Below are 72,089 nucleotides of genomic sequence, written 5' to 3'. Positions count from 1 at the left end.
TGTGTGTGTATGCTTATGTATACTGTATCTGTGTGTACACTGCATACCTCTTTCCTTATTTTTTCAAGTATTGATTGATTGATTCAGTTCATTAGCTGGTTGGCAGGAGGGGGGGCACTTTGGAGGCAGACAGAGCCATCCTAATTGCACCGATACAGCTGATTGGTACAACTTTGTTAAGGTCACACACAGTTCAATATGGGGGAGCAGGCATGAATGCGATCCTTCCCCAGGCGCCTCTTTCTCCATCAAAGTTACATAACAGTTGTTCAGAGGACAGACTTTTTTTTAAGATTTCATCTGTACAATTTCATGAATTCACAGCAGTTGGGAAAGGTTGACAAGGTGACGCAGCTTAACTTTCCCGCTGGAGGCTGGCCTGCAGTCAGTGCATTTATTGATTTAAAGTTAAGAGGAAATGTCAATGCTCTGCAAAAGGCGGTGGGTAATACATTTACACCAAATAAATACAGAAGAAAACTGACGTGAAAATGACGCAACGCACTGCTGCCTGCTCCAAATGATGATGTGTTGAGAGAGGAACAGCTTCGAAGAATCAGTTCATGGATCATTACATGACTTGCAGATTAACACTAACAGAGCAAGACACAATCTCACTCTGACATGGTCAAAATACGTCAGTGTTGAAGCTGGCCGTGTCATGGGGGGTAAATCTACCTGAACTGTGTTTACCCACTTTTGTGAAATAAGGAAGGTTTTTTTTAGTTGATGAAATACTATGATCAAGATTCAGGGCAAACATTAAAGTAGTATTAGACTGATGTAACTGGCTTTTCTTCTGCCAAAATACACCTGATATTGTTGTAAAACAGACTCCATGTAAGACTGGTATAGGATTAGTGATTGGACCATCTACAATTTGCTTATCAGCCCAACAGGAGGATTGAGGATAGAGTGCGGATCAGGCCGCGTATTTTTGTCCGAACATGACCCAAGCCCAAGAATATGGTAACCGAGCCCGACCCGAACCTGAACCTGACCTGATTTTGCTTGTCCCCCATTGCTAAGTTACATTTACCACTTGCGTCGTCACGTAAACTCCAGCACTATACAAGAAAGTGCCCAGAACAGACAGAAGGTCTATCATTTTCCACTGAGTTTCACTAAAATAATGCCGACCTGATCAAACCTGACCCAAACTAAATTTTTGTCCTAACCTTGCCCAACCCATCTGGCTGGGTTCGATGGGTCACAAGGGGTCCCGAAGGGTCCCGACTGGCTCAGGTCGGATATCCACACTCTGAGAATGCCAGTTTAATTATGAGTACCTAGTCTACATAGAGTTTCAACTTCTAAAGCTCAGACTAGGAATTTTTTGAGGGTGATTTTTCCTGTTTCTAATGCTATGAAGCCACATATCATGACTCAGAGGCTGCAACAGAATTATCCCTAGATGCAGGTTTGCTTCTGTAGCTAGTGAACTGTCAGAGCCAGAGAGTTCAGCAGGTCAGACTGCGTCATTCATTGCAACCAGCAAAATTACCACCAACATCCTCCCCCGTTAAGTGTCATATTAGGTGTACAGCTTTAGTCAGCCTCCTCTCTGTCTTGTAGGAATTTGTTACATGGTGTGAAAAAGTCTCTGAAATACCTCAGAGACAAAAAGATGTCCAAGCAGATTTTAGAATGGAGTCCACACTTTGCTTGACAACCATCAAAGGCCAGCCCACACAGTCATTCAGGGACTATAAATACCTTGGTGTTGTTCTTGCCTGTAAGCAGCAGTGAGCAGAACTTATCTGTAAAACAAGGACAGCAGAAGCAATATTCTTTTAAAAAGTCGGCCTGCTTTAATGTTGTGTTCCTTCACGCTTAAAATATGTTTTACAGTGCTTTTGTGGTGGCTGTTTTAACCTGTTGCATCATCTGTTGGTTTGGCAATGCAACCGCAGTGCAAAAGAACATACTGAGGAAATTTTTAACCACTGCCAAACTGCTAAGGACTCGACTGACTGGTCAGCATGAGATTTATTGAGCCAGATATCTCAGTAAAGCAGATGAACTATTGTCTGACCCCTAGAATGTAAACTGCTATGTTTGGGTTGCTGCCGGTTTCTGACCACCAGCTTATCAAGGAGAAAAACCTTCAAAACATTCATTTATATGTAAGGACTAATCAATGAGTAGGTGTGCATTAAATGTTTTTACTCCGCAGAGTGCCTTAAAACCATTAAAGGCACACCTGCGAGTTGATTATCCACCTTATACCATGGTCATTTACCAACAACATACAGGAAAGTGGAGGAAACAATGTAAAAAATTCCATTGTCAAATCAATAACTCAGCTGTGTCATAGTTGATAAGGAGTAAGCTTTGACAGCTGTGCTTTTCAGTGTTGCTATGGTTACATGATGGCTAGCGGATGATTTTAGAGTGGTGAATAAACGTGAGCTGAACTGTGTGTACAATGGTGTTAACACACACCTGCTGGCCAATCAGAGGAGAGTATTCACCTCAACCATGGTATAAATTATTGCACTAATTAATCCATTGTTGCACCTGGGTGAAAATAGTCAGATGGCTGCTATTCAGCTATTTACACTGGGCCCCCTCAACCCCCACTCCCTGCTCCTTATTGTTTTGTATTATATTAATATATTCGTTATTATTATGCTTATTCATTATTACCCTCACTGGCAGACAAGACAGACTGTGTAAGGAAAGGCCAAACATTTAACCGTTTTGTTGAGGCAGTGAAGGCCATTGATGTTTGGAGCAAAGACGGATATCATGCCATGTGGGAAAGAGTATCTGTGAGCTCAGACACTGATGTTGGACCAGAGGGCTTGGCTCGCAATCTCCATTCTAGTTCATCTCAAAGGTGTTGGATGGGGTTGAGGTCGGGGCTCTGTGCGGGCCGGTCAAGTTCTCCCACACCAAACTCAGCCAGCCATGCCTTTATGGAGCTGCTTTGTGCACTGGGGTTCAGTCATGCTGGGACAGAAGAGAGTCTTTCCCAAACTGGTCCTACATAGTTGGAAGCAGAGAATTGTCCAAAATGTCTCGGTGAGCTGAAGCATTAAGATTTCTCTTTACTGGAACTGAGGAGCCGAGGTCCCAGAAAAACCAGCCCATAGCGTTATCCTTCCTCCAGCAAACTTTACAGTCGGCACAATGCAGTCAGGCAGGGAACATTCTCCTGGCATTCACCAAACCCAGACTCGTCCATCAGACCACCAGCTAAAGAAGCGTGATTCGTCACTCTACAAAACACGTTTCCACCGCTCCAGCGTCCAGCAGCAGCGTACTTTCCACCGCTCCATCTGGCGCTTGGCATTGTGCTCAGTGATGTAAGGCTTGTGTGCGGCTGCTCGGCCATGGAAACCCATTCCATGGAGCTCCCGGTGCACAGTTTTTGTGCTGATGTTCATGCCAGAGGAGGTTTGGAGCTCCACAGTTATTGAGTCAGCAGATCGTCAGCCACTTTTACATACTATGTGCCTCAGCACTCGGCGACCCCATTCGGCGACCCCACTCTGTAACTTTACGTGGTGCTGCCACCTGGTGGCTGAGTCGCTGTGGTTCCTAAACGCTTCCACTTTGCAAAAATCCCACTTCAGCTGATGGTGGAATATCTAGGAGGGAAGAAACTTCGCCAATTGATTTGTTGCAGCGATGGCATCCTATTACATTACTATTACAGCAGCAAGCTGGAATTCAGTGAGCTCTTTAGAACGAGCCATTCTTTCACAAATATTTGTAAAGGCAGACTGCATGGCTAGCTGCTGGATTTTATACACCTGTGGCAATGGCACTCCATGAAACACCTGAATTCAATGATTAAGTGATTCAGTGTTTTTTTTTTTTTTTTTTAAGGCTTCCACTGGCCAATAGCAATGAAAACAAACAAAAAAACTTTGTTTGTTTGGCTGTCTTGCAATAAAAATTTTGGGGTAGTTTTATGGCAAATATTCTTGTAATTTGATTTTAAATACATAATTTTAATCAACAGAAATGTAGCTTTGTTGTTTTCTTGTAGTTTTTTTTATTTTCGTTAATAACAATTTTAATAATAAAATAATAATAATTTTATGTTTATTTTTTAAAAATGTAATTTTTTTAAATCTGTTTTGCTAATTCTAAGATTTTTTTTTTTTTTTTTTTTTTACTAATTGTTTTGCTAATTTTCTGGGGGGGGGGGGGTCATCATTGATTTTTGATTTTTCTTAATTTTTGCTAGTTTTCTGGGCTTTTTCGTGTATTTTTTCTTGCTCATTTTAATAATTTTCTTGGTATAAAAGAAAGAATAGGTAAAAAAAAAAAAAAAAGAAAAGCTGACCAGCTTATTTGACTGCACCATAAATGTTTTTGGTGTCCATTTACTGGCTGCAAGATACATTAAAAAAAAAGAACACAACAAGAGTGTCCTCTGTTTAGGATTTGATTCAGCTTTATTGATTCTCACTTTTTTCAATATGAAACAAGAAAACAAAGAAGAACACAAAAGAACACAAATGGGTCAATATCAATAAATAATAATGAAATGAGATCAGAGGGTGTAGCAACTGAGTGGTGGAGCTGTCTCAGTTAGCTTCGGCTGGGCTGTATGCATTTTTCAAGAAGACAGTGACAGTGAAAAGATGACTTACCAGCCACTCAAACAAACACACAAGCAAAAACATTAAATGGTTCATGGGCATTACTCTATCTATTTTAAATACACTGCAGGGATTTTTTGTCCATTATGTAGGTCCATCAAGCTGAGATATGTGTATGTATGTGACAAGTATATGATATTTTCTGTGCTGTGTAAAGTAACATGATACCATATACTGAAAAATCTCTAAGTTCCAGTTTTTAAATCTCCTATCATATTCCTATGTAGATCACAGACCCATTGTAAAGGAATATCATCTCAATATTGTAGTGATACAACAAGGATCATAAATACATTTAAGTATAATAAGGTCACTATAAAGTCATTTCTGATTACCACAGACACACACGTATTATTGTGATACGACGGGGATAAGATGACATAAAGTATGATAAAGTCACTACTGAGGACCACAGACACACTATAAGATTATTGTAGGAGTAGGACATGGGGTGTTTACTGGTAAATGAAGTTCAAAGTGCATCTTAGATGACATCGGTGTGACTCAGTCTGGTTATAACTGGCTGCTCTCTGTGATATTGGGGTTTTCCCTGTAGGCAAAGCAGCTGGGGAAGATGCCTATGTTCCCTGCACAGTGTCCCTCCAGCCACTCCTCATTCACTAGGAGAGAGAGAGAGAGAGAGAGAGAGAGAGAGAGAGAGAGAGAGAGAGAGAGAGAGAGAGAGGCACTGGTATAAACATCTGGATGGAGTGAGAGAAAGCACACAGCTTTTGCAATGAAGGCATTTTTCATTATTCCACTGCCAAGTCATTCAGCGCGTGGTTGAACTGCCGCCCTCACCTTCGCCCAGAATGTCGATGGTGTCTCCCTCGCTGAACTCCAGGTCCTCTGGGCCCTGGGCAGCATAGTCATACAGCGCCACCATATGGTACAGGATGGCACGGTTGTGCAGGGGCTCCTCTGTCTGAAAACACAGCCCACCAACATGGAGGGAAGGATTAACATTTTGAAATCCAAGAGCACGTTGGGTGGGCTTTTATTTTCTGCGGTTTTATATCACCCTCTCAAAATTCACAAAATTCACTTCATTTTCTTGTAAATTGTTACCTTTTTGTGTAATTTTCTTGTATTTTATTTTGTATTTTATTTTGAAATATATAATTACAATAACTATACATATATTCTGTGTAATTTTTCCATGTACAGTTTTTGCAAATTGTCTGATAATTGTATTGTAATTTTGCACTTTTATTTACTGATTTTAAAATTTTGTGTAATTTTGTTGTAATTTTATGGTATTTTTTCTTGTATTATGTTCTTAATTATACAATTAAAATAATCATAAATATATTTAATTTTTTTATTACATTTTTTGTGTTTTTGTATTTTTTATACTAATTACTAACTAAACTTTTATACTGATCATTGTATTTTTATTTAATTGTATTATTTGTATTTCTTTTCATTTATTCATTTATTATTTACATATTGTTTGCTAATTAAAACATTTTGGTATAATCTTGTGGTAATTTTATGGAATTGTTTCTTGTATTATATTTTTAAATATATAATTAAAATGTTATAAATATATTTTTGTGTCATTTTTACTAATTTATTTGTAAATTTCCTAATTATTTTAAGTGTAATTTCTTCTACTGTTTTCAAATTTTCTGGTCATTTTATTGTATATATATATTTATTTATTTATTTATTTATTTATTTATTTATTTATTTTTTACTAATTTTTAAATTTCTTACTTATGTGCTGAGGAAGCACCACTGCTCTGAATGTTTTACCTGCAGGAATGTGAAGCAGGATGTTGCTGGGGAAGAGCATTGCCTTGTGGCAGCTTAAGCACATTAATATGTCAGCTATATGTCATGTATATATGTTACATGTCAGCTCAGTGTGGATGTTGTGTTTGAGCAGGAGGACGTACCTGGCACCACAGGGTGGCTCTACCAGCCTCAGCCACCTCCATCAGGGTGCCACCTGCCTCCTCCACCCCACCCAGAGGCCTCAGCACCTGGGAGCCATGCTGTTTCTGTCTGCACAGGGGAAGGGAGCCGAGTGGGAACATGAGGGTGTCATGCAGAGAGATGTCAGAGGATATGAGGCAGGGGAGGGAGGGGAGCAAAAGAACAATTTAGCTCCGTTGCCAAGATGAAATTCTCTGTTTTCTTATCATCAACCTTAAAACTGCAAAACTATTAACAGCAGAACTAATCATGGGGCAGCAGGGTGGCATAACAGTTGAAAGTGTCCCACAGCTACAAGGTCCAAGATTAGTCCCCACCTGTGTATGATGTGTTATCCAAAGTTCTGATTGAACAGTGTGTTTTTACCCTGCCTGTTCTCATCCCCATTGCATCAAATAGCAATGCTTAGTCACCACCTTCTGCGTGACGCCAAAGGCACCCTTCTCTGTCCGATAAACGATGCAAAAGGCACCTATCAGAAGCCAAAGGCACCCTTTAGCATCAGTATGAGACAAGGAGTGGCGCAGTGTAAAGAGTGAGGAAGCCACAGGACCCTCGGATTAAGGCAGCTATTTTTAAGACTGTTAGCTGGGGGGAAGTCCATCTCAGTGTCAGCAGGCTAACAGTTAGCATTTGGAGCATCCAGCCAGTATCCAGCACTCAGTAACAATGAGAGGAAGATAGCACCACTACTGTCCTACACAACAGCTGGGGGGGAGTGAAATAATATCACATTTTTCAAAATGGATGAACTATCCCTTTACCACCAGAGCAGCAATGATGAGAGACAGAAACATTTGCTTAAACTTTCTTTGTCTTCACTTTTCACTTTTTGTCAAATTATAAATGCTTTTTTAAATCTCAGTGTCTGAGCCTTCTTTTGTGAGATTTGATGTCTTACGTGGCTCGGGTGCAGGTGACCCCCCATCACCACCCCTGTTTCTCAGCAGTACACTGAGCCACTACCTGCTCGCTCTTTGTAAGCCACTGTGGATGAGGGCCACAGCCACATGGGTTTTCTGGGTATCAACCTCTCAACATAAGTTAACATATTTTCCACAATGAAACGATATCCTTCAGATGGAGACGCAGCAGCAGGAGAGAATGAGAACAGAGAGTGGACCCACAAGACGGGGTGGACAAAGAGGAGGATATTTTTAGATGAAGCATCACTTGTTGAAATTCAAGGTGACAGAAGTGGGTTGGCAGGCCTGCTGCTACCTGAGGCGCAACTGAGCGGCTGGCTGGCCCAATTTGTGTGCGATGCGCTCCTGCAGTTCACTGTATGTTGTGTCCAGTGGGACGGACAGGGCCACAGTGTATCTGTAGTGGACCTTCACAACCACAGAGCTCGCCTCGGCTCCCTGGACTGCGCCTGCAAGCTGGCAACAAAGTGGGAAAGCATTTCAAAACACTGAAAATACAGCAAAAACCCACAGTTAGGGTGTATTAGCGTCTCATTAAAAATGACAGTGTGGTCCACTTCTGATACTGAAACCCAGGAGCCCACAGGAGGGGTTTTATTTTGAAAGGCTTTATTTCATCCCCTTAATGAAATTCACATTATTTTTTTTTGCATTTTTTTTTCTTTGAATGTTAATGTAATTTTGCTGTAACTCTTTAGTGCTTTCTTAATCATTTAGCTGTAATTTTCTTGGTTTGTTTTTTTTCACCTTTTTTCCATGTGTCGGAATGAAATCAGTTGAATTTGCTCAAGGTTTCACATGCATTTAAACACAATAAATCTGATGTCAGTCAATCATTATGAATCTGACATATAAATATATAATTTTAATAATTTTAAATGTACTTTATAGAGTACTGCTATTTTTGTGCATGTTTTCTGGTGATCTTTTATGCTAATTTTCCGGCTTTTTTGTTTGTTTGTTTTTGTTTTGTTTTTTTGTTTTTTTGCTATTTATTCACTAATATTGTCGCACTTTTTTGCGAATTTTCTCATTGCCCTTGTTCCCATATTTTGCAAGTAATCAAGTGAATTTGCTCAGATTTCATAGATCAACACTACACTGGTTGTCTATGACAAGCCCTTAACCTGAACTAATCATAATGTGATATTTAATCTGAATCATACATGTGGATAAATATGTTATGCTACTACATTAAACTGTGTTATAATGCTGTACTTCGTCATAGTGGTAGAAGTAGATTAGCAATACCAGTTCCGGATTAAAAGTTGAGAGAAAAACTGTTGAAAATGGTCAAGTACACCGACAGATACAGATACTGAATATCAGCACTAAATATCACCTACCAACAGCTTCAGTCCACAGATGCTGGCCTTCAAAAAAAAAAAAAAAGTTAATCTACAAGATAAATTTAGCCCTCTGAATAAAATGGACCAAACCTATTTGCTGACTGCATTTAGGTCTCTGATGTAGAAAATACACCAGGGGAACCAGGGGATAAAATGATAAAATGGTATGACGTTTCAAGCCGCAGTGGGAATGTTGAATGTGTGTGTAGTGTGTATAGAGCTCCTGATGTCCTCCTTCTGTATGTTAGTGCTACCAGACTCTGTAAGCTGTCAACATGTCAGGGTGTCTCTGTGTCACTGCTATCAAGACACTTTCCTGTACATGCAAGTAATCAAGTGAATCAGATACAGTGATTAAAAAATGACTCTGCTTGAGCCAGTCAAACTGAGCAACATCTGTGGCAGCCTCACAGCTCCATCAAGATCCTTAAACTGTGTTGTTAACTCAACAGAGGTGCTTTGTTCTCCTCTTTTGTTTAAGAAGCAGCGGGTTGCCATGATCACCGGCTGTGGGCTGAGAACGGAGATCACTTTCCTGAACGCCCTCACTGAAATCTTCCTGAGTAACCTTGGTGGAGACAAACATGCATTTCAAATGTGGGACAGGAAGTCCATTACTTATTTGGCATGAGAATAAGAGAGATTTTTTTTTTCTTTTCAGAGATAATTCAGGCCACTCCGGCATGCGGAGGCACAAAAGCTACTCTCGGATAGTTCCACGAATATTTATATCCAAACGCAGACTACCTCGGCCTCCCTTGAGCATCGCGGTGACTTAATCAGGACACATCAGCATTCTCCCTATTCAAGCCTTACAAAGCATTTTATCCAAAAGTCCACACAATCCCGTTATATTTAGACTGGGTAAAAAGGGAGAAGACCATGTTTGTGTGTCATAAGCTGGATCCCAGAGGAAAAGAACTCAGACAAGAGTCAGCCTTGCAGCTTACACACATAAATCTGGCTTTTGCTAAGCGTAGGGTACCTGCTTGCGCGGGCTGCTTGCGTTGGCTGTGTACTTGGGTGGCTCTGTGGCCAGGAGGGGCGGCAGGGTGGCATTGATGTAAGACGGAGGTGGTGTATCTGCGACGGCACGTGCTGCACAGAAAATACATGGACAACAGTTTGATGCACATGGAAATACTGGAAATAAACATTTTGATCTAAGGTTACATCAGTTTGCCGGCATTATCTTTTGTTAAAACTGAGATCTGTCAAGTCAGTGTGAGGACATGATGGTGATGCAGTTTGATTCATCACATTTGTGTCGCAGAAATGACCAAGAGAGATATTTTGATGTGCTTTAACACATGAATGCATGAATTCAGGGGTGCAAGGATTTGTTCATTGTATCAATCTGCTAAAAGAGAGAAATCTCCCTGACTTTGGTCTGAACCAATAATGCCACACCTTGACTCTCAGGAAGAAGACATTTTGTATTTCAGTTCCTGGCTAAATAAAGGATTAATGCACAAGAAGGATGAATGCACATATTTTTATATTTATAATATTTCTTATAATTTAATTTGTGCTCCTAACACATTCTTCTCTTGAGAATTTGAGCAATTAAAACTGACCCAATTTCCTCTCAGGAGCAATAAAATATTTCTGATTCTGCTTCTGCTTCTGAAATAAATAAATAAAAAATCAAATCCTTCACAGTTCTTAAGAAACACGCTGTGTTGATGCAACACAATAGAATGAATTGTGGCACTTTTTGGTCAGAATTGAAAGTGTTTCGGGTAATTCTGTTGATTTCCACATTTCAAAAGAAAACAGATAATCTACATTATTGCTCATGTTCATTTAATGGATATAAAAAGTGGGCTAACAATGCTGAATCACATTGTGAACTCCAAATTTAAACTGAACTGCCAACTAGTGAATTGCAAGTCACACTGGATCTGTGCCAAGCCAAAGACTCACAACCCAAATGGAGATGCTTTCTTCTTTGGTCTAAAAGTTGTTTCTGGGTCTGTTCCTCCAATACTGAGTACTGAATACTTCATTTTTGAAATGTAAATGGTCAGATTTAAAGATATTGAATAACAGCAAAGTCCTTCAAAAACCCTCATTAAATTTCCATTTCCAGCACTCAGCAAGCATGATTTTCCAGAATGGTTTAAGGGTGCAATAATAGAAAACCTAAATTCCTTGATCAGAAACATTATAAGCAACCAACAGCAGCAAAGCCACAGTGTCTGACAATAAATAAAACAACAATCATGTGTAGCATGAGAAAATGTAAGGAAAAAGGTGAAAAGGTCTTTTTCCCCATAAGGCATGACGACATTAGAGGGAGTAGAGTGGGAGGACAGGGAGGAATGTAAGTCATCTACCTGGAGGGGGCGCTGCAGGGCTGGGCATCTCTGGGCGAGTGGGCGGCTTGAGACCTGGTGGGAGGGGGATCCCACTGGGAAATCTCTGTGGAAGTAGTTGAGACAGCGGGGTCAATACCACAGCAATTCATTTCATCTGTTTTCAAAAAAAAAAAAAAAGAAAAGAAAAAAAAGAAAAAAAAAGAAAAAAGAAAAACCTAAAGAGTATTGAATTTTTCCAGTGGCAATCTGACATCTTTTGTGGAAGTGAATGGAGTGAACTTGTACCGTAAGTGTCTTGGTCAAGAGGCTTTAAACGCAGCAGGGATCTCAGGGCATTTTCAGAAAACCAACTATTTTCTCTGACACGACAGTTTTCTTGCTAAGCATCGGGGGGGAAGTCGAGATAAAGCTGTGCTCAGCGTGATCTAATAGTGGCCAATCTGTAGAAGGCACTGACTAAAGACCAAAGTTGAGCCCCAGTATATATATTTATATATATATATATATATATATATATATATATTACACACACACACACACACACTCACACACATATATATAGACAGATAGATAGATATAGATATAGATATATATATAGACACATGGATATGGACAAAAAACATTACATTCTCCTTTTTCCCTTTGGACGTCTTGACATCTGCGGGCTCCAGCAGGGACACGGGCAGAAGACCTCTCTGAAAAAGAGAGGTCAAGAGCTAAGAATTAGACTCATGCAAACAATTGAGCAAGAAATGACATGAGCATTATGAACACAATATTTGAGAGAAAATTATTAGAAAATTATTTACAAAAAAAAAAAAATGACAAGAAAATAACTGGAGATGACCAAAAAAGGGAAAGTACAAAAGTACAAAATGGCATATAAATTTGGAAAAAAAAAAAAAAAAAAAAAAATGAAGTAAGAATCGCAAGACAAGGAATGACCTGACAATTAGAAAAAAAATCAGAAAAAAAGAAATGAAAATTAGACAAAAAAAAATAAAGGATTACTAGCAAATTGCTAAAAATTCCCCCAAATAAATAAATAAATGAATAAATAAATAAATAAATATTAATATCTATCTATCCACACACACACACACACACACACACACACACACACATACATAGACAGATAGACAGATAGATAGATAGATAGATAGATGGAAGATGGATGGTTCACCTTTTGGAAACATTGAACATTGAACATTGAAAACAATGGCACCTCCAAATGATTTTTTTGCCTGGGGCTCCAAAATATGTAGGGACGGCACTGTTTGAATATTAATGCCAGCAGTTCCCAACAGGAGCATATAGAGGAAAATCCTCAAGCTGTTTCATAAGTTTCTTCTACATATAAGCATAAAGCTGCCAGCTCTGGTCTGTAACCATCTTAACTGAGAATGGTAGTTTATGAGAATACACTGTGTTCAGCTCACTCAAAATGCAGAGGCTTGTCTTCTTTCTCACCTGGCCATCATATATGACGCTGACCATCCCATCCCGGTCCTCCTCGTTGAATATAAAGACCATGACCCCTCCCGGCACCGTCAGCTGACCGGGGCCCCGGCTCATGTAAGGGACCTTCACACGCATGTAACGAGAGTTCCTAACAAGTAGTGAAGAAATTCACATTCACAGATAAAATGTGCTATCAGTATGTGAGTTGTTATTATTGCTATTAATAGCAGCAGCAGTTGTAGGAGTAATAGCAGTAATACCAACAGTCATGCAGGTAGAAATGGTAGTAGTAGTCACAGCAATGATAATACTACCAGTTTTAATAGTAATAATATAAATAATAGTGGCCATAACAGTAGACGCAGTTGTGGTAGTGGTACTACTAGATTTTAGTATTTGCAGTACTTTTATCATTTCAGAGTAACATTCACAGCCCAGATCATTATATTGCCTCCATGTTAGGTTTTATATCCCATCTTAGTGGTAATACTCACTGAGCTCCTTCCACTTTGGGCTCATAGAAACCAGGTTTCTGTTGAGAGGACAGAGGGACAGTCAGGAGGAGAAATGACAAGCAAAATGATCCGTTTCAAACTATTCTGGATTTTATGGTTAGTCTTACCTGCATCCTCAGTGGCTCAAAGCCTCCAAAGTCATCGTTGGGAATCATGGAGGAAATTACCTTGAAGGAGAGTCATATCTGAGTATCTATAATAAATTCAGTAATCATTAAGTCAGCTGAATAAACCCCAAGCTATGACATGATGTGTCACCAAATCTTCCCAGCTGGTGTAACTAATAAAATGGAGCAATGACTGATGACTGAAAAGATATTATCATTGTCAGATAAATTATTAAATGTACTCTCAGCTTAGAGGAAATACTGGTCCTGAGTTTTTTTTGTTTTTTTTTATTCTCAAAATCAATTTATCCAGAAGTTTGGTTGATCTTTGACACCCATGATGCAATGGTACAGGAATCATGTGCATTCGACACTGGGATGCTGTACCTTTGCTTTGCCCAGGAAGTCTCTCTGTTGGAGCTGCTCCACGTCCTGCTTCCTGGGGCGAAACACCTCCCCTTCAGGCACCAGGAGAGGAGCCAGGACCTCCTCCCTCTACTCTCACACACACACACACACACACACACACACACACACACACATGTTATGATATGTTATGTCGATGATGAAAAGTAGTTTTGGTGACACTACAAAAGTGTTTGCTTGTTTCTCTAAAGCAAGATTTGAATCAAAAATAAGTCCAAGACATTTTAATTTCCCTTTTGCTTTAAGACATAAAGGGCTCTATTTTAATGATCTAAGCTCACAGTCTGTAGAGCATGGTGCAAGTGCATTTCAGACGTGTCCAACCAGGTGCCTGGTTCAAAAGGGTTGCACTTGGTCTCTTCATTAATCATTAATCATGGGTGTGTTTTGGGCATAACATGCAATAAACCAATGCCATCTCCCCATTCCCCTGAAAAGCCAGGTGTGTCACACCTTGGTGGATTGCTATTATAATGGTGGATTTTCCAGGTAAGAAGGAAGGCTTCTTTGCACAGGAAATGGATCTGCTTGTGTACAAAGTGAAAGTACACGAGCAGATCATCTATGACAACAGCAGGACACCACTGACGCTCCCTGAGGTGAAGTAGGCATCCCTGTGTGTGGAACAAGCAGAGTGGATGCGTATTGGCACCTACCTCTGTAGGGGCCCATTACTATCTTGATATGCACCTTAAAATAACAGTGAAAACTGCACCACTGACCTCAAACCTGTTTTTGTTGGTCAGTCGTCTCATGATAGCAATTCACCAGAAGGCCAACACACACATGGGTGAGATGAGTGCAAGTGCATTTACTATTAACACAACCCAGGCGCTGAATGGGAAAATGACAACTGCGCCGGTTGGAAACTAGCAAACTGGCAAAGACAATTGTGTCACACTTTGTGCTGCTTTGCACCTTTTTGCGCCAGGTGTAAGATAGGGCCTAAAGAGTTTGAAAGAACAGATAAAATGTTTTGTCTGGATTTCACTTCCCACTACCAGGGTCTCTGTTTGATTTTATTTACTTGACAGAAGCTGAAAAACTTCTGAGAACTGAAATCTGAGATGTCACAAAAAATAATTCGGCCATTATGAGGTCTCATTACCTAACATGAGCCTGACACTGCTGGTTTAAATCTTCTATGCAGTTTAATTAAAGAGGTCATCTGGTGAAAGGGCCCAATACAACTGTGTATCATCCGTGCACTGATCAAAGTTAATATTGTGTTTTCTGATGATACTTCCTAAGGGAACCATATAGAAATTAAAAAGCACTGGCCCTAGAACAGAGCCCTGTGGAACCTCCCAATGTAGATGAGATATTCATCCAAATGCCCTCACTTTGGAGGATTTTCCTGAGTTTTCTATCCTTTTGGGGACATCTGCTCCTCATGAGGACAAAATGAGGGAATTTGGTATTTTGTCATTAAAGTCAGACTCATATACTTTCCAGAGAGTTTTGCAAGTTTCAGTACTCACCAAGACACTGTCCAAAGCTAGTTCCATCTGTCCACCTCGACCCCCTCCTCTTTCCTGGGAGGCCGACAGCAGCACTTCCCTTGCCTGATCCCACTGGCCCATCCGACAGTACACAGCTGCTGCATTATATAACACCTGCAGACATTTACATTTATGATCAGTCTGTCTTACATGTGCTGTTGTGTGAATAGTTTTTAATTGCACCCAATGCACGCAACAAGTCATGAAAGCAAATGACAAAGCAGTATTTTATTGTCATATTTTGCATGATGTTATATAACCCCTTTACTGGATTACTATAGGACTTAATGAGTTTGCTTGCTCTTTTCTATTGTGAAGATGTGATTTTATTATTTGCGTAAACTATAGCTGTGCTACAGATCTATCAATGGCTTTGCAAATCCTTCAGCTGGAAATCAACCCATTCATTTTTTGTCTGCCTTTCCACATGGGACTTCAATAGCAGCACTCCTACTCTCATGGGAGTAGCCCATGATGCTCAAACTGCTGTTTCAGATGATTTTCTACCCCGAGAAGAGGACAATTTAGGGGATAAATTCTGGCATAATACATGTTTTCCCATGGTGGTTCAAACATAGAAATGGTAAAATTAAAATATGGTGTATTCATGCATACTTTACATTAATACATTACATGACCAATTCCAAAAGCATGTTATACTGTTTAAGGTGTCTGCTTGCTGTTTCCATTGAGGTACCAAAATCAGCTTACAGTTTAACATAATTTAACATCACTGGCTGTCTTTGTTTTGAGCTAATAGTTGGCTCCTAGCTGGCCTGCAAGGGGCTCTCTGTTTCTGCTTCTTGTGATCTTTCACAAAATCCTTTGAAACTATAAGAGTGATTAAGGATCCTATATAAACTTAACTTCCAGGGACTTGAAACTTGGATGGCATAGGTAATTTATCACAGTAATTAACTTTGCCTACATTGAAATAACTCTTCTGGTGAGAAGCTCTGACATCCAGAGTTTCAAGTAGGATGCCAAGCAGTATTGCATTTATGCACTGATATGAAAAATAAAGCCAGAAGTGAAACGATATGCAAAGATGAGCATCACGAAAGAGATGAGTTGGATTTTTCTTCTTGCTTTAAAAAAGTCATGATCGGTATCTGGCTACCTACCAAGTATTGATCAGATCAGACTGTTCTCTGTCACACTTGGAAATCCACACAACAGAATGTACACCTCTGCCAGAGAGAAGTCCCAAAGACAATAGCTGAATAAAAGATTGCTTTTCTGACTAAACTGAAATGTCAGTGACCTCTAAACCCGATTTTAAAGCCAGACTGATAACAGTAATGCATTACGACTACTTCAGGTTAAGGTCTTCCCATAGACGAGCATTGATCAACCCTATAATAAATATGTAATTAAAAAACTGCCTCATATCCATTGTAGAAGAGGTGAAGAAAACAGCCGTGGGCAGAGATGATTTTTATAAAAGGCCATTATCGACCCAATATATTAATTAAACTCCAGCTGTAAGCATTATAACTATGCTGGAGCACAATTTAGCAGTGAAAAGCTTAGTGAAAGGCTGCAGGCACAGGTGCACATTCTCTTGGAAGCTATGATATGTTTTATCTACACTGTGAGAAATGTTTGATTTTTTTTTTTTTATATTCAATATTGCATGACTTTTTCAGCCTCCATCAATGAAGCTTTGTTAGTTCTCAGGTGCATCTCGTGTTTGAGGCACACAATGGGGGCGATGACACAAACGCATTTCTCCGTTTCCACTCTTTGGCTCTTTCAGACCTTGTGGGATCATATTTCTTTTTCAGTAGTGAGATAATGTGTCATGAAAGGCATGCTAGAGGGCCGGTGTTTCCTCAGTGCAGGCGTGTGATGCAATGTGTGTGTGATCACAGAGGGGAAGAGATGTGTTTGTGTGAGAGATGGTGTCGGACCTGCCAGCTGTACAATTTGTATCGCAGCCCCAGCTGTCTGTAGTCGATGACCATGTTCCCTCTCATGTGTTTCTGGGCCCAGATGCAGTCTGACAGAGCGTCCTCCAGCCTGGACAAACAGCCAGGTAGAAAACACAGAAACAGGCAAATACTGAGGCTGAAAAACAAGCATGTATAAGAAGTATGATGACATATTAGTGCTATTGTAGGGGGAAAAAATGATGGAACTGGGGGAGAGGGGTAATATTTCCAAAAAAAAAAAAAAACAGAAAAGAAAAATCTGAGATCATAAAGTCGCAAATTTACAAGAAAGAGCTCCTTTTTGGCAAGGAGCCACATGTCTTGACTTTGCGAGGCTGGATCAGCCGCACACTGCAGATGCTGCTGCTCGCTGTGTATCAGGCCTGCAGCTGATGGCCTCATCAAATTCTACTTTGCAATGGGATTTATTAAGAAGGAAATCCTGCTGATTTTAGCCCAGAATCACAATAATATTCTCTTCTGAATCGGCCCAAGTCCCAGCAATGTCTCTTCAAAGTCCAGATGCTGATGAGAAGATTGTGATTCTGGGCTCAAATCACCAGGATTTCCTTCTTATTAAATCCCAGAGTATAAGTAAACAAGTTTTTTTTCTTGCAAATTTGTGAATTCCAAATCTCAAAAATTTTCAAGCATTTTTAGCATTAATAGCAAATTTATTAGTTTTTTTTTTTTAAATTATTATTATTAATTTATGACTTTAATCTTAGAAATTCTGAGTTTTTTTTCTTGGAATATTAACTGGTAGATGCTATGAATCTGAACTGAATGCTGGTAGCATTCAGTTGGAAACAAACCCTTCATGAATGAGTCACAAGCCAGATGCGATCTTGTGGGCTGATGACTGTGTCATAAAAATCCTCCATGTATTGTGGAGCATGATGCTGGATGAATGAATCAATCTGTCATAAGCAATTGGCAGTGGGATACAGTGCAACCGCCTACCTGTCAAGCTGCATCAGTACTGCAGATCTCTGAAAGAAGCCAACGGCGAGACGTTCATCCTTGGCGATGGTCTGGTCCAAGGCCTGGACACCACACCAGGAAAAAGGCCCATTTCACACAAAGACAGAGTCATACAATGCAGTCACATTGGCGTCATAAAGCAAATGTTCAGCAAAGACTGATTTCCAGTAAGTGAGCAGGTACTGCAGGGGATCAGAGGCTGGCCAAGGGCACCTCTGCTACTAAGATTGAGCTTATGACCTTCTTCTGGAAGGAGCATTTGACCACTATGCTCCACATATACATGCACACTCAGTGACCACTTTATCCACTGCCCATTCCTCCAGACAGTGAGTCATATATACTAGGCAAAAAAAGTTCTGCACCGCTTTTTCAGTCTATAATTTCTCCCCTTTATTTATACGCAATAGTGTTGTATCTTATACCGTTGTAAAGCCTGATTCGTCCTCTTTCCAATGAGATACAACTTGTAAGGATCCTGCATTTCTGGAATGAGTGACACCAGTAATTGTGTGGGAAGCGACCAATTTTTTTTTGACAAAATCCCCTGCAATATTTTTTTCAGTTGATCATTTCTCCCATTTAACAATGCCGATTGTTTTGTCTTTTATACCGTTAGAAAGCCTGATTAGTCCCCTTTTCAATGAGAAACAAGTTGTAAGGATTGTCAATCGATTGGTATGACCAACATGGCTAAACATGTCCCCTCCCCCTTTTTTGTGAGGGGGACAAAATCCCATAACTGTGCGTATGTGTCTGTGTAGGTTCTCAGTCATCCGCGTCATGGCTATCCACAAAGAGTTGAATCAAGGTGAACTGGACTTGTCTGTACATTCTCAGAGAATATCACAGTTTTCAGAATGGGTGAACTATCCCTTTAAGTATATTGTTGCACAAGTACTTACACCTTGACTTAAGTAATGTATCAGAGAGGGAGCAGCTCAGCAGCAGCTCTGGGTACCAGCTAATATCAGTCCCCAATTAAGAGATCATTTTCCTATAAAATCCCTTTGAGACCGTAAAAAAAGTTTTTTTTAAGGGCTTGAAATAAAGTTGAACATGAAAAGACTACTAATCAGCAAAGATATAGATATCAATATGCAAAATGACTGTGTGTCATGTAGTAACAGTAGTAGGCCTGTTCTGAAGACGGACCTGCAGGGCGTGGTCCAGCTGTCCCAGGGCAAGGTGAGTGGAGGCGGTGACAAACAGAATTCGAGACGTGGGTTCGGTGATCTGGTCGAGCGTGGCGAGGGCGCCCTGCCAGTCCCTGGCATCCACGGCCCTCACCGCCTCATTCCACAGGCGCAGCAGCTCAGTGTACAGCATCCTGCACAGAGGACACACAGTCATGTATACCAACATCAACCTTCTGGAAAAAGTGACAGCATCTTATTAAGGAATTTCACATGCATAATGAATGATAATAACAATAATAATAAGATTAATAATAAATAAATCATTATTATTGTTATTATTAGGTTATTCTGAGACATTTAAATGTTCTTGTTTTAACTATTCTGTGTCTCTGCCCTGTTTTGTCCATTTTTTTGTATTAGAACATTTTACTTATTGTTTTCAATTTCATGAATCACCTCAGTTTTCATTTATCCTTTAATTCACATGGTGTTTTGATGAGTGTTCTGAATAATAACAGCAACAACAATTATTATTTATTAATAGAGTCATTTAGGCACTACAGAGTCACTAATTTAAATATGTAGCCTGCCTTTTGAAATCAAACTGGCTACTTATACATTACAGTACAAGTTTGAGTTTGAATTTTGATTTTGCTGTACAGAGAAAACAGCCATCATCATAACCTGGAACACCCTTGCATTATTTTACTGGAAGTACTTCCTTGAGCCTCACAACATACCTGGAGATTATCCAGTTCACACCACCTGAAGGCTTTACCCAAGAAACCTTTTAAAGCTCCTGCGTTAGGGCTGCTTACCTTCCACTCTTGAATCAGCAGTGACAGAGAGTTTAGTTTCCAGTGTCCAGGTCTTCCTTGGTGCCTGCTGTCTTCCTCACACTGCCAACGAGGAAGTGCAGGCAGGTTTAAAGGCTGAAACCGGCCGCTCAGGAATCTCCGCCTTCCTGCCACAAGGAAGTTGTCCTGCCACATTCCCCAGATAAGACCTGAGGAAGCAAAAATGTTACTTATTCAACATCTTTACAATGTACTAATCCATATTTAAACCACTATTATGCTGTTTCTATATTACTTATTTTACATTCTGTTTTTATGCTGAACTCTTATGTTATCTTGTGTCTGACCTACTTTTCTCTGTAATCATATTGCTCGTGCATCAGCCTCAAGCTCTCAATCACAGATAAGAATAGTAAACTGATTTTCAACCCCTCCCCTCCCAGGTCGAAGCAGGTTGAAATAGGTTCAAATAAATGAATTGCTACATATTTGGGACTAAAATGGAACTATAATCCTGAGACAGTGTATTATACTGACTCATGGGTATATGTATTCTGTATGGGTGATGTCAGGGCCCAGGATAAAGGTCACAGAAATGGGCAGGAAGTATCGAATGAGATCTGTTCAGACTGAGCTTGAACTTTATTTCACTTGGAGTGTTTCAGATAAGGAAGCTGGGGAGGAAAATAATCCCACTCTGCTTCCTTCAAGGCTCCTCTCTTTGAAAGTCATATTTTCCAAGTTACCTAATATTTACTGCAATCCTTTGCTGAGCATAGCCAGCCATCCGTTTCACAAGCCTGTGCAGACAATGCAGTGTTTGTAATGAAGGAGTTAGTTGACGGAACGCCTTCATGAATGATGTGTTTGCCTGTTTCACACTGACTGAGCAGGATCATCTATATACGGCATCAGGCGCGTGCCCCAGGGCACCAGCCAATTTGCTGTGCTTACACCAAACTAGACCTTTAAAATATTTATCATGTTTCCTATACATGTTATTTACTGGAAGAGATGCAAACAGTTACACAATTTACTGAAGCCTCAGGAATAATGAGAATAACATGTTTGTACCTCTGAGTGCTACAGTTCATACACTAGTTAACTATTATATTTTCTGCTGTACAAAGGCAAGAACCTAGGAATGTAGGCTGTCTGTGTTTCTGACCAGGAAAAAAAAGAGACCTTCATTAGTGGAATTTGAAATGAAAATCAAATCACTACTATGTTTTAGTTCCTTTGATTTCTCTTCCTGCAAACAACAGAGCCACAAAACAATCATAATTTCTAATAGCCTACACTATCAATGCATTAACTCCGTGTGGTGTTCCCTATACCTTCACATCACCTCATCTGGCACTCTCTGATCATTCAGCTGTTGAAACAGTTGTATGTGGGTGTGATGATTTTTTTAGGCATACTCTGATGATTTGCATGAATGTCTCATAAAGGCCATTTATGATGGAAATATTGATGTTTAGCTTGATGTGTTGCATTGGGATGTGCCTTGCATTCAGCTCTGAGCCCCAGTGTAAGGACTAGTATGGCATTTGCAGGCTGATGTCTGTCAATGGTGTAAGTTTTTTAGTTTGCTGTTACATATTTCTGACGTGTGTGTGTGTGTTCAGTGTGTACCTTCGTGCTCATACTAAGTTCATGTGCATCTATAGCATTTATAGCGATAGAAAATTTTGCTTTTTTATGTGTAAAGTAGGAGGAGGTTGCCACTTAAAGTTTGGTCACCCAAGGGCACCACACTGTGTTAATCTGAGCCTGTGCACTGATATAAATTCTACCAGTGAAGCTGGAACTATTGCTGCCTGTAGGCCTGCTAGGTTAGATAAGCAGTCTCTGTCCTCCACAGCTGCCTATAGGATGTACAACAGCCTACTCTTATAGATGATTTAAGTTCTACAGTCATCAGAAAGCAACAGGACTGGTATGCTGTTCTCTCTGAGGAAAGTGGTGCACGTTTTCAAAGTGCTGCACAATTACACAGGTTATTCACTGTGGATACCTGGATTAAATCTAGGTAAATCTAGGAAAAGCTGCATCATCTCTTACAGAGGTGCACACCAAACTGGTTAGCAACAACTTGAAATGTATAGTGGAAAACATCACCAGTGGTCAGTCCACTTCCCAGGAGCAGCTGCCTGCGTCCTCTCCTTTCCAACAGATCTTCCAGCAGCAGCACCTGAAGCCTGGAGGTTTTCTTTCAGATAGATAAAGATGAACATGGTGTGACTCTGCAGAATCTAATTGTTTTGGCGAGGCAGGAAATGAGTGTGTGTTTGTGTGTGTTTTGAAGTCAGTTTCTATCTGGAAACTGAAATAATAGGTCACCTCGGTCAGCAATATTATGGGGAGTTGTCAGTTTATCCCACTGTCATGTAAACATGTAATTCATGTAAATCATGATGAATAAAAAAGCTTACTGCTGTGGTACTGTTGCTCACATTTTAATACAGTAATGAGAAACCGAATGAAAGTGTTTTATTTATCAGGAAAATAAATTACAGGCAAGCAACAAAATGATGGAATCAGTGTTTCTCATTCCACAAAGTTTGCTGTAACTGCACTGTTATTGTGTGAACGCTTCTCCTTAAATACACCTAATCATCATCAATACAGCGAGCCGGTTGCACCCATCTCCAGAAACGTAGCTTCAGCTTCAAATGGGACATCCTGCCAACATTTTTGTGCAGTATATGTATTCATGTTTGGGTGCTATACAATCATATAAGTGAAGAGAAGAAGAGACGAAAGCTGGAGAAGCTGCTCTGATCCATCAGAAAATGCCAGTGTGCATCACATAGCAGGGAGTGACTGTTTTTAAAGGAATGACAGAAGCTGATTTGATGGTTCATAATGTTATAATGTGTTCTTCCTGCAGTGGCATTAACTCCTGTGCCTACCCACTCTCCTCAGATAAAGCTTGGGATAGAGCTTATCGCCAAGATAACGCTGGTGTTGAAAATTGCAAGAATAAGTTGGACACACCCCAGAGAAGATAACACCGGGTTTTTAACACCTTTTAATGCTAATTGTGACATTTCAATGTCCCTTTAACTGTATTTCAATCAATATTTCAATCTGACAGGAAACAATAAAATAAAATAAAATAAAATGAAGACTGAGAGTGGGGCCACTCTTTCGCTTTTTTGGGATGCAATGATTGAATGTTTATTTCAAAGCTGGCAAAGCTGATTGTTTGGTGCAAGGTGTGCTGTTCACCCTTCACATTCATTAGAGGTTCACTGCAGAATCAGCACCTTCTGCTTCACAGAATACAGGAACAGACATGGTCCTGTAGGAGATAGATATGCAGCCCTGCAAGCACTGCATGTTTGACTCTTACACTGATCTGGATTGTAGGCAAAATATAATGGACAGGCATACTATATGCAGCTTCTGAAAAGGGAAGAAAAGCCCAGACAGCACCACAGTGAATTTTAAAGCTAAATGTGTTCAGCCATCTCCTGTTGGAACAACTGCAGTTTACAACATGTGGCAAGCTGTAAACATAGACTATGACAACAGACAGATAGAACAGTCCAGTGCATAAAACATTATATATATTAAAAAAAAAGGATTTTGGAAAATTAAAGGATAAAAGTTAAATACTACATGAACTCTTTGCTTTATTGACATTCAGACAATGCAATTCGATAGTATATCTACTAAGGATTCCGCAACACCTTGCTTAAAGCACATCTGTCTGATACTAAGTGTGAGCACTAGATTTCATCATGAGTAGACATAGGCAACTGTACATCTTCAGCTCCAAACAACTCAGTTAAAACAGCCATCAGGCAAACACAGGACACCTGACTTACCTGACAGCCTGAGTGAGGCAGTGAGGATGAAGAGCTGCAATAGGAGTGTGTGTGTCATTGTCCCAGTGTGGACAGTCACTGTGACAGAGCGCCGATGACAGTCTGGATCAGGCTTTAATTTATTCCACCCTCAGGATGGACATGAACACACCCCTGCTTCCCTCCAGGAATATAGGAATACCAGCCAAATGGTGTATGTATAATGACTCAACTAAAATACAAAAAAATATATGTATATATTTTTTTTTTTCCACTTACCCTAAGTGCTGTCTATCCATCCTGATAGTTTCTGAGTGATGTGACACGGTTTCCACTTGGGCTGGGATGATCTCCCAATTTGATGCTATCACGATACTTGGGTGGTGATTCATTATTTATTGCAATTCGATATGTATTGCAAGTCTACAAGTGATGCAATATTACAATTTACTGTGATTTTTGTTTTTTAATTATTGCCTAGTTTGTGGATGTAAAGTGTCATGTAACTGTAGCTGTGATTATCCTAAAGGTCACAACAAGTCATTTTAGACAGTGATGTCAAGTTTCAAAAAATGGTCTCACGACAATGAAATGGCTCCTATGGGGGCTGACATCATCACACATGAATCAAATGTGGCTCACTGAATCTACAAGAGTCCCAACTTTCCAGTCAAACCCAACTGATGCAGCTCCAAGACTGTTTAGGCCCCAGTTTGCACAAACACACCATTTTACAACAGGCCAAAAGAACACATTTGGACTGTATAGTTTTGTATATATTTACTTTGTTTTTAATTGTCTTCTTGACATCACTGGAGATGAGGGCATGACCTCAATGATCTTTGAAATTTAACCCTCTATGGTACGGCGTTGCCTCTAGGCAACATACCCATTTTTGGCCTATTACACTAAGAAAATACATTAACAATTATGATGCAATACTTCAGAAAAAAAAAAAAAAAAAAAAAGTTGAACCCTAAGGAACCAATAGCAGTGTTTGAATTTGTCACATGACTCTCTGGAGGCCATGCTGAAACCCTTTTTGGCGGACTTTCTCACAAGCTTCAGCTCAGCGACCGAAAATGGTTTAAAAACATCATTTCCAGGTCTTTTTCAATCTGGAAAAAAATATCTTCACAGTAATAAGTAAGTAAATCTTAATTTCTAACAGTTTAATATACTTTAATTGCTAATTAAGTAATGGAAACTTGTTAAAATGCAAATGTTGCCTAGAGGCAACATCGTACCATTATGGAATCACGATGACATGACATTTTGGTATTTAGGTTTGCAGTTCAAAAGCATACAAGTCATGATCATTTTTATTTCTTTTCTACAATTTGACACTTGAATTACCATAATAATATGCTTATATTTTCCACACATTTATCCACTATTTACAGAATGAATGTATCAAAATTCTATGGATTGTCAAAGAAGAAGGTAGAAATAGCACTACCAGCTGATGACAGTGAGGATGAATTAGTGTTAAGCAATGATGAAGACGAGCTGCAGTCAAACTGGGATAGTGACAGAGAGTATGAGCCAGAGAGTGAGGATGAGGGTGAGAACCAGGGTGAGAACCAGGATCATATCGAGGATGAGGACAGTGAGGGTGAAAGTGCAGCGACAGGTCTTATCAGTATAAGGTGTAACATGCATTGTTAAGCACCGGCAATCAAACACTGGACCTAACTTGACATAACGTTCTTATTTTTCAAGTTATAATAGTTTGCTTTGTGAAATTGTCCAGATAAAGTCATATGAAATGTGCTTAGATTCTTCGACACATTCACCTTGAACCTTGAACCTTGAACATTCATTCAACACAACACAATACAGAAACACGCAGCATCATCTAAAACCATTAGCAGGCTAAGGCTAATGTTGGCTAGCTAGAAACTAGCTCTGTTCCAGGCATCAGGGTCTGAGACTAACTTTAGCTTGTCAGCCTAGCTAGGCTAACAGGCTTGGAACAGGATGTTTCCTGTTAGTAAAGACATCAGGGAGGAAAACGCCATGTGGAATATGTGGAATCCAGCAAAAGTTCAGCAAGACTCAGCCGCTGAATACTGGATGTCAGGTACGACAGTTCTTATAAATCACTATAGAGCACGGTGTGAAACTCAGTCACTAAAGGGGCCGTTTTAAAAAATCACAGCCAATCTGAGAGCCAAGCAAGGCCCAAAGGTGCTCATTATTTGGATCAAAATATTTCATGTAGAAGTAATGATTCATACACAAATATGAACTTTATGTGAAACATTCCTCCCCAAATATTGCTCTCTATAAAACAATATGAAGATATGTAAAACCAAACTAGAGTGGAAAATGACACCAAAGGAGTGCACTGCATCCTTTTGGGGTCACTGAGAGTTGACTACATGTTTTTATATTCAAATGAAAGGAAGTGAAAAAGGAATATGAGTTCAATGAGCATGATCATTGCATTATATTTATTATTTGTTTGTTTTTAAACACATACACTTAAAGTCTCTTAAAGGACACAGCTCACTAGATTTAGCACCCTAGCTCTTACTGGAAAAGAACTACTCAGAGAAGCAGCAACTTTAACTGAAGAGGCTCTCAGCAAAACACCTCCGTCTCCGGCAGACTTCCAGGTTTCAGACCTAAGCAATCGATTAGGCTAGATTCGCGTTAGTCCCGCCCACTGACTTTGATGGGTGACTTTGACAGATAAAATTAATTCATGAAGCACTGCAACACCGGTCCATGAAATAATTAATTAAATAGTGAAATAATTATATATATGTTTTTACATTAAATGAGCTGGTATTTTAATGAATTAATGACACATTTAATGACACATTTATTTAATTCCCATTTTAATTAATTAATGACACTGTTAAGTATTTATTTAAAGATGTATTTATTTATTTCATTCTGTCCCTTTTAGTCCTCCATAGTTCACACCAGAGCTTTCTCTCTCTTTCTCTTATGTGTCTGTATGTGCTGTGTGGACTGCATGACTTTCACTCTAACAATTTTGTTTTGTCTACATTTAGCATATTTCCCAAAGATCAACATGAGGTCAAGGTCGAGGTTCTTCGATGTCCACCTCCCTGCCTCACCTCCCATCATGGCTCCAGGGCAGTTCCAGAGGTTCCAGGACCATCAGCTGATGAGCTCCTTGACCGCTGGCTTCCTGCCTCCTCCTCCTCCCCTGGCTGCAGCAGACTTCCCTGCAGCCCGGGACAGTGAGGAGTCCAGTTCATTGAACATTCTGCTGCCACCTGCTTTTGTCGTCCATCCTGCACAGGACCTGAAGGTACCACGTGAACAGAGGAAGCCCAACAGGATCATCAACCACTCTGAACCTCCACCTGTCCTCCAGGCTCGGGTGGAATTTCAGGTGGTCCAAAATGATGTCCTGTTTGGCACCTCGTGTGGCTACCTGGTGCAGGAGTTTAAGGGAAAGGGCTGCTTTGGTAAAGTGGCCCAGTGCCTTAAACTGGACAAAAAAAGACACTGGTGGCAGTTAAGGTCCTCAGAAAAGGGCCTCAGTCTGACAGAGAGGCGCAGAGAGAGGTAAGACATTTTGGTCTTTGTAATGATTATGCTAAAATATATAACATATACATTCAATATACAATATACATTTAATATACAACATATAGGCTACCTATACGAGGGCTTCGTGTATCAGGGGCACGCCTGTCTGGTTTTTGAAATGCTTGACCAAAGTCTTCAAGATTTCATGAATGAGAGACAGTGCCAGCCCCTCTCTCTGACAGAGATCAGACCAGTCATGCAGCAGGTACAGCACAGTATCTATCTTACAGCACAGACTTTGTGGCTGTATGATTCGTTTGAAAGATTACAATATTTAAAATTCTATTCCAAAATTCAAATCATTGTTAAATTGATCTGTCATATGACCTTTTTTCTGTTTTTGTACCTGCAGCTGGCCACAGCCTTTCAAGCCCTGAAGAGCATCGGCGTGATTCACACAGACCTGAAGCCAGACAACATCATGCTGGTGAATCACAAGGAGCAGCCCTTCAGAGTCAAGCTCATTGACTTTGGCTTGGCCACTGCTGCCACAGGTGTGAAGGTGGGCAGCATGTTTCAGGCCATCGCATACAGGTAAGTCCTACTGAGACCTGAACCACTTACCGCTCTGCTGTAAATGAGAGGTTTAGGTTTTATCATTCCTCTGCAGCTACAGGGGAGACTGTTGCACTAATTGACTTCTCACAGAGTGTGTTCTTATATCTGGCTTGGTACCATTTCAGGTCTGTTGATGTGCTGTTTTCAAAGCTTGTTAACATTTCTTATGTCTTCCACCCTCAGATCTCCAGAAGTCCACTTGGGCCTGCCAATCTCTGAGGCCATTGACATGTGGGCTCTGGGATGTGTAATGGCTTTCATGATCCTGGGAGACCACGTTTATGCTAAGACCAATGAATATGACGCAGTAAGTACTATACCTCACCTGTTTTCACCACTGACAAATCTCCAAACCCATGTGGAGACTTGATGCAGAAAGCTAACATGACTCTATATTTTCTTGCCAGATGCGCTTCATCATGGAGACACACGGTCAGCCAGGGGACCACATGCTCGATGCCGGGCTGTACACCGGCAATTTTTTTCAACAAGGAAACAGATTGCTTCCCGCCCGTCTGGAGGTTAAAGGTAACATAAGGCACCTGCTTTGGCCCTGTCTGGATAGATAGCATTTTATCCTGAAGAACGCTTTCTCAATTGTTAAAACATGCAAAAATAATAATCTCATATTTTATGTTTCTTTAGACTCCAAAGGAGTATGAGGATGAAACAGGAATTGAGTCCTGGGACAGTAACTACTTCAGCTTCGATGAACTCAATGACCTGCTGGAGGTAAGTATCCCTGTTTTGAAGTGCATGAAAAGACTGAACAAGAAAAGGTTCACTTTTCTGAGCAAAATGTTTCCATGAGCTGCTAAAGCCTGCGTTTGACTTAACTGTCATTGTCTTTCTTTCCAAATCCAGAAAAGCCTGACGAACGCAGCCGAAGATGCAAAAGAAGAAGACATGAGGGCGTTCGTTGATCTGCTTCTACAGATGCTCAATCTGGAGGCTGACCAGCGAATCAGTGCCAGTGACACTCTGGAGCATCCGTTCATCCGGATGAACCACCTGAACTTGTGTGGTGACAACTCTCAGTAAGTCTGCCTATCTGTGTGTGTGTGTGTGTGTGTGTGTGTGTGTGTGTGTGTGTGTGTGTGTGTGTGTAAGTGTTAAATCCCTTATCCAGGGATTTCCTGGCCTCAGTGTTTTTCAAAACTCCTCTAGATCAGTGATGTATGGTTAAGTCCACCATGACCATCTGACCACAGCACATCCAGTGATCTCAAACACGTCTTGCAAGACAATCATTGGTTTCATTGTGATTGGTGAGATAATCACACATCAGTTTCTGAGATGAACTGTTTAAGGAAGATTTTTGAAAATGACTGAGGTCATGAAATCACTGGAGGGGGACTTTTACTCTGTTAGCAGACAAGGCAAATGGTGGGAAGGTGTTTGAGTGATGGATGGATGGATGGAAGGAATTGGAATTAACTGATTAATATATTGATTGATTTACTGATTGACTGATTGATTAATTGATTGCGCTTTCTTGATGCAGTGTGAAGGACTCTCTCCTGGCCATGCGAGTCTGCACACAGCAGGACTCGTCCTCCGATGCCAGCCGAGAGCCCGAGGATGAGGGTGACGTCCAGACGTCAGTCACTGCCCCTGACCCTGCTCAGCCAGAGGACGAAGCTTCGGCTGATGCAGAACTTGTCTCTGGCACTGACAGTACCTCTGTCAACATGGATGCTGTTCCTGCTGCCCAGGATGAGGCCGTGTCCGTTCCTGTTTCCCAGGATGAGCCCATGTCCGTTCCTGCTGCCCAGGACGAGGCTGTTTCTGTTCCCGGTCCCCTGGTGAACAACATTTCCATTCCTGAAACCGGTCCCGTTGTCTCGGTTGGAGCAGGTTCTGTTTCTGAAGTCACTCCTGGTTCCCTGGTCGATGTGGTTTCCCTTCCCACTGCCCCAGTCATCTCCGATTCTGTTCCCGCTGTCACAGTCGACATGGATTCTGTTACGGAGCAGCCAGCAGACACCACTGACAGCATATGGCCAAATTGTAATCATTTAAATGATTTTTTCCTGCTTCATATTATATTTGCTATGACTGAGTTATGGTGATCATTTTCATTATATTCCAAAACTTTCTTTTTGCAGAGAATAAACATATGAAGGGGTTCCGAAAATTCTGCTCCAGAGTAGTGAGGACCCTCTTCTGCTGCTGTCATCGTGTGGAGGACTGACCGATGACCTCAGCATCACACCTTGGTCTCTGTAAAGCGCCTCAAGATAACCTCTGTAAATACTTGATCCTGTACAAATAAAAATGAAATGAACTGGACTGAAATTGTGCACTTTATAGACAGACTGTGAATGACATTTTATGATATTACCTTTCCTTGTCACTGCCTTTTCACTGTTTGCTTATTTTTTTTTTATAAATAAATCTGGACTTTGTCTTAATACTGAGTTTTAACATATAGTTCTTGTGAACAACTTCACAGTTCTACCTTTTAATTACAAATGTAACTGCGGTGTGTTTTACTTCTAGGCTTTACCAGTAGATTTAAAAAGAAACGTGTCCAAGATTTTGGTTGATATTTCATTATAAATTTCTGCCGTTCTTATCATGTGATGCTATCAAACGGTAACAGTAGCTAGGGAGTGGCTAAATGCTAAGGTTAGCTAGTATATAACGGAAGCTAATGGATGATCAAATATGATGTTTTACCCTGACATAGGACCCGATGTTCCTCTGGATTTTTACTATCCATTGTTTTCTCAGTTGCTGATCAGAAGGCAGATCAGTCACAAGGCAATAATATGGTGACATTTTGTCAGATGCCCTACCTTTACAAGGTATGCCTTTTGATTAGAGCATTTGAACTTCCCAGCCTGAGAGTAAAGTCAGAGGCAACCAACTGCCATCGAATGTAGTCACGAGACCAAACTGACAAACTCCACACGTCTCTTCTCTTCCTCTGATTGGCTCACCCTAACTCTAAACCAACCCGAACCAACCTAACTAACAATATTTTCATAATATATTTTCATTAATTGCATTTAATTGGATTAATTACAACATTAATTGAATTCACGTTGACATTTTTCTCTCCTATATGTATCAGCTGCTGTCTTTTTAACTTTTGACTTTTCTTTTTAGTCCCTGCCCTCTTCCCCTTGCCTTTTGACAGGTCGCTGTCAATAAGAATTTGTTGTTCATGACTTGCCTGGTTAAATAACCGATACATACAATGAATAAAATAAAAGATACAAGGTAAAACAGACTGCTAAAAATACTATTGTCACAGACTTATTTTATGACCACTGCAGACCAAAGTGACTTGATTCGGTTGTCGTACTTAGGACGTCTGATTTCAGAGGTGAGATTTACAAGCAGTACTTAAACGTTGCACACATGAAAACACAAGTCATGTGATAGACTGGGTCTGCGCATGCGCAGTCAGGCCAGATAAAACGAGCACCTTTTTAGTGATGAAAGAAGTTGTAGTTTGTGTTTGCACTCCTGTCCAGCATGAATAAGATTTTTGCTTTTCTCGCCGTATACCTCGTCTCCCTTTCGCCAGGGCTACTGCAGGGCCTGCCAGGCAGATATTTTCAGGTAATTTTACCGACGTCCTTGGTTTTTGTTTAGTTTTCCTTCCCTAAAATGTTTTATCCTGCTGTGTTCGTATGACGGAGAGACTGGCCCAGTCCCGTCCTTTCATAGAGACACTTTAAATGTAACGTTACGTTGCTTTTTACACACCTGTACTCAGCCGACCGAGCACGAGCTGAGGCCTTAACCAGCTGCTCTCTGTAAAATGGTTTGCTTTATCTAAATGACCGGTGTCTTTGGTGGAAGACAGTCAGGAAATACTAGTCAACCACTTACAAAAGTACAAACATTTTAGATATATTTCATGTAACGTATGTCGAACCGAGCAGGAAAAACACAACCGTAAGAGCCTTGTTTCAACTGCTTACACTATTCTCGTCCTGCTAATCAAAGGCAAGCTGCATGTACATTTGTGTATAAGGAGTTTTTCCCACTTTATTTATTTATATATTTACTCAGTGATTAATTTATATTGTTTTAGTCATTATTTAGATTTTTTTCTTAATTTTATGTTTATGTTCTTGTAAGTTAATTTTAAATATATAATTATAATGATTATAAATAATGTGCTTGTCATTATTCATATATTTGCTTATTTACTCATCACATTTTCCCCTGTCTTTTGGAAGAAATCAGGTGAATTTGTTCAGGGTTGAAAAGGTTAAATATCCTGTGAAAGGCATCTGGCAGTGTTCACAAGCATTTATACCTCAATCCAGCACTGATCTGATGTGTAAACCCTTTGAAATGTGAGCAATTTCACTTTTTTTTTTCTTCTTGAAAATCCGGAGAAAAAAAATACCAATTTGCAAATTAACAAATACATGCTGGGAAAATTGTACAAAAAACAAAGACAAAAAATTATGTAATTATCAAGAACATATTTTAAAACATGAATTAAATCTGGGTGAAATAAATTCTGCCCAAGGGCTCCTGGGTTTCAAAGAGTTAAAAATAAACTTCAGGATATTGGTATTCTGTCACTGTCTGTGTCAGGCCTATTAATTATAGACATAAATTTACCTCTGTCTCTGGAGAGCAGTGTACATCTGGTTTGGTTTTATTTGAATCAGATACTATAAGGTGTGCATCTTGCAGAGCAGTAATCAGTTGCAGGTATTCTGTAGCTAACTGTAGTGCTGACAATACATGAAGCAATCGTGTCATCTGCATAAAGATGAACTTGAAGGATGAGGTAATGTAATTGATATATTTTAGATGCTAAATAAACAAGGACCCAAAAACTAAACCTAAAGGAACACTTTTTGTTGTTGGTAAGAGCTTGCTTGAATGAACTTCCCATTTCCAGACACTGAGATGTCTGAGCTGGCGCTGTGGAGCCAGCTGCTAGCCATGGTGTTGAAACTGATCCCGTGCTATCCTTGTGACCACAGGGACCAGTCAGCTGTATTGACAGCCTTGGACTACTCCGCAAACAGGATGGCACTGTGTTTCATTTTTTATCAGATCTAGATTTTATATCTTTTATTGCATATAGTGTTTGCCAAATAGCAAGGCAGCATTAGCCCTTTGAAACCTAGGAGACTGTTGACTGTTTTTGTTGAAATGTATTATTTCACCCCCTGAACAAAATTGGCATTATTTCTTTATATTTAAATTTTTTGGGGGGGCATATTTTTGTAACTGTTGTGTATTTTTAAAATGTTCCTCTCATTATTATTGTAAATTATTATTATTCATAGCTATATTGGAAAGGTGTGTGTGTGTGTGTGTGTGCGTGTGTGTGTGGGGGTGGGGGGGGGGGGTGGGGAGGGGGGGGTAAATACATAGTTTTAAAACTTAGAAATATAATATATTTGTAATTACTTTGCCATTTTTTCTAATTTTCTGATAATTTCCTTTTTGTGACATCATGAACAAAATCAAGTGGACTTTTACAGGTTTCAAAGCAGATTATTGGATCGAGTTTGGCTTGCTCTTGTCATTACACAGATACTGCAGTTTGTGGACAGTATGTGAGAGTTTACAGCTTATCAGCTCATGATAAACAAATCAAAATCTTTTCTTCTTCATTTATGACTAATTAAAACAGCCCTGGTGTGCAAAGTGTGGGCTCACAAGGTCAAGCTTAATGAACACCAGACTCTCCTTTGAAATGTAATTTGTGCTCTTAATTTTTCTAGATAAACAAACATCACGGGTTCAAGACAAAATATGAATCCCCGTTCACAGAGAAGTATTTCACTCAGACTATGGACCACTTCAACTTTAACAGTGTGGGGAATGGAAGCTACAGCCAGCGCTACCTGATCACTGGTAAATCCACGCAGCAGTTTCTGGCTGAATATGCCTGTTTTGCATCCAGGAGCCCATGTTAATGTCTCTGTCGTCTCCCACTTTAGACAAGTACTGGGAAAAAGGCTATGGGCCTATTTTCTTCTACACTGGAAACGAGGGTGACATCTGGGATTTTGCCCTGAACTCTGGATTCATCATGGAGTTGGCTGCCCAGCAGAGAGCCTTGGTCATATTTGCTGAACATGTAAGAGTACAGACATTAACATCACTAATGAAAGCACTGGTGGAGGCCTCGCTATATCAGTCCAGTCACTGGGAAAGGAATAGAGTGAGTTTCAGTGAGTGAGCAGGTGGGCTCGAGTTACAGACACACATGTTATGAACAAGTCATTTAGTCTCATATTCAGTCTTGAAATCTTAGTTTTCTGGCTGGGTGCAGGACCTTTATTGTTAAAGCTTATTTTAACTCACTTTTTAACTTTTAAAATAATTTATTTTTTAGAAGGTTTAACTCTGAACAAAATTAGAGCTGTTTGAATAACATTTTTTTTCCTTCCTGATACGCATTCTGATACCTGAACTTGCATATAGTCAGATAAAGAGCACCAATTTAATAAGAAGAAAAGAAAAGTCTCATAGCTTTATCCTACTAACCCTGTATGGATGTGATATTTATTTAGGGTGTATTGGAGGCATTGCAGATATTGGTATCAGAACATATAGTGTTGCTTATATTCTCATAACCTTTTAACCAGGATTTTGAGAGAAATCAAATGAATTTGCTTGGATTAATGGATTTTGGCTCCCAACTTCACCTCTAGGGCAGAGCTACAGATGCATTGATCATTATTGATCAGTGTACCATTTGCAATACTTTAATGTACCACCACAGGAACAAGGTGGCCAGTCCAGATTTGACAGGTTGGTTGGTGTCAAATGTCCTGAGAACATTCTTTTTTAATTTCTGCCACTGCTCAGTATTTAAATGAAACAGAATTGAGTGCAGCTCACACCTGCTGCAAGGCTGTATTTTTCTGCCTGAGCCATCAGCTGTGATGAGCATCCAGAGGCCATGCAGCATCAAGTGTGACAGCACCCCCAGTTTCAGTTCTGCTCCTCCTGTCCCACAGCTGCAGTGCACTTAGTGTAGAGCTGTGGTGGCTGCTGGTCCAAAGTGCTGGTGAAGCATAGGTATATATTATATAGTATATTTGCACTAGATTGTTAACAACCGTGGGCATTTTAACTGGCGTGCTGTCTGTTATGGAAGGAGGAACAAGCTGGCTGGCTGGGCTTATTGTTATTTTTATTATTGCTATTCATTTATTTATTACAAAATTTGTGTACATTTTTGGATCATTTTTGTAACTTCTGACTGCTTTCTTGCTAATTTTTAGTTATTTCTTATTTTTGATTATTTGTTATTTCTTGTTAATTTGCCAGTCACCCCTTTCCCCAAGTGAATTCACTCTGGTTTCAAAGGGTTAAATGCTTGTAAATGGCATCTACTAAAAAGAAGGGAAAAAGAGATGTGTGGATAGAATACAATGTGTAGGTAGAATAAAGTGCAGGGGACACACGGGACAGGCTGCAGAAGTAAGGGGGACCTTAATTACTCAGCATCAATAGACTGAGCTGATCAGCTGACCCATACTATCAGCTTTGTATCAGTTAGGGTTAGGTTGATATTAAGTTAATAGTCCAAATAAGTGTCATCAGCTATTCAGTTTTTTGAGAGTGTATAAATAAGAAAAGCAAGCATATGCTGGGTGACTCAACAAACATAAAGGCTGCTGTGTGTGTGTGTGTGTGTGTGTGTGTGTGTGTGTGTGTGTGTGTGTGTGTGTGTGTGTGTGTGTGTGTGTGTGTGTGTGTGTGTGTGTGTGTGTGTGTGTGTGTGTGTGTGTGTGTGTGTGTGGGAAGACCGAGACACAGCCAGTGTCACAGCCAAAGTTGAGCAAAATACAGACAGGGTGCAGACAGCGAATTATTGACTGAATAGAGCTTGCAAAGTAATGACAGTGGGAAGAAGTTGACTGACTCACTGTCAGCTGATTCATGACAGCTGAGCACCCTCGCAGCAAAAGCCAAATGTGGCCAGAGGGCAAAAGTGGCTCTCCTGCCCTGACGGAGTCACAGGAAACTCTTGACCACGGCAGAACTTGGAGCTGTTTTCTCAACACTGGTGCATAAAGTTTGTCAGTCAGGAAATCAGTGGAGCTGACAGTATGCACTGCAGCTTTGACCCAGCATGCACTTGTTTTGAATATCTGATCAAGCTTGAATCCCCTCTCCCTCCACTTGACAGAGGTACTACGGCAAATCCCTCCCATTTGGCAAGGAGTCCTTCAACATCCCCTTTGTGGGCCTGCTGACGGTGGAGCAGGCCCTAGCTGACTATGCTGTCATGATCACCGAGCTGAAACAGCAGCTGGCCGCCACAGCATGTCCTGTCATTGTATTTGGTGGCAGGTAAGAACTGTCAGGCCAATACACACCTTTTATTTAAATTCTGCTATCAGACAGTCAGTGTCGTCCACTGGCGATTTGTTTTGGAGTCCCTCATGCGCTCTGATTTATTATGTAACTCATCAAAACCACATGATTATTATTTTCAGTTTCCATTTAGAGTTTTAGTGTGCCTTGGTTGTTTCACACACTTTTCCATCCTCACAAGAAGAAAATTTATGGGAAGACACTGAATAATCAGAAATTTGGAGACTTGTGGGTATGAAAATTGTATAAGATATTGAATATCCAGGCAAAGTGTTACATTACATGCAGCTTCACTTCAAAAGTGTCCGTATCAGCCTTCAAAAAACCTCGGTCAAACCACAGCAGTCTCAAGCATACAGAATATGATGCCACATTAAACACTTGCTACAGTATTAGGTTTCAGAGAGAGATTTGAGAGCACTTGAGAACACTTTCACTCTTAAAATTATGAAATAGCCTAAAAAGAGGGTTCCCTTTGCTTTGAGATGACTAAATTATTTATGATTGAGTAACTTGGCGCGGATCCAATCATTCCTCAGCCCATCTTAAGCCAGAAGTAAAGGATTGTTACTAAAAAGGAGAGTAAGCTTACTTAGCTTTAAGTAATTTTGTGCGGTCATCCCATCTCTCCCTTGCAGCTATGGAGGGATGCTCTCTGTCTATATGAGGCTGAAATATCCAAACATCGTGGCTGGAGCCCTGGCTGCTAGCGCCCCCATATTGTCAACTGCTGGGCTGGGAGACTCCAGGCAGTTTTTCCGTGATGTCACGTCTGTAAGTTGGACAAATGGTGAACACAAAAGCATGTCACGAGGCAGAGAATGCAGGTGATTGTATCCCCTTCATTCAGTGCTCCTGTATCCAGACCTTAAATTTAAGATGCAGTGTGTATATGTATATGTATATCTATCGATCTATCTATCGCTCTATCGATCGATGGATCGATCAGTTGATAGAGATAGATAGATGGATACATAGACAGACATATATAGATAGATAGATAGATATAGAGATAGATATATCTATATCTATCTATCTAGGTATATATATATCTATAGATATAGATAGATATATCTATATCTATCTCTATCTATATAGAGATAGATATATAGATATAGATAGATAGATAGATAGATAGATAGATAGGTGTGCAGTGGTGTCTTAAAGGGCTAGTTCACCCAAAAACAAACAAACAAACAAAAAAAAAACTGACTTTCCCCCAGCTGATCTGTAGGACAGTAGTGGTGCTATCTTCCTCTCTCCCCAGCTAATGGTCGTAAGTTTCACTTTCTTAAATGAAAAGACTTCTGAGATGATAGTTTTGTGGTAGATCTGGTAACTTCTGCACTTCCTATGTCACTCCACGCCAGAGGAGCCACAGCCACCACAGAGACAGAAGTTGATTGCTTGAGTTAGAGGTTTTATGAAATAATATCAAATTGAAAATGACAGCCTTAATCCACTCAAACTGATAAATAAACAAAGTTATAGTTTGATGTGTAGCAGAATTGACTGTATAGGGGACAGAGGAAAAGAACAGGCCTGCCACAACATTGCTTATTTTTTAGTTCTCTGGGAGAAGTTGTTATTTTTGTCCTCCAGCATGTGTGCAATGCTAACAGTTAGCCTGTGGAGCATCCAGCCAGTATCCAGCACTCAGTAACAATGAGAGGAAGATAGCACCACTGCAGCACTACATAACAACTGGGGGGGAAGTGAGATAATAACACATTTTTCAAAATGGGGGAACTAATACCTTTTAAGGTCTGCAAACAAAGTGTCAACTGATGCAGAAACCATTAACTGCATTATACATCTCCTGCCTGTTTTTTCATTGTTAGTGGGCCGTCACAGATGGTGGTGCATGTTAGGATGTGAATTCTGTATTTGTTTGTGAAATATTAAATGATAAAGTTGCTCCAGGGCTCATTTGGGCCCTAAGTGCAGCAAGAGGTGACTAAATATCTCTTCTAGTGTTAAAGACTTTATCACTCAGAAACCCTGTGAGGTGACATCAGTAAAAGAAATGTTGTGTCTGGTGGAGCAAAGAGGGTCAGCCAGTGTCTGCACACTCGCTCACTGCTATTTCGAAACACTTTGTATTTCACTCATAAGTTTTGATTCAACACTTCCCACCATATAGAAAAGATTTCCCACCGCTGATCATACTGAGTGCTGACAACAGAAATGAAGTATGGGGCACTGTTCTGTTGCAGCCTCACAGTTTGAAGTGTTACTACTTTGTCAGCCAAGTACCTCACTAATGCTGTGAACCTTTAAAGTTTGACAGTTTGCTAACATTTATACTGTCATATGTTTTGTGGTACACACTGTATTGGAGAACAGAACTTTTAATTAAAGCAAAATTGAACTTTGGTAGCATGTTGGGTGTATAGCTCTGTTGACTTGTTATGAGTCCACATGGTGGTGAAATATCCTCATTAGCTGCTCTGTGCTCCCCTGGGCTGCTAATTCACAATACTGGATTTCTGTCTCTCCATTCAGTAGCAATACAGCTCCCAAAATAACACTGTCCTGCTGCCCACTTTGTTTTGTTTATTTTTTAAATTTTATTTATCTTAATATATTTATCAAGTTTAATCTCACTGAGATTAAAAATACAAAATACAAAAAAATAAGTAATCATAAATACATCCGGCACAAATTTGTACAAATTAGAATGTACAACTTTTACTGTGACATCCAGAATTTAAAAACAAGGACACTGACCGACGTTTCTTCTTCCAAGGTCCTTAAAAATTGATTTGAATTCACCAAGGTTGATCGACTCAGACAGTTTGTGTTCCTGCTGACACGAGTTCCAGGCTGATGGGGCAGAATATTTAAAAACTGTTTTTCCTCACTCTGTTCTGACATAAGGAACAGCAGGCTGAAAAACATTGTTTTAGTGTAGACCAGACTGGGTGCGACTTCTGCATAGATAATTACACAGGTAGGAGGCCAAGAAGACATTTGTAAATGAAGGTCAGCCAGCGGGCGTGTCAGGCAACAGTTGATCAACAGTCTGTGCACCAAATAAATATGATGTTCAATTGCTTCTTTTTGAATCATACTTCTTTATTTCATCAAAAGGAGTGAAAATAGACCAAACAAAATAATGTAACCAGTACTCACTACTTGAAATAGTGTAGTAGTGAAGTAATAGTTTTGTTTTATTTTTTTAATTGAATACTCTGTTACTCTTATTTGAGTAGTTTATTGTTATTATTTGAGTAGTTTTTACAGGGTAAGTTTTACTTTTACTCAGTTACATTTTTGGATGAGTAACTGTACTCTTACTCAAATAGAACTATTCTGTACTCTACCCACCACCATGTAGACTCATAACCTCCAGGTAACTATACAACCTAACACTCCACCAAAGTGCAGTTTTGCTTTGTCATTCCTTGACATACCTTCTGATTTTGTTTTTTTGTTTTTTTTTTGTTTTTTTCTGTAAAGGACTTTGAGAGCTATGCCCCAGAATGCAGAGATGCTGTGAGAGGAGCTTTCCAGCAGCTAAAACAATTAGGTGAACAGCAAGGTAAATGTTGCGCTACACTCCTGCTGTAGAAAATACAAATCCATCAGGACAAGCTCTGACCTCTGATATTCATTAGCCAGGTGTCCTCCAGAGGGCTGAAAACTCTTGAGGCATATGAAAAATGAATGATGGTTTTCAAGATTTTGAAAGTTAGGGTGTTGCAGAAAAGTTTGGGAAGACTTTACATGACAAAACAGCATATCAATTAAATCCCTTCTCGTGCGATAAGGGGAGTGGGGGATGAGGGGGGGTCCACCCGAATGGCAGGAGGCCAACAGTTAGCATTTCGAGTATCCATCCAGTCACTTTTTTCAAAATGGATGAACTATCCCCATGGTGCACCACAGCCAGAAAGATGGATTTTTTTGTATCCATGTTTTCATCACTCCATAGATGCTTATTTTTAGTTCATAAAAAGTTGATATTTTGAAGATACAACCTTTTCATGCAACAGTCTGAACGAATGAAATCAAGTTAAACCTGGAGGAATCCAAAGGTCTAAACCAGCCCTGTTGTTTTGCCACAGAGTACAGTCGTATCCAGTCAGAGTTCGCCCTGTGTAAGACCCCGTCCTCTCCTAAGGATGTTCACCAGCTGAACGGCCTGCTGAGGAACGCCTTCACCATCATGGCTATGTTGGACTACCCCTACAGCACTCACTTCATGGGCAGCCTGCCAGCCAACCCTGTCAAGGTACCAAAAAAAAAAAAAAAAAAAAAAAAAAAAAACTGTCATAACAGTGGACTGTAGTTTTATGTGTTCAATACCTCTGCCAGCAGAATTGGATGGGGCATCTCACCTCATGCTGTTTGACTGTTTGGTTTCATGTTTGCAAGATATCTCAAAGTTATGAATGGATTTGCATGAAACTTGGTGGAAAGGTTGGTTAGGGGGCAAGGAAGAACTTATTCACTTTTCACATTGATTGGCCAGAGGTGGATATGGTGAATATCCAACATGTGGGACTGGCATATCTTGACAGTTGCAGAACGTTGGCAGAAGTTTTTGCTGTTCTGAGGGCTTTCTTGTTATAATAATAATCTTTGTACAGAGCAGGTAGAGGCAGTCTGTGCCATGGAAGGCTAAGAACCTGCAGGTTTTTATTCCAGCCAAACACTCCTGCTGGGGATTTTGTTGAGCACCTTGAGCCAGAGGAGGACCAAGGGCAAGAATTTCAAGACTTTTCTTACAGAGTAAAACTATTCCACTTGAATTAAATCTGAAAATTTGGTATTTTAGTTGATGAAGTTTCTGATCATGAAAATGCAGGTTTAGGATTTTTCTTAACATTCCAGCTGACTTTAATGCCAAAAATCAGGATAATTTTGACTCCCCTTAGATCAGTTGATTCAATGTGGACTTGTCAAATGGCTTTACTCACTTTTACAGAAGTTACCAAAGTGTCCTCACGGGATAAGGGGGTAATGAACCTGACCTGATCTAAGACACTCAAGATATCATAGCTTACAGCAAGTAGAAGAAACTTTCATTTTGTGTTGAGTTTAGCGACCCCTGCGGACAAATGCTATGTAGCGTTTCCCACAATGAGGACTGCATTTGCCTTGAGCACCAACCCCTCATTTTGTAAAGATCTTGATCTGGCCTAGTGAAAACAAATGACAGAAAGACATAACATAAAAAAAGATACATCTGTTTACATCCTGGACTATGGCTGACCGCAGCTGACAGTTAACACAGGCCACTGCTCTGCATGCCGTAATTGTTTCATCTGATTCCATGTGGACAGCAACTCAAGGACAGGATTTTAGAATATCTGTTGAGAAATAGCCAGTCTTCTCACTGATGGTCTCATTTTCTTATGTAAGTCATATAGAAGCATCAGTATTAATTTGAGACCGTTTCATAATCAGTTAAAACCGTGTAATGGAAAAAAAAGAAAAAAGAGTTAGCTAATTTTATTCTTAACCCTTAAACAGGAACAAGTGGAATATAAGTATATTCTATATTTGGGTTTTTATGAGTTGTATCTCCCAGGAGACATTGCCCTATTAAGGTGTAAAAAGAGTCAAAATGTCAAACATTTCAATGTTTTATTTGATGAAGAGAAGTCATCCATTAAGTTGTGTCACTCATACTGGTATTTAAATTGATTTGATCATTTATATCAATGTGTGGGCCTGCCACAACCTTCAGTTCTACCAATCCAGTTCTACCAGGTGAATAGCAACTGTATAAAAAGTAACATAAACATATGTTTTAAAGAATTTCTTTTTAAATGTATTTTGTAAAAACAAAAGTACATTACAACTCCATTTTTTTAAAAATGATTTAAAAAAACAAAACAAAAAAACTCAGAGCCTCTTGTTTCCCCTCTCTCTCTCTTCATTTTTCTCTCCTCTTTCTCAGAAGAATAATCCTCACTTCCTGACTCTATCTCTGATCTGAGGTGAATTCTTCATCTTCATCAGTGTAGTCTGAGTCTGAAGAGCTGGCTGGGATCTCCTCTGCCACTCTCATCCTCTCTGATTCTGTTAAACGCCTTTCTTTTGCCCTAGAATGAGCCAACTGTGATGCCTGGCAGGAAAATACATGGTTATACTGGCCCAATGTGTATACCTGTACATGATAATATGTTTTAAGTGTTTTTGCGGTGTGAAACAAAATTTTCAATACCACACACTGGTTAATTTTCTACCCCTTATCTAGCACCATGTATCTCGATGGATACATACATTTTAAACGTTGCTAAATAACACAATGAACACTGTAAGACCATTTTTTCTTCATCACAGTAAACCAATAGTTTTAATTAGTTTTATGAATTTACATTGTTTTACTGGAATTAACTACTCAATATATTAATGATATTTATTAATATATAATTACTTTCCATATGGTCAGCATGTCCTGCACCACTGGCAGCAATGATGATGTCTGATCAGGCTGATAAATAAATGACAGATAACCTGAACCAAAAAATGTTACCTGGATAATAGAACCAGACAAAACTTTCAATAAATACATTATGTTTGAACTGATAAGTGCTTTACCACATCATATGCGCCTAAATTGTGCCTCATATAATACCGCTCAAACACGCAAAGTCCCTCCCTATAATGATGAATTTTCATTAAAGTTGTTTGATTATTAAATAGGATTACCATATGTTGCTATTGTGTCAAAAGATTAATTGTACTTACTGTACTGCCGATGGAAAATCTCAGTCTAAGTAAATTGTAATTCATCAGATGTTTTTTTTTTTTTGTTTTTTTTTGAGTGTCTTAACAAGATAAAGGTATCCTCTTGCTTGTCTAGTAGTAGACTTGTGATATGATAGGTCTATAGTAATGCTAGCTTGGTTTTGCAGGTGGCATGTGACACAATGCTGAGTGGACCCGACCTGCTCGCCAACCTCAAAAACACAGCAGGTAAAGGACATAGACTCCAAATAATTGCCTCACTCACATTTTCTCAGTGGTGACTCGTAGGTCAGAGTTCATAGACCCATCATGTGAAGAAACTGCCCTCTCTCACAAAATTAGAATGAACGTCAGTATTTCTATTAAGGACAGTTGTCAACTAAAGACCTTGGCAGACAAACTGTTTTTTTTTCTGATTTTTTTTTTTTTTTTTCCCACTGTATCCCAGACAATACTGAATGATGATGGTTATGTAGGGGTTTGGAAATCACATCTTCACCCAGTTCATTCAGATGCATTTCATGTGAATAAGCAGTAGAGGGCACTGTGGATTTGGTTTCTTGACTGGAGATGGTACATTGTCCATATGTATGAATGGAGGTTTTTTTTTTTATTATTACGGTTATTTTTTTATCTGTGTTTGTCTTGTGATGATTTGGCAACCGGCCCAGGATGTCTCTGTGCCTTCCACCCACTGCGTACTAGATTAGACTCTAACCCTCTGTGAAGAGAAATAATATAGAAATTGAATGGAAAAATGACTGAATATCTTTATTTTGTATGAAACTGCATATGTTACCAACACATAACTTTAATGCCAAGTAACACAAATGTCCTACATATACGTGTGAGAGTTTTAAAGGGATGACTTAACCATTTTGAAAAATGTGATGTTATTTCTCTTCCCCCCTCTAGCTGTTATGTAGCTAACAGTTAGCATTTGGAGCATCCAGCCAGTATCCAGCACTCAGTAACAATGAGAGGAAGATAGCACCACTACTGTCCTACACAACAGCCAGTAGAGAATAATATGTTTTGTTTTGTTTTTTTAATAGTTGAACCATCCCTTTAACTTCAGTGGTGTGCTTTTTACAGGAATTGTGTACAACTCAAGTGGGCTGCTGCCTTGCTTCGACCTGTACAGTCTGTATCTGGAGTGTGCTGATCCCACCGGCTGTGGCCTTGGATTCAACAGCATGGCCTGGGACTACCAGGTACAGCAACCATTACACAGGACATCCCGTTACTGACCCAGAGAGACACTGAGCTCATGAGAAGGGAAGAGGGGCTTCACTGTAGTCTTCAGTATGTATGGGTTTCTGAAGTTTGAGGCTGGCACGTTTTTGGCATTCAGGGTATCCACAGGAATTTTATTCTGGACAGTGGAAAAGCTTCTGAAACAATATTTATAGATAGTGAACGATGACAGGAGCAGCATCAGACAGTGATAGATTGAGCCACCCCAGGTAAAAACAGCAATTTTTGCTGGTTTGGTCAATTTTGAAAGTGACACTTGACATCTACAACTACTGTAGTTTCATTAAATATGCAACACAGTCATCAACAATGACTTAAAACTGCTACATTTATAAAAAAAAAAATAATAATAACTACCCAAGCCATTTCCTTTATAGAAAAACATTTTTTCTTAGCAAAGTTATAGATGCGGCAACCAGGTTTGACCACCTGTGGAGCTTTTCCTTGGTTCACCCTGCTAACACAGTAGCGCTTGCTCTTGTCTCCTTCTGCTTGCAGGCCTGTACAGAGATCGAGCTTTGCTATGAGAGCAACAATGTGACGGACATGTTCCCTCCCATGGCCTTCACTGAGAAAGACCGGGAGCTTTACTGCGCCAAGCGCTGGGCTGTGATCCCACGACCGGGCTGGCTCAAAATCCAGTACTGGGGCAATGGTGAGACACTGCAAAATGTGTTCCAGACCGGGAAAGTTAGGGAATTTGATCCGCTCTCTGAGGAAGGCCTGTGTAAGAATTTTACACAATGGTCACTTTACAGGATGTGTAAGAGATTTTTCAAATTGCTTTACACACTTTTTAGGAAGGACTTTCTCGGGTCATGGAAGTGGCCTGACTTAGAAAGTCAAGGAAAAGTCATGGAGTTTTACACAATGGTCACAGTGGGAACCTGCAGTGTGTCATTTGGCTTAGCACCGAGTCTCAAAATTATTTTCTTGAAAAGGAGGTGAGAAATCTGCCAGTGCTAGAAAATTAACAAAAACAAAATTCCCCCAAAACACATCAGAAAATCAGGGGGGGAACAAAACTGAAAATTAGTAAAATACCAGAAAAATTGGTTTAAAAATTAAAGTGAACGGAAAACTAGTTATAAATATGATAAACATATATTTAAAATTAAATTATAGCAAAATCACCACAAAATTACCAAAACATGTTAAGTAAATAAATAAAATAAAAATTAAAAGAAAATTACCCCAGAAAACTAAAACTACAACAAAATAAAGGGAATTTTGTGAATTTATTGGAATGAAGCCTCAGTTTCAAAGAGTTAAGCAGGACATTAGACAATCATGATGATGATAAGTAGTTGTAATAATATGAGCTGCAAAACTAACAGATAAGTAGCTTGTCAGATTCAGCAAATCAGTTTAACTCCAGTGTGAAGTGTTCAGTGGTGGGAATAATGTCCTTGTACCGGCAGCGCTGGCAGAGGTTTGCACTCAACAAGTACCTTCTAGTTTTGACATGGCTCCTGAGACCACAGATGATTTTTACAAGGCAGTCTTTGAATTAAATTTCCATTGGATGCATTACCTGGAAGGCAAATAGCTTGGAATGGCTGACTTTAAAGAGTTTCCAAAATAATTTTCTGTTTTACTTCAGCACTTATTTTGTAGCAGGGGAATTCTTATTCTCATTTTCATTCTGAAATGGGCATTTCTCGAAGGGGGAGTGTTGTCTTTCTAAGAAAATCTTCACTTGTTGTTTCAGCCCTCTCCACCGCCAGCAACATTATTTTCTCCAACGGAGATCTGGACCCATGGGCCAACGGAGGGGTAAGTCCTAGAGATTACTTGGCATGACTGTGAAGTCAGGACATCCAGTCTGTTGAGTTTATCGGCTGTGTTGTGTTTAGGTGCGTAAGTCCTTGAGCTCATCTCTGATTGCCATCAACATTTCTGGGGGAGCCCATCATCTAGATTTGAGGTAAAACTGAGCTTTTTGGTCTCTCAAAGTGCCATTTTCTTCTCATCCAATACACTTTTCTCCCAATTCTCCATCACACAGTCTGATGCAGCTCTGTGCTTTTGTTTTATTCAGGGAATCTAACGCTGCTGATCCAGTGTCAGTTATCAACGCCAGAAAGATAGAAGCTGACCTCATTGCACAGTGGGTGAAGATGGAGAGGACAAGATCACAACAGTCACTTTAGTTGTTTTTTATTTTAATTCCAAATGGAGCTGGAATTGACTGAGACCAGGAACAAATCAGGTCCTATTCAAGACCACAACAGGCAATCAAATCTATATAATCTCACTAAAATGGAAGGACTCTCCCTCTCTATATGTCTGCCCCTCGATTGTCTCCACAACAACCATTCTTCGATTAATTTCACATTTGGCAGGTACAGTGCTGAGGACACAACAAAGTGCAGTGTCGACTGTGAAGTTGTTTGGATGAGCAGTTCTCCAGAATGCTGGAAGCAGCAATCCCAGAGGCCAAACAGTTGGCCCATTGCCAACAGGTACACTTTGAACAGGCACAGAACTAGCTTTTCCCAAATGCAAAGAGAAACGCTTTCTTATGTTGATCTCTCTGCAGTACCTTACACCGTCTATCAGATCACTGTGGAAGAACAGACCAAACAGTGCAAAGAAATGTGATAATGACATGCAGTTTGATGTCCTGTGTTTGAGAGACAGGTAGAGGTTGAGTCAACGTCCAGTAGAGTTCGAGACAGATGTGATGGTCTGCAAACCAGCCTTGAGAATGGTTTTGTTTCAATGAATGACAGTTACACTTTTTCTGTTCAATAAAATCATTTTAATCTCCACATTTTTACAAAAAATTAAAGCAGATCCGGTGTTTATTGTAAACCAGGTGACATCAACAATACAAATTGTATGTTTATGATAATTTAGCAATAAATTACTAACTGTCCCACACACACATCAGAACAAGGCCCTTGTCTGAAAGTGTGTCTGCCACCACATTGAGAGAGATCTCATGCTACAGTATTGAGGACAGAGATCATACAGACTTGTGTTCAGACTTGTGCAGGAGATGGGTTGGGACTGCCACACAAGCCTGATTGTTTTCTTAAAGTCTTCCAGAGTTAATCTGCAGGGTTTTATTCCCCATTTCAAACACAGCAGTTTCTAAATTCGAGTGAATTTGAGGATTTCAGTGTTGCACCGTATAACTGAAGGTAATGCTGCTTTCACGTAACGACAGGCAGGATGACATCTAGTTGCTACATCAAAGTGTTCATGTATTTTAAATCATGGAAACATGTACATTTAAAAGTCTGTATTTATGGATTTTAAATTTTAACACCTGGAAGTTATAAAATCCCAGAAATTTCCAGACCCATGTAAGACCTGTTACTTTGGAAATATTAACTCCACCCTTGGCACTATATTACTTAGTCTGTTTGGTAGGTCAAATCATTTGAAGGTGCAGCATTGTTGAACACTTGACATGTTCCCTGGACCTTACTGATTGATATTCAACCAATTAGGTTCAGTAGGTTAGCTTTGATGGGAAGTACAGAAACTAGAGAGGCCACCTGTCTACACAAGTAAGCCCAATATACAGTGCCAGGCCTTTAAGTCTTGAAATACCTCAAGATGTAAGAATGTCATAATCATTCAAAAGCCTTCACTCTGAAAAATACTGCCATGGAACAATATTGTTTACTGTTAGTATTTATCATTATCATTAACCAAGAGCATCGTAAAACTACAATTTTCCAACTACGAATGCCTGGTCAGCCATGAGTGTTCTCTTCTCTTCTTTTCATGGTTAGCAGAGGATTGAATCATCCTTTGGGTGCAATATCAACATTATAGGGTTAGACCGATAAAATGGCTTGCCGATACATCAGCCCAGAATTGACCAGTGGATATCTGCTGGTCATGTCATCCACTGCCAATGTAGTTGAGGTTCCCTCCCAACCACAGCTACAAAAGAGTCTGTAAAACCCTCAATGAAATTACTCTGATTGCAAACACTGAAAGGTGTATCATCCCTAGGAAAAAATACATTCCACGGTAACGGCTGAATACTTGTCTTTTTTGTCACGGAAATGCTCAGAGTTAAACATACTGAATCTGCTACTTCAGTCACAAAATATTGGTATCGGTCAAACCCTTATCAAAAGCTCTGAAAATATCTCCTTTGATGTTTTAGAAAAATGGCTTTGGAGAAATGGCTTTTCATTGTCAACACCCCGAAACAAAACCAATCGCGAATGTTGATGACTTATTCAGCATAGGTCTTTGGTTCAGAAATTATGCTGAACAATATCCAGGCAAAGATCACAGGGAGAGATCGAGCCCTTGTAGGCAGCATATGTACACACAGGTAGAAATCAATGTTATGTAAACCCAGTGATTGCTTTGAGGGATACTGGAAAAATCCTCATTTCAGTCATTCCAATATGTAAAAATATTATCTGTGCCGATCACAGCGACCACAGAAGTTTCTGAATAGCAAACTGGCAATGCACAGACATGTCAAAAATAGCTTGAATGGACAGAAATGGATATTAACATAGTGGGTAAACAATTTGTTGAATGTTTTCTGAAGCAACATTCAAGGCACATGTGAGACAACACAGAGCAGGAAAGAGCACACATCTGACAAAATACACAAGATGGGGAGTTTGGTCTCAATATAAATTCATAAAAGCAACAACTATAAATAGAGCTATACTGTCACCTAATGGTATTTACAGGAATGACCACAATTGACTCTGGAGCGGCTAACACTACTCCAATTTATGATGCCAAAACAAAAAAAAATAATCCACAATTCACTCGACCAGGATATCTATAATTACTATACCACTCTATGTACACTACAACTCAATATATTAAGCTAAATTTATACTTAACCTTACCAAGCTCTCCAAATGCACTCCACCTTACCAACCAAACAATACATACAAGAAAAGAACAAAATGTAACATTCAATAAAAATAACAGCAGCGGCTCAGCCAAAAGAACAAACAGAGAAACAAAGAGCTCAGATGCTAAGTGCTCACTTGATATCCGCTTTAAAGGGATGGTTCACTTATTTTGGGGGAAAAAATAAATGATATTTCACTTCCCACTCTAGCTGTTATGTAGGACAGTAGTGGTGCTCTCTTCCTCTCATTGTTACTGAGTGCTGAATACTGGCTGGATGCTCCAAATGCTAACTGTTAGCCTCCTGCCACTTAACTTGTCAAATAAACAAAGACTGAGTTTGATGTGTGCCCATAAAATAGCAGATTTTTTTTTCAGCCAGCACTCAGTAACAATAAGAGGTACATAGCACCACTACTGTCTTACATAACAGCTGTGAACTATCCCTTTAAACAAAAGCTTCACAGTACAGAGGTGGTGAAAAAAATGCTGCTCGACAAAAACTGGAATGAGATTGTGGACATTTGAGTCCCGAGTGAAGGCTGATGCTGCCTTCATGTCATAAGTGAGAAATGACTGTATGAGCTCCCACTTAAAAGCAAACATTGGCTAGTGTTCACGCCTCCAGATTCATTTGAAGCTGTCAACACTGTAATGTTGTGCACACTTCAGTTTCCTCTGATCAGCTTGTCACTTGAAGGGTAAGTGTTTTCATTACATTTTTAGCCAATTTTACATGAGCTGTTATCTAAAAACACAGAATCTAGAATAGAACAAGTGGTTCTGAAGACATTCAGTCATTATGAATGAGCCACTAGCTGCTGATTGGCTGTGAGTAATGGTGGCCCTTCCCTCCTCCCTGTTCAAAACTTTGTAGCTGCAGACCATTACTTAGATGCCATCAGAGACTCTGGCACTGTGCACCACTGGTCAGCACAGTCCATCAACCAAGTTCTTTGGAGTGTGAACACACATTTCCAAATGATATTTCCTGCCTGACAGCTGGGGTGACTGGTATTTTTGTGCAGGAGGCTTTTATCTACAGTCTCTCCCACATGACATGAACACAGCATGAGACTGCAGGGACGTAAGGACGTGCTTGTGCCCTGGGACGTTTCAGGACACTTCAGTGTTTCCCATTGCCAAGCAGAGGAAGGTGGGCATGTTGAGGGGTAGTGGCCAGAGCTCTCACTTGACCGTATGACCCACAGTGTAATGAGAAATTCATTTGTTTGCATATCCCACTAGAGTCACACTAATCTACAAACATTTGAGCAGAGGGGTCAGGCTGTAGGTGAAGCAAATAAGAGTTCAGTGTCTTGCTTGACAACATTTCAGACAGGGGATGGCTGTTGCCAGGCATCAGAGCTGTGGCTTTGTGGTTACAGTCTCTGTGTAACCACTGTGCCGTCAAACCCAGCACTAGGGTTAGACCGATATAGTGGGCCAAAACTGCCTTTTTATTTAAAGAAAAATGGATGTGTTTCATGGATGCAGCATCTGATATGATGCAATGTGATTGATATTTATTGTACAGTTTATCTATGCTTCACTAGCTGTCTGTGAGAAGCCCTTAAACGGATTTGATTGTAATGTGATAATTTGATGCAATTGCACAAGTACACATAAAAGTTTCACTATTAGTTTCCTTGGTTCTGACAGTTTTAGTGTCCCATCATCTATATGCTGTGTCAAGATTATCGACAGATTGTTCTCTGACAAAAATGGGGCAAATCACGACAGACTTGTGATTTTTTTGGCATGGAAATTGTCAAATTTTAAGATCTATATATATATATAAATATATAGATCTTAAAATTAATCCAAAAATACCGGTGCCTACCTTGAAAAACCTGTATCGGTCAAACCCTACAGAGCATCTCCCCTATCCTCAATATGCAATTAAGACAGCGTAGATTCAAGTCACAGTCAGGCTTTCCTTCAATGCTGATGTCGTCTGGCTGCTTAGGAGACTGACAACAAACTTGCCATTCTTTCTCCAGCATAAACTGTCCTCTTCAGGAGTCCATGTGACGGATCAGTCAAATAAATACACAAGGTTATACTGCAGTCTGAGCCCAGCTCTGCTGTTCTCCATGGCTATTAGCACAACAATTCTTGCCCAAAAAAGGGGGGCATTTCCAGTCATGATAGCGTTCAGGATCGTTGTTTACCCAACGTTTCACTGAGATAGATTTAAAAAAGGAATTATAATGGTATATCTTGGTGTTAGCCAAGCCCTGAGATGTGCGTGTGGGAGTGTTTATTCATGCAGTTCGGCTTATTTACCATATGTGTCGATGTGTACACATGTATGCATTTCATTCAGTGGCAGGCCAAATAGGCAGGGGATGGGCCTCAGTGTTGAAGACATACTGATCCAGGCTGATGAGGTTGGTGTCATCAGAGAAAAGCAGATACAAATATTTCAGGGTCTCTCCCAGGAAAAAACTCTCCATCTTGTCTCTGGGGCTCGGGTAGTCTGGGTCACGCACGTTGTTGATGGAAGTGTAGCCACCAGAGGAGACCTGAGAGCATGAAAACACCACATGATTAGCGACGATGACTTCTGGAGGGATTTCCCTTGATTCATATCCACACAAGCTAACATACCCAGATAGCACATAAAATGTTGCTCTAACATAGGCTGTAGATCAAAGATGGTAAATCGACTGAACGTCAGAACAGGCATCTTGCCTACTTAGATCCAAGGTATGCCATCAGAGTTTTACTGCGGAGGCCCCAACGTATTGAGTTTTCTCATCAGCACGTCGGCCCGATGTGTCTGCTTCTGATGTCTTCCCATTGCTCTCATGTAGTCTGGAGATCATTTTAAAGTTGGGCCTCCGTAGTAAAACGCATGAAATGCCTACATCAGGCCTACAGAGTCAATATGCTTTTTCCATCAATCAGCAGGTTGTGACCATAAATCTACCAAAGTGGCCAATGTAAGTGTGCTATCAAGTGTTTCCCAACTTTTCCCAACTTTTTCTGAGCTTTTTTTTCATACCTACATTTAAGGCTTTTGTCAGTATGATGCATGATGATAATACCTGGGTTGTTTAACTACGACATGGATTCCAAAACCTTTTTATCTGAAGAACCCCCATACACATGTGCATTAGACAAAAGACTTACATTTTAGCAACTTTAGTCCCAGCTAAGACGGCTTAGGGTTATATATAGTTTATTTCTATTTGGTGTAAAATAACAACAGTCTATTCAAAAGTCTCACTGCCAAATAATCTATTTTTTGCGGGCCCCATTTGTGAACTACTCAAGTATGCCATTTCATTCTAAAGCTGATGTTTATTTTTTTTCAATGGCTATCTCATAATATGAAATATGTAGCATATGTACCTCAGAGCAAACTTTTTTGCAAATTCTTCAAAATCTTGTACAATTCTCAGCCTTTTGAAGAAGTGGAGATTATCAAACTGACCTTCGTGTACTTGTTGAAGTTCTGAAGAATCTCCCAGCCCCAGTCTCGGTACTTCTTGTCCTTGGTGAACCTGTACAGGTAGAAGAGGCTTTCCACAGTCTCTGGTCGCAGGAGGTTGTGTCTGTCTGCAAGCTGCCACAAAGAAAAAAAAAAAAAAGAGACAAAAATAGTTAACTAGGTTCAGGGTTCCCACTGGAGGAGACATTTTATAGAAGGTATTTTTGAACTGTTGTACAACTGGGCAGGACCATTTGTCAGACAGGCCATGTAAACCCTAAATAATTGTTTATTCAATAAATTTGCCACTATCTCCATATTATTTCTTTGCTACAAACTTTGTCTGCTTCAAATGTTCTGCAGATGTGTTTGTAATGTAAGTTGACAGTCATGATATGTTTTTACACTGAACTGTTGAGTATATTCACTCATCATTCATTGGCTCAGCTATTTTATTACAATGTGCAATTTCCATTCAGCGTTTTTAGTTTGATGTATCACAGGAGTTCAGTGTCAAATTGGCTGTTAGTGGGCACATTAGCAGTTAGAGCGCCTGGTACCTGCAACCTTTTGGTTACCAGATGGTCTCTGCAATGTGGCCTCCACTAACCTTGACATCGATGTCTCGGGTACTGCCCTGGTGCATGTTGAAGTGGACGATTTCCGGGCTCAGGCCTGTTTCCATCTGGACGTACATCTGGTAGCAGGTCTCCATCAGCTGCTTGGCAAGATCCATGTGATCGGCAGGAAGGCCGTTGTGGGCGCCGAGGGCCAGTGTCCCTGGGAGGAAACATACAAGGTGGTCCTGGAAAATGCAAATACAAAGAGCAACATTCTCTTTGAGAGCTGAGATAATGGACTTCAAGGGAAATACAGTCTAAATTTTCTGCGGTCTAAACGAAATGCTATAGGTAGCTCCTTTAAAGTGACACTGATCAGAATCAGAATCAACTTTACTGGAAAAGTGTGCTTATGCATACAGGGATTTTGACTCCATTTTACAGCAACTTCCAGTGCTTACATATATCACTCAAAAACAAAAAAGAGAAAAAAAGGAATAATAAATATTATAATAAATAATAAATACTGGACTAAAATTTATGCACAACAATCGATGACTGCATTTTGAGTATTACATTGTAGGGATGCAATTTGTTCCAAACAACTGACCTCAAGTCAGTTACTGGGACTATGATTTTTACTTGTTTCCATCTGCTTACCAATGAAAGGTCTGACAAAGGTCTGACAAGCGAAGGGGGGGTTAGTGGATGGATGAGGGAGGCTTCCAGATTCTGTGCAGACATTTCTGCAAATGTCTGTCTTGTTTCTCTGTCCTGATCATTTCACAAAGATACCCAATGCTTGTGAGAACTGGTGGTGTTTCAGTGCACCAGGTGCTCCTGTTATTTACATAGCACACTGTTGGCATAGAGGAGACATATTACAAAAGCTGGTGTAGACAATGCAGCTTTCAAAATATTCCAAAGTAAGACTTTGGTAAGGGTGTACTCCCAGACGCCTCTCTTTGGAGTTGAACCTGACACGACTCCACAACTGGGAGGAGACCTCTGGCTAGGCCCAGGGTAAACTATAGGGATCCTATATCCCTGCATGCCTGGTAGTGCCTATGGTGGAAGTGAAACTGCACTCCATTAATGAGATGGGAAACTGTCCAGACACACTATCAACTGCCACTCATTATGTTGCTCTGTCAACACTAGGTCTTATACCAACATGCTGGAATCACTGAAATCACTGCCACCTAAAATGTGTCTTTATTTAGGTTAAAAGCCTTTCTATGTGTATCACCAGTGTGTAGTCATGTACCTACTACTACATTTTGTTCACTCTGTTGTTCAAGATTTACGTTTCTTGGCTCATATTGCATGGTTTATTTTAAAAGTGTTCGTACTTCAATTATTATGGGTAGTTCACTGATGAAACCTTTGACATCAGTGACAAGATTAATATAACACTGTCAAAGACTGGGCTTATCCTGTTTGCTCCTTCAATCAATATCTGCAAACTATCAAACTTAGCTGATCAACATAATCAAACAGACCTTTTACTTAATATGACCTCTTTAATGCTATAAACTATCAGCTTATCCAGACTTTAATAGATAAGAAAAGTGTTTGTTAAAAGCTAAAGGACAACTGCTGAAAAGAAGGCTTAACTCAACTAGAACAACAGCCAACCAGCTTCAAACAGACAGCAGAAAATTCTAAAGTATACCATCTAGTAGCAGCATAAGTGACAACTTATGCTGCTCCAACCATCCTGACATGTTGATTTGAATGGGAATGACTGTTCTTCTCCATTCAAGTTCTGTGGATGTACGCCTGGGCTGCTTTGCTCATCCGATTGGCACCACAAGCCTGATAAGTGGCTGGAAAATGGATGGATGGATATGTGTATTCATTCATTTTGTCTGACACACTGAAATCCAGTATTTTTAAAACCTGGCAATGATCACTTTCCAAGCTGATGTGGACCTGCACACGAGCCTTGAAGACCGTTTTGAATTCTACTGACCATTTTAGGGCTGAACTGTCCATGGGAAAGCTCTCCAACGAAGGTGAGACCATTAGGTGAGGACTTCTGCAAGAGATTCCTCTTCACCCCCTCTATCGCCTGAACATAGTCCTCCAGGAACCTAAAATAACACACACACACACACACACACGCACAACCATGAGGAACTCTACCGTACTCTGTAACAAAAAGACACGAACAAAAAATACCCTGGCACAGTCCACAGAGAGTTTAGCTTTCACAATGAGGAATGATAATGGGTATTATGTAATACATAAAAGCATTTTATTCTAGAGTGCAAAAGGGCAACATGCAGCACACTTTTCGTCAAGTGGCCACATTAAGTGCCTGAAGCTTGGACATCAATAAATCGCAGTGAGTTCCATTTCACTGACTACACAACAAGCAAATATTGAAATTAAAAACTTGTGGCTCCCTTGCCTTCAGAACCCATTATCTGCAGCAACTAGGCCAAGACCTGAAGGCAACAGAAAAACACACTTCCAAGAAACAATTCACATGTTCAAATCTGCTTAATCTGAGCCAATCCCCTCAAGCCTCTGCCTAGCGTCTGGAGTTGAGCCGGTTGCTCCACCAGTACATAAATGTTTCATCAGTCTTAGTTGTGCCCCAATTTAAGCAAATACTGCCAGACAGGACAGCATAAATATTTCACACGAGTGCTGGGATTAGGGTTCAACAGATATGGGATTTTCAGGGCCAATACTGATTGGGATACTTTTGGAGTGAAGATGCAAAGAGGATGAAATTTTGTACCAACATTCAATATCTTTGTGTTTGACCATGCTCATGACAGAAGTTTTACAAAAGTTTTCCAGCCTGACAAAATTCTAGGGGGAAATCCCTATAATTTTTCAGAGTGGAAAGCCTCTGAAGCACCATTCAGACCTAAAACACTTCACTGAGAACTAGATGTTGGCCTAACCCCACTTGAGACACTAATGGGAGTAGCTAATGCTTAACAGCTTGTAAGGCACAGCAGGTAACAGACAGTCCGTGGGCAGGGTAGCAGATCACGCTGTGTCAGATCTGTCAGGGGAGGAGGCGGCACTGAGCAGATCAAGTATTAGGACTGTAAACTGTGACAGTGTGGGACAGAGTCCTGATGAGCTGACTGCCTAACCACGGGGCTTAGCTGAAAGCCCAGATACACCCCAGATGAATTTGGGATTCAGTGTCTTGACACAACTGGATTATTTGTGTCAGAAGCACTGCATGACAGAACTGAAGAGCAACTTCACTTGGAGAGTGCTTTCAGAGGATTCAAAGTCAGGCAAAGTCAGAAAAGACAAACTACGGCTGGGGACACACTACATGACTGAAAAGGTTGGACATCACACACATAATGATTAGTGTTTACAGATTTTCTTCATCTAGTACACACATACAAGTACACACAACCGCAAACAAAAACACAGGGATCACAATCTATCAATGTTCCACCAGCGTGCAGACCTGCAAATCTGGTTAACACAAACCTGTGTGCTACCACAACACTCAAAGAAGTTTTCTTCCCACACTTCCTACAAATCGGCTATTGTTGGTCTCTGTTTAAATTTTAGTGCCAAATTGTGGCTGGTAATCAGCTTTATGGGCCAAATGTGATTAGTGACATTATAAATATGCTTTTCTGTCTCAGAAAGTAGGGGGTGGTGGGAAGAATTTTGAGAGAGAAATGTCATTTCAAAGTAGAAGGCTTATCGAGATGACAGGCAAGTGTTGGGGCGGGAACCTGACCAACTGAGGAGGAAGAGGGCAAGGATAATGATACACTAACTGCGTCAAGGAGAAAAGTAGCATGTTGTCACTTTAATTTATGAAAAGCCTGAGTCACAGCTAACAAGATGAAAGTCTAACTCACTGGTCCTCCTTCTTGCCTCCCTGGATCCACTGCTTCAGCAGGTATTCGTAGTAGCTGTCGGCCCTGGCTCCCAGTGTGTAGATCCCCTGATGGGTGAACTGCCCGTTGTTGGTGTTGATGAACATGGGAACCAGGCCATCCAGCTTACCCTCCAGCTTGTGCACCTGCGTCATCACCTCGCCCACAGCAGCCTGGGGGGCCGAGGTCAAACACGTCAAGCTTGGGTCATTTTTGAGATGAACACGCATATGCATTTTAGGCACTAAGCTGACTTTATATCTATCCCCCTTCTATCACTTTATATACAAGTCCACAGGGTGCAGTCACTTTTTTCTGGACAGTTTCTTCATTGTATGTGTGCTCACCTGATACTGTGTGTCCTCGGTGAGGCGGCTGAGCTCTCTGAACTCCAGCTGGATGCTGGTGACCTCGGCCACAGTGCTGTCTGAGGTCCAGCGGGGGGGGTGGGCGGTCCCCTTCCCGATGTTCACATCAGAGAAGGGGATCTTGGACGGAGTTTTGAAGGCTGGCATCAACCTGGAGCCAATGTCTTTCTACAGATGAATGAGGAGGAAAGTTTCACTAAGTGCATGTTTGCTGTAGTTTTGTTTAGTGCAGCACTGTAACCAACAAATCATCACCACGTTAGTTTTCTAATACATGAGTTCATAATAGCAACTGCTACACTGTATCTTACATTATGTGCCACCAGTTCAGTTTTGACAGAAAACTGCTGCACTGCTTCATGGCACAAATCAGGAAGAAGGTGCTGTTGTTCCAGCCACAGAGCATGAAGGTTGCTTGAAAAATCCCTTCCAGCCTGTAGTGACTGATGCCAATATGTCTACATTGGTTGCCACACTGAGCTGAATTAAAGGTCAACAAGCAAGTAGGTTCCAACTAGTGTTTGTTTACCTTCTCTCAGCACCTTATCACTATCAAGTGGTGGGATCAAAGCAGTGGACTGGCCATGAGCAATAATGACTACCATCCTCCAAACTCCAAACTGCTTGAAAAAGTGCATGATGAATGTGTAAGATTTAATGAATCCTTTTTTGGCCATGAAAATTACCAAATTTAAAGACACTGAATATTAGCAGATTCAGTGGGCCTTCTCAATTCTGTATTGGCCAAACCTTTGTTGTCTGGATTGGTTGAAGCCATTTTGATAAATCTATCACATGTACAGTATCTACAAAGACTGGGGCAATGGGAAGAAAACACGCACAAGCAGCTAGCTAGCTGTGACAGAATTTTTGAGCAGCAGACAGAAAGTAGGAGGAAACTGCTGGAGGCCCTTCAGAAACAGAAGTTTGTTGTGTTGACTTCATGTCTGTCTGTTGTGTGTGTGTGTGTGTGTGTGTGTGTGTGTGTGTGTGTGTGTGTGCGCTCACTCACAGCTTTGTCCAGAAACAGAGTGTCTCCAGTAAGATGGTAAGTGCTCAGCAGGCCTCCCAGGATGCGGATGGTACTTTCAAACAAATTGACGTCCACATTCTTGTTGAAGGAGAGCTCTGTGGCCACCCATGCCTTTGCTTCCTCAAACTCTGACAGACAGGGTTACAAACACCACTTAAGCGATCGAGCACTAGCAGAATCAATCAAGTACAAAGCCTTTAACCTTTAACCGTTATTTATGTGGTCTTGTCTGGCTCAACTGGAGAAGCAAAACACCAACACTGCCTATGACACTATCCAGCTAGGACTCATCTTTTCCCTCTAATTTTAAAACTCAACTCTCAGCTGACTATTAAGGCAAGATAATGTCCACTGATAAATTATGTAATGACAAAAGAAAAAAGTCTTGCTTTTAAAAAAACCCCCACTAATGCTATATATTTTCATGGCATCAAGCCCATATCCTGAGTGGTTCAAGTGCAGTAATGAACCCTGAACCTTTGATAGCATTAAGACAACTGGGAGAAATACACTCCCCACATGGCCTGTGGTAAGATTGTCACTGTTAGATGTTATGTTGTTGCTTGTGTTACTTAATCAGGAATGGTTTTACTGCTTCAAAATTAGGTCTTTTTCTGCCAACATGAACCAGTTCTGATTGAGTCCACAAACCCAATTTTGAACCCCATAGAGCATTTAGGCAAAAAATTAATGGCCCCAAAAAGTTGGTTCCCAGCTGGAACCAAAACATAGTAGGACCTGAAGCGGGAACTCTGGCAACAAGAGGGGTGGCCATGCGTTATTCTTCAGGGAGAGATGGAAACAACAGAGAAATCAAGGTGTGTGCAGTGGTCTGCTGAGGAAACAGCTTTTAATTTGGGCATCTCCTGAATTCACGGACAGTTGGAAGGGAGTACTAAAATAGTAAATTGTATCTTGAAATTGCTGAAGATTTGGCGAGGGTAGGTTCGTTAGAACCCAGGACCAAACTATCAGTAAATTAAACAAACATAGTACACAGACTCCAAAAAGGACCTAGTGAAAAGTGGTGCTGGACATGGTAATATAGGGAAGTATTATGAACTCCTGTGACTGAATTCAGACACAGTGATGCTGGAGTCAGTGGCCAGCGACCTGGTAACACCTCCATTGCAAATGTTCCACTACAAACTGGGGCAAACGTGTGCTGGTTTGTTAGTTAGCATCTTGGTTCCAAGAATCCCCAATGGAACCAGTTCAAGAACCACAACAGGTTTAGTTGAAAAAAAAAGTGCTGATACAACTCTGTTTACATACTGGGTTTTTTATCCACATGAACTAATGAGCATTTTGGCCTTTTCTTCGTTTCCTTCAACTGCTGGCCTCAACGTGGTTTGAAATCTAATGCCTCAGCAGGAAAGGGAATGCATTACTTTTATAACACTGTTTCAGGGTTCAGAGATTCAAACTGGCAAGCTTCTGGCCATGAGCATGTTAAATCATCACAGCACCAACAACATGAATTCTGATCACAGTTGAGCAGTTTCACCAACACCCAGATCACTGCATTCCACAGATAAAGATTATTTTTTGCAACAGCGTCACAAACTGTGAAATGGCAGCAAGTCAACCATTACATCAAATGCTGTATGCAGGCATTTTTTTTTGCTCCTCTAACTTTTCCAAACATTTTGTTCATTTTCCCAAAAATTCAAAACCTGAAATTGGTTAAATTACTCTGGTTACTTCCTGATTTTCTGAACATTACAGGGTTAGGTAAAATGTCAGTGTACCTGATTTCAACCCTAGGATCCACATGGTATCCAGGGCATCAATCAGCGTCAAGCCCAAGCCAAACCACTCTCCGTAGGACTTGGATATGGGCCTAAGCTCATCATGGCCCCAGGCAAAGTCTTTATATCCTTTCCACGCATGTCTGAAAGCTTCCCGTACCGCTTCCAGCTGGCCTGCTTCTGAAGAACAAAATGCACAAGATGTATGTTAACCATCCTACAAAAGTCTAGAGTTATCCAGAAAGAAATGACTGATTTCAGGGCATGGAAAGGCACAAAGAAGTCAACACACAACCTCTAGCCTCTCAAAAAATGTGATGTATTTAGTGAAAGTGCAAGATGAACAAATTTGACTTATGATAGTCAACACAGACAATAGTAATAAAACAGGGCAGATACCCGACTCCTCAGGTGATTTGGTGCCTTGTTTGGCAAGCAAGTCATCCTTGTTCTCCTCATCCTTGGTGTCTTCAGTGCCTTGCTCAGCCTCTATCACTGCCCCCCGCCAGCTTAAGTTGGGTGGGATTCCAAAAAGAAATAATAAAAATGAAAGAAGCAAGAATGCCTTTAAGATCTCTGCAAGAGACTCATTCAAAAGACTTATTCCTGTGTACCAACTATCACTTTAACAAGCGATTCATGCATGAGCAGATTCTATTGAAAAGGCTACAAACGTTTATATAGCTGGTGAGTACGCATTACGTGAGGACTGAGGAGGATGCTGCATCCTCTGCAGATTTCAGGATGTGGCTGGTGGATGCTCCCCTCCTTTAGCCAAACTGCTCCTGCCATTTGCTGTCAACTTCAGCTTGGCTATCTAAAATTGTTAAGCCTGACCTAGATTGGACAACATCTCTCTATAGTTCTAAACAACTTCTTAAAAGCCTGACAACCACAAACCAAGGAATGTATAAAGAGTTAAAGGACAATATGTCATTGAATAGCTCATAAACCCAAATTGGTGCCGAGAGTGGAAAACTGTTGGTGTGGTTGTCATTGTTTTGAATGGATTCTATGCCTTATTTAAAAGGTTAGCACCCTAGCCAAGAGTCAGCATTATGAGTGATTTGTCTTCCTTCAGGGCTTCATGCAGCTGCTGGACAGACTCCTGAAGCCAGATGCATACATGCTGCATATGCACAGAAACATGCATACGCTATTTTCTAAACAGAAATCGATGTTTATAAAAAAAAAAAAAAAAACATGCAGTGCGAATGTGTGAACCTTCCCACATACTTCACACCATACGTACACACAGATTTGGCTGCAGACTGTTGGAGAAGAGAAAGAATATGAGACGAAAGTGGGAATTTATGTGATATTATTCTTGAAACTTTATTATTTCAATATAGTGTCCTTAATATCCAATTTCATTGTGCATGTAGTATTTTGTACAAGCCTATCTACTATTTTTTTTATAATAATTATTATTATATATGAGTGAGAATATCTGTCTGTTGCATTGTGTCACACATAATACAAACTGATTGGTGGATTTAGACTGATGGGTGGATTTATTTAGAGGCACATGTGTGAAAAATTAATAGTCATTATGATGAGCCATAAACAGACTGGGCCGTGAGTAATGACAGCAAAAGCAGCCTTGGGGCTGTTAAAGGGCCTTGCAGTCCTTTTAGTTGACATGTCTAAAAAAAATGCATGAGTAGCAACAGGTTATTATATAGAAATGAGCTAATTAGGTGCGTGTAAACCTCCATTTATGGCTGACTGTGGGAGTGCGCATGAGGCTCGTGCACGTGCCAACAATTACACAAAGACTGAGATTTATAAAACAAGCATGCATACGCACAGCTTTATAAATCCGTCGAAAAGAATGCATGTGAATATTTCTGGCTTTGTGCGTGCAGTTTGAGTCATGAATCTACAGTTTTATACATATGGCTGCTCATGTTTTGAGACCTGTAACAAGAACAAATATTGTGCACATTGGACAAAAACTGTTAGTCTGCATTATGTAAAGTGTGTTTTGTTAGAAAGTTTAATCTCTGTCCTGTCAGAGTTCACAAGTCATAGTTACAGTGGTTTCTAGTTGTGTTCCATTGACTTCAATATTAGCAGCACCATAGTCTGGCACCATTGCAAATTTGGATGCTATGACATACTGTTTCTTCATTCTTTATACATCCCTTGCTGTAAACTGGGAAGTGTGAACCTAAATCAACAAGTACAAGGGTTAAATTATCTCTTATGGTTCATACCACAGAAAATGAACTGTGGATGTGACAGCACTCCAAGTCTCACCTGATGACTCCGACGTCTTCTGCTTCTTTCTTGCCATCAGGTACCTTGTCTTCCACCAGCGTGTCTGAAGCATTTCCTTTCTTCTGCAGACGATTCTGCAGGACAGGAGGTCCTCGCTTGTGGGGTAATCTCTTCTGCAGGAAATGGACAAGGAAACTTTAAAACTGAACTTCTGAAGTATGTTGATGAAGAAAAGTACAAAAGGGAGAAAACACAAGGGCACTTTTGGATGCCCAAAAGCAGCTCCACACCGAGCTATAACCTGTTAGAGAAAGCTCATTTGTTACTCTGATCTCATTCTGTCTGTCACTACCCAGCAGTTGTGACCATGGGAGGTGAAGTTTGGGACAAAGACTGAATGGTGAACAGGTCCCAAAAGTAACACCGTCTAAGCACCAAATGCAGATAAACTGTTTCTCTGGAGACTAACTTTCACAGTCTTCCCGAAACCTTGCTGACATCAACAGAATATTCTCATAAACTATATTATGTATTCCATTCAAAGACTTTTCAGCATTAGCATGGCTACTGGCCATTGCTATTCCCAGTGAATGAACTGAAAAAATGTTTATACCAGACCTCTCACAGCACATGAGCAAAACTTCATTTGCAACAGAGCCTTTTCTCAGCAGCCATTTCAATATGAACAGCAGGGTACACACAGGTGTTACTAATGACATTAATTAGGCTTCTGGTCCACTGAGGTTAAACAGAGCCCCTTTGCATTTTCCATCTCAGTATGTATACATTTAAGATGCTCATTTTGAAGATTTTGGTCAGTGTTAAACACATTCCTATGCTGGCAGTACCTGGGGACAACTGCAGTGCTCATGAGCACTCTAACAAAGAATTTCACAGTATAAGAAACAGTTAGGCTAATGTCTGTGCACATTAGGACTGAAGTGAAAAAGTGTAACAATTTTTTTTAGTCAAACACTGATACTGACACTGATACAAGAACCCATTCTCAACCTTGAACCACTTTTCACATTTTTGTGCAAATTTTTAGTTGCAGACTTTTTGGTAATGCATTATGTTAACTAGAAAGGAAGTTCAGTGTGAGCTGTTGACTATCATCATTCATAAAGGGTGACTGAAATATGCAGAAACATCAATCAGGACTGGAAAACGTTTTTCTGATTTCTTAGTTTCAGGAATTCTAATTCCTTTTGAGGATGTCGAAACTCCTCCTGATTATTTTTTCATACTTTTCCAGATTTGGATATGAACCCAGTCAAAGTATTTAAAGACCAGATGGAGAAATACAGCAACCTGGGAGGGTATTTCTGGCGGTGGTGGTGCTTCTTGCTTCACAGGCTCAGGTAGCACATGAGGAATGCCAGGCCTTAGGCCACTGTCAGCTCCCCTGTCTGTCTCCTGGTCTCCACCTGTAAGGCCTGAAAACACACAGAAAAAAATGTTTTTATACAGAAACATCATAGCAGTATAGTGTAATGATATAGTAGCAGGGAGGCAAGGCAGAGTAATGACTCAAAGGTCACAAGTTTGAGTCCCACAATGTCCATAAACAGTCATATGCACTGACAAACTGATGCTCTACTTGCTTATTTCATTCTAAGTTACTCTACATAAGAGCATCAGTAATATGCTACTCTATGCTATGTAAATATTACTACACATGGATTTGTTTTAAGATTTATCAATCACGTTTCAAGCATAAATTATTTTACGTTTTGTCTGTTTTTTAGTTTTTAGTTTTTTAATTTTGTCTGTTTTTGGTGCTAGGCAGTTATTGTTGTGATATTTTTCTCCCCAAAAAGGTATTAAAAATGGTATTTGGGGTATGAGACAACAACACTGTGTGTGTATGTGTGGGCAGAAAACAGGTACTGAATCAAAGCCGCCCACTGGTGCATCCAGGTAAACGTTTCAAGTACCCCTTGGAGGCTAGGTGGAGGAGCTTGACCAGCAGATTACAAAGTATAGTTTTAAGATATGAACAGCAGACATGTCAAGTTTGAGTATTCTTTGGAACCCATCTGCCAGTTTTTTGTATATTAAAAGAAATGCATTCGGCTACACTGTGGTTACACTAAGCTGTGTCTGCATGTGTGTGTGTGTGTCACTACCTGACTGGACAGTGATCAGACAGATTTCCACGCAGATACATTCCACTTAGGGATGGCTGACTGATTTAATTTTATTTTCAATTCAAATTTTGGCTTCCAATGATTATGAAAACAAGATCATCAAAATAAAACAACTATTGTGCCGCATTCCATTTCACAATGATTCTCTTGTTTGGTCTTGTGTTATAAATCACCAATAACCTATTTACCAATAGTGGTCAATTGACTAATTGGTGAATGCATACTACAAGGCACCCAACCATTCATCCACCCATGAAGACAAAAATCAAACTTGATTGAGCAAGCTGTTGAATGAGTCTTACCTCTGAGGTGTTCAGTAACAGTAGGATAGGAAGCAATTCCACAAATCAACAGGAGGACCAGAGTGAAGAGGATGAGGCTCCGCTGCAACCTGGACAGCTGCTTCCATTTCTACAGTCACAGAGTAGAGAGCAAGAGAGAGAAATGCTGCTGAGTCAACAGGGTACCTGAATGCTCTGTGTCAAAATGCCCAGGCTTTGTCCTTCAGTGGTTCCTGCGAGTTTTTGTCCCAGCTCTACTCTTGCACACCTGATGCAATTAAGGACCACACATGTTCATGCGCAGCAGCCCAGGCTTTATTTTGCTTTAATCATAAAAAGCGACCGGCCTGTATTTAGGTCAGAAAAAACTACAAAACATAATCAAAAACATACCTGAAAATTAAGGATACAGACAAAAAATCTCTCTTAATTTATAGTTCACGTCTGTATCTATTTCACTTTATTACACATCACACCCACACCCCGGAAGCCCGTAACCCCATCTGCAGCACAGAGCCCATCCAGATCACACCTGTTGGAATAATTATAGAATCTGAGCTGGACAGAGTTTGGTTTGAGAATTATAAACTCTAAATCATACTGGTACTTCAGCTGGTGCTGAATCTGTCCCAGGGCAGTGAGCAGGATGTGACAGGAGAACCCAGAGTTGCTGCCTCGAGAAGGGAACTTTTCCCTGGAATGAGAAGCTGTCCCCTGCTCCACACTTTGTCAAGAAGTGGTGGTTAAATCATTTGATGTGACGTGATCTGATGTAACTCGGCTTCTATCAGGGACTGCTGTTTCTAAAACCATGTAGCCATACCCGGCCAAAAAATGAGACGCAGCTTTTGATTGTGAGCCAGCTTTTATTTGACATTTAATGGTAATCCACTTGCTCTAGTTGGCGCTTAACAATGGCAGCCCAATTGTTATACATTTTCTCCACTCCAGGACATCAAAAGGCCAAGGGTCCTAATTCCCTTCGCGCTTGTGCAGCTGATCCTTAACTGGACAACAATGAGGTGGTGGACGGCTTTTAAACAAGTTTATGAGGAAACTGGGCAAGTGCATGCTTTAAAACAATGTGGAATATATTTATTAATTTGTGCAAGACCATAACATTATGGCACATCTGTTCAAATCATAGCTGTGAATTCTAAAGAGCCTTGAAGAACACTTCATCTCAGTAACTATATATTTGTAAATACCAGGTTAAGTGTCACAAGGCTATTGTTCCCCTAGCATCATTTTACAGTTATTTATCCGTACAGTCTGTCAAATAAACTGTAAGGAATAGAAAAGTTTCAAATTTCTGTAATCAACTTCTCATGCATTTTGCACTTGTCAAGTGGGGCCATTTTTCATGAGATCAAATCACAACACAACAGGGTCAAGGAACAAGGAAGCACAGGAATCTGAGTGGCTGCTGATGGCCAGTGACCAAAGGACATTGAGCCCTGGCCAACCTTTCTCAGCTGACAAACCTGATGATGTCTGTGCATCAGCTGATTAGCCCAGATTGCTCAGCTCTGTAGGAAGTACACAGACTTCTGGTGACATTTCAATCAACATTGTCCTCTGGGTCTTAAATCTAGACAACTGATTGTTATTTCTCAAAACCTAATATGTTAGGCACATGTATATCTTGGGACTCAATTGAGGGATTAATTTATATGTTTTACCCTCTGTTTTGCACAGTTCCCAAACCTCAAAACAAGTAAATCATCCAGTTCACCTTCCACAAGTTTCCAGGCTTTCCAAACTGAGGCAGCAGACACTGAATCAAAACCTCAAGTGACATGAAGCTGAGAAGTGGTTTCTCTGGAGTTTTCTAATCAAAGTCTCCCCCCGGTTTAAGATGGGACGTAAAGAATCTGGTAATGGTACACAATGCACAATATCGCTTTACACTTGGACTAGCTTATTACATAACATTCTCACTCATTAACAGGACCCACTGCTGTTCCCAGATTTCTAGGCTAATTCATTATTTATGAACTACCTATCTGAAACCCTGAACTGTGTCTGCCAATTCCCAAAATTTAATCTAAATTTTAATTCCCATGCAGTTGTTTTTCCTCTCTTTAACAAGATATTCTGCTGGAGTTGCAAGTCAGAGGAACTGTTTTCAGTTAATTCAAACTAAAGCAAGTAAGCACCGAAGAAGCAAGTATCACTAAGTTATTTCATATTTTGTGCACTTTTAAGATAGAAATCACAAGTTTGAAGTTAAACACCAGCAACCCACTAAATTTTGATGCTGTGCCAGGTAAGTTTGTTTATTCTGCTGGCCATTAACATTCTGCAGACAAAGAGTCAATCTGCTTGTTTCCTGCCCTGATATAACTGAGAAAAGACTCCATTACAAGCATGCAATCTAAAGTAAATTCAGTGGAGCATTTATGATTAGCAAAAGGCTGTAAAGTTATTCATACACTGAGACAAGTCCTGCACAATCATCTGCCTTTCTGTGTGAAAGCACTGCTTGCAAGTTGTGATTTTTATAGTGTACACACCTACAATGAGGTCATTCTGAGATACACAGCATAATATCCTGATTAGTCTACTTGGCTTTTGCAGCAAAGAACAGGTTTAAGAACATGTTTCATCAGTTGCACAATATACTTTCACACAGATTTGTTGCGCAGGTAGGTTAAGTGTTAGCTGTACAAGCCAGCACGGGGAAAAGTGGGACATTGGAGCAATCTCCTTATCAGGGTCTACCATGTGTCCACACTGTGAGCAACATGAGATCAATAAGCCAACAAATATCCATTCAGCTGCCGTTGAGCCACAAGGGAAACTCTGCCGATGTGTGAACATGCTTGTTGGTGGTGTTATGCCAAAGTATGACTGTCCTGAAAAAAATGTGTCTCTCTTGGCCTTGTGTCTTCACCTCAACTTCATGCCAGCGAGGAAAACAAATAAATCTCTTTTTTCCTGAGAAAAAAGATAAGTCACTTTTTTTCTGGATTGTATTCCAGTCACTGGCTTTTCAAACAGCAGAACATTTAAAAACAGCATTACAAACAACAAAAGCAGCCAAGTTATGAACACAGATCACACATGAAAGCTACATATTTCTCTTATCCCAACCGAGAAGAATCCACTGTTTCTACTGTACAAAGATGTTCTCACAATATACCTTAGTCTTCCTTCCTTAGTCTTCCACTTGGACTGTTGAGCACATTTCCCTCACTACAGTCTCTGAGCAGTAACAAATCAACACACACAAAGGGCTAAACAAGGACACATTGCCAGAGGGAACACATTTTTCAGGGCATACTAATTCAGATGCACGATCGGCAGAGAAAAGGTGGCTATGGCTGAATTTTTCAGTCTTCAGCCAAGGACAGCAGAAATGTACAAGAAACTGTTTATAGACATTGAGAGAGATTCTTATTTTATGTACAGCTTTTACTACAGAAATAAAAATTTGAAAAATGATGCTTGGATAAATGCTGCACCTACTGTTGGGGTTGATGGTAAGCTCATGATATGCTTAAAAACTTTTAAACAGACTACAAACCCATCGACTGAGTCGCTTGCACTGTGAACTAGGAATGTGCAGAAGTGATTTCATAACCAATTCCTCACTTTCTCTAACCAAACTGTATGTACTTCCTTGTTTTTTTTTCCCAATGTGTGTATGTGGTTTGAATCTGAATGTGCGAGAGAACCAGCAGCTGGATTGATGTCTCTGTCCCAGTCAAAGTGAGACGCTTTGTTTCTGGATATGGATATCCAGGTATCTTAAAAACAAGACCACATGACTGACTGAGATGCTTTCTCTGTGCATTTAGCATAGGAACCAATGTTAGACAATATTCACTTGTTTGATATCACCCTTATGCATTCAGGAAGTGGAACTTTATTTGTTCGGCAACTTTGACCAGTGTTTCCTCTGTATTCATTTAGCAGTGGAGCCACACCAGAGCCAGGAAATTATCACCGCTCCAAGAGAAAACGTGAAACTAAAATAAACACTGTAATGTAGTCTTAATATTATCCAACACCAGTGTAAGGGTTGTCCAAATGTTTTAGAAACAATGATTATACTGAAAACATTTTTAGCCATAGACCCGTCAAGTTTGGAACATAACTTAGACCTAAACAGCAATAAATCTGGGACAACTTGCTATTACCCACAGAGGTGGAAGAAACATAACATTTACTCATGTTACAGTAACTGAGAAGCTATTCACTATTTGTTTGCATTATCTGACAGGGCTCGGGGCTACCTTTATTTCACCACTGTCCCAGAATCATCCAAAACCATCATTTCAACCACCCTAAAGTCAGTGTAAACCCTCAAAAATCCTAAATGCTGCCCCTTTACTTTGTTATTGCCAGCTATAGTGGATATTTAGATAAAAACACACAATTCAAATGATTAGGAAATACATGATTGTATTTTTATTTAAATATTTGCTTTTATAAAAAAAAATAAAATAAAAAAAAAAAGTCCTTGGCCTTAGTAGTTTTAATTATATATTTTAAGCTGCTTAGAACTAGTGTTAAGAAGTTAAACCAGTCGTAATTCTCTCTCTAATATCCATTTAAGATTAAATTTTACAAGCTTAAAATTGAACACATCATGATAATTTACCTTCGCTCAGTGCTAATTTTTACTTAATATAGACTGAACGCACCATAACGTCACTCAGTGCATCCTAATAGTAACAAGGAGCCTAATCTCTGTCAGTGTGGATAAAATCGCAGAGTAACAGTTCAAACTCTGAGTTGGATATGATCCTCATCCATGGTTGTCTTGACTTATATGACATGGTTAAAATTCAGGTCTCTTGTGTTGGCAGTCAGTTGGCATATCATCTGTGACAGTGCATCTAGTGCACCATGTTATTAATGTTATTATTGCTGGCATTCCCGTGTCAAAGATTGCTACCGCAGCAAAAATTCAGAATCATATTATTTTTCATCGGTGTCACACCTCACTAAATTACTAACATGAACAGCCAGAGAAGAGAGATGCTCAGTTGTAGTCAGCTCCTGTGGTGAAAACACTGATTTTACCCGCTATCAATATGCAGCTGATCCAATTTGTCAATTTCTAAGTGACAGGCAAATAATAGCAATGATAATAAAATCACTGAATTCCACTTTCATCTCCGAAGCATCCCCATGGAGATATTTGTCTGTCCCGAATATTTTTTTTCCATCCCCAGGACGACAGGATGCCCTTAGCCTCGAGCCCTGATCTCAGTTTTAAATTTCAACAGGTAACTGAATACCCAGATAACTATTTAGGGCACTAGTGTGAACAAACTGTCAGGCCTACAGGCACCTGTGCAAAACTACTTTGACTTTATGGCAAAGAATATGTGTCAGAGCACATGCATTCAACATGCAGCACAAAACTAAATGCTTTTACACAGGTGTGTTGGTCAGGTGGAGAGGTCTCCACTGTGCAATCCAGCAGTGGGAAGGTGAGACACCAGAGTAGTGTCCTTACCAGGACTTAGCAGGGATGAAACCAGAGCAAACTGATGGGGGATGCAGACAAGGAAATGAGTGCCTCTTACCCTCCAGCAAGACTGCCTCCGCCACTGCTTGCTGTTGTTGTAACTGCCACTTCCCTGTTCTGCAAAGGTTACAGATACAAAATCCTTTCTAGATGGCGGGTGCATGTCTCCAACCCAGACCTAAAGGGAGGTCACAAATACAGCGCTGTATGAGGAAGAGGAAGAGGGGAGGAGAGCCAAGTGCAAATAAGTAATGACAGCAAATGCAGCTGTGCTGACACCAAGCCAGCTTCCTTGTCAGTGCTTTCAGTATGCTATCGTTGTTATTGTAAAACACAAAGACAAGATACAGCTTGGACTGAAAATAGGTGTGGTTGTGATTACTGAATGACACCATATTATCAGGAATGTAGTACAGAGTAATCCCATCTAAATACACTACACCCACATTTTCATTTGCCGAACAGAGGGGGCCTGATTGGTAAAACCTAATTTCATAGCATTTATATTAATAAGTAACATTACAATTACATGATGACTGGGTATTTTGCGGCAGAAATAAGGCTTAATGAAGTGTTTTCATTATTATTATTATTATTATTATCATTATTATTATTATTACTGAATTGTGTTTACAGTGGTGGTTGTTTGCCGTACAATAACCACCGACTGGAGGTCATAAGTTGGCTCTGTTCTTACACTATGTTCCACCACATCATCTTACATTATTACTACCATTTGCAAAACATTTCGCTACCGCTACGTTATGGTGTGATTAATCAACAGATTGTTTCATGCAAAGGCTCTCTGACTCAGTCTGAACAACTAGTGTGAAACTGAGAAAATAAATTATACTCAAGTCCGTGAAATTTTTGGCATACATTGTGTTGTATATGGTGAATAAAAATGTACCTTTTAAACTGCGGGACACACTGGTGCAGCGGTGCCTCCGCCGACGCGACCCCGGATCGAAGTGACGTTTGGCGGACTCACAGCACGACTAGAGACCGAGGCATGGCGCTGTGGGCCTAAAGCAGCCGGCACCACGAGTGAAACGTACAGCCCTTTTAAAAGTACGCGAGAAACACTCCTTTAAAAGCATTGGTTTCGTAATGTGTAGCTTACAGCCCGGACAATTAAACTACTGTGTACAACACATGTCAGAAAATAAAGTTGTCCAACACCAAGGAGATAGCAACAGTCCGCGCTTTTCCCCGGGTTAGCTCAACGTTAATATATCCGAGCCCCAGGACTCCTTTCCGCTTAAAAGTGCTGCCGAGAGCCACTCAGCTAATGGTCCTCTTCCTGCTGATAGAGATAAGGCGTGAATATTACAAACACACAGGGTCTATTTGTTAGCCAGTCGCGGCTTTGGATGTGACGCCGCTCTCTGACAGCAAACGTGAGATGAACGGCTGGTGCCTTCACTGACTCCTCCTCCTCCTCCTGAACTCTGCTCGACTGAACCTCAGGTGCTCCGGTCACCTTATCCTCACAGGCAAGCACTCCAGGCATGGTCACCGCAGTGAAACAGAGAGACAGAGAGGAAAAAAGGAATATAGTACCGTCAAGTATAGTATAGTATAGTATAGTCAAGTCAAGTCACTTTTATTTCTATCGCACATTTAAAAACAACAGGAGCTGAATCAAAGTGCTTTACAATCGTGTCAAAAGAGTTTACAACAAATGTACAGGATTAAAGGAGTAATACATAAAAGATACACAAAAGTAAAAACAGGTATCACAATAATTAATAAAGAAGTTAAGGGGACTAAATAAAACCAGTAAAAACTGAATAACAGCATCAACAGATTAAAACTC

The 72,089-nt window shown here is 40.2% G+C and overlaps 3 protein-coding genes across 4 annotated transcripts; 1 reads left to right on the top strand and 2 right to left on the bottom strand.

The window, feature by feature from the left end:
• Nucleotides 1-4,485: 4,485 nt before the first annotated feature.
• On the bottom strand, nucleotides 4,486-20,116 carry noxa1 (NADPH oxidase activator 1). Of its 2 annotated transcripts, none has more exons than XM_030060333.1 (16): nucleotides 20,043-20,116; nucleotides 19,241-19,415; nucleotides 18,065-18,147; nucleotides 17,081-17,189; nucleotides 15,147-15,281; nucleotides 13,627-13,734; nucleotides 13,240-13,299; nucleotides 13,112-13,149; nucleotides 12,627-12,765; nucleotides 11,783-11,851; nucleotides 11,175-11,259; nucleotides 9,821-9,933; nucleotides 7,782-7,942; nucleotides 6,517-6,629; nucleotides 5,421-5,540; nucleotides 4,486-5,239 (listed from the first exon to the last, which is right to left on the bottom strand). In XM_030060333.1, the coding sequence occupies exons 2-16, from the start codon at nucleotides 19,412-19,414 to the stop codon at nucleotides 5,133-5,135; spliced, it is 1,614 nt and encodes a 537-aa protein (XP_029916193.1). In that variant the 5' UTR covers nucleotide 19,415; nucleotides 20,043-20,116; the 3' UTR covers nucleotides 4,486-5,132. The 2 variants fall into 2 exon arrangements, with proteins under 2 accessions (XP_029916193.1, XP_029916192.1); XM_030060332.1 differs by having other exon boundaries at nucleotides 5,421-5,544; nucleotides 6,521-6,629.
• An 11,255-nt stretch (nucleotides 20,117-31,371) lies between these two features.
• On the top strand, nucleotides 31,372-47,094 carry dpp7 (dipeptidyl-peptidase 7). Its single transcript, XM_030059670.1, has 13 exons — nucleotides 31,372-31,540; nucleotides 33,682-33,814; nucleotides 33,901-34,040; nucleotides 36,105-36,268; nucleotides 36,931-37,066; nucleotides 39,755-39,836; nucleotides 40,363-40,529; nucleotides 43,165-43,225; nucleotides 44,093-44,211; nucleotides 44,753-44,909; nucleotides 45,966-46,030; nucleotides 46,111-46,181; nucleotides 46,296-47,094. The coding sequence occupies exons 1-13, from the start codon at nucleotides 31,454-31,456 to the stop codon at nucleotides 46,405-46,407; spliced, it is 1,494 nt and encodes a 497-aa protein (XP_029915530.1). The 5' UTR covers nucleotides 31,372-31,453; the 3' UTR covers nucleotides 46,408-47,094.
• A 1,367-nt stretch (nucleotides 47,095-48,461) lies between these two features.
• man1b1b (mannosidase, alpha, class 1B, member 1b) lies at nucleotides 48,462-71,676 on the bottom strand. Its single transcript, XM_030059669.1, has 14 exons — nucleotides 71,181-71,676; nucleotides 70,329-70,448; nucleotides 64,807-64,915; nucleotides 63,666-63,790; nucleotides 62,394-62,527; nucleotides 60,531-60,640; nucleotides 60,132-60,311; nucleotides 58,360-58,508; nucleotides 57,327-57,515; nucleotides 56,962-57,152; nucleotides 55,080-55,200; nucleotides 53,155-53,349; nucleotides 52,548-52,679; nucleotides 48,462-51,633 (listed from the first exon to the last, which is right to left on the bottom strand). Exons 2-14 carry the CDS (start codon nucleotides 70,431-70,433, stop codon nucleotides 51,427-51,429), a joined length of 1,947 nt encoding a protein of 648 aa, XP_029915529.1. The 5' UTR covers nucleotides 70,434-70,448; nucleotides 71,181-71,676; the 3' UTR covers nucleotides 48,462-51,426.
• Nucleotides 71,677-72,089: the final 413 nt, after the last annotated feature.

This window comes from Myripristis murdjan, chromosome 9, assembly GCF_902150065.1.
Source record: "Myripristis murdjan chromosome 9, fMyrMur1.1, whole genome shotgun sequence".
Classification (NCBI taxonomy): domain Eukaryota; kingdom Metazoa; phylum Chordata; class Actinopteri; order Holocentriformes; family Holocentridae; genus Myripristis; species Myripristis murdjan.
The sequence above is the reverse complement of the archived record's forward strand: the minus strand, read 5'-3'. Positions and strand labels throughout refer to the sequence as shown.

Coding starts and splice junctions, on each gene's coding strand:
- dpp7 (XM_030059670.1), top strand. CDS start 31,454: ATGAATAAGATTTTTGCTTTTCTCGCCGTATACCTCGTCTCCCTTTCG. Junction 43,226..44,092: donor CAACCTCAAAAACACAGCAG/GTAAAGGACATA, acceptor TGCTTTTTACAG/GAATTGTGTACAACTCAAGT. Junction 46,031..46,110: donor ACCCATGGGCCAACGGAGGG/GTAAGTCCTAGA, acceptor TGTTGTGTTTAG/GTGCGTAAGTCCTTGAGCTC.
- noxa1 (XM_030060333.1), bottom strand. CDS start 19,414: ATGCTGTACACTGAGCTGCTGCGCCTGTGGAATGAGGCGGTGAGGGCC. Junction 15,282..17,080: donor ACAAATTGTACAGCTGGCAG/GTCCGACACCAT, acceptor AAATGTCTGCAG/GTGTTATATAATGCAGCAGC. Junction 12,766..13,111: donor CCCAAAGTGGAAGGAGCTCA/GTGAGTATTACC, acceptor ACTACTTGTTAG/GAACTCTCGTTACATGCGTG.
- man1b1b (XM_030059669.1), bottom strand. CDS start 70,433: ATGCACCCGCCATCTAGAAAGGATTTTGTATCTGTAACCTTTGCAGAA. Junction 63,791..64,806: donor TGTTACTGAACACCTCAGAG/GTAAGACTCATT, acceptor GTGTGTTTTCAG/GCCTTACAGGTGGAGACCAG. Junction 51,634..52,547: donor ACTTCAACAAGTACACGAAG/GTCAGTTTGATA, acceptor TCATGCTCTCAG/GTCTCCTCTGGTGGCTACAC.